This window comes from Aristolochia californica, unplaced genomic scaffold (assembly GCF_029961685.1).
Source record: "Aristolochia californica isolate CCGP_79_NKW_82.1479 unplaced genomic scaffold, dmAriCali1.0.hap1 SCAF_8, whole genome shotgun sequence".
In the NCBI taxonomy this organism is placed as follows: domain Eukaryota; kingdom Viridiplantae; phylum Streptophyta; class Magnoliopsida; order Piperales; family Aristolochiaceae; genus Aristolochia; species Aristolochia californica.
Genome location: NW_027182279.1, coordinates 32,357,556 through 32,429,644, shown reverse-complemented (window position 1 = coordinate 32,429,644; position 72,089 = coordinate 32,357,556). Strand labels below are relative to the sequence as shown.

Below are 72,089 nucleotides of genomic sequence, written 5' to 3'. Positions count from 1 at the left end.
ATCCACACAAAAGCGCCAAGATTTATCTGATTTCTTTACCAGCAATACCGGGGATGAAAAAGGAGAACGACTAGGCTGAATAATACCTTGTTGTAGCATTTGTTGACATTGACGTTCTATCTCATCTTTTTGCACATGGGGATAGCGGTAGGGACGCACTACCACTGGTTCTGTGCCCATCTTCAAACGAATTCTGTGATCACACACTCTGATAGGAGGAAGGTCGGCAGGTGCCTGAAATAAATCAGCATATTCGGCCAACAATGAAGCTAAGTTATCCCCTTTTGAAGTATCCACCGAAAGTGTGTGGAGGCTGCATGGCCTCTGGGCGCTATTGCCATGGAGGGTGATCGGATGGGTGTCCTGGTTAAAACTCATGGTCAGGGATTGGAAATCCCATAAGATCGGACCCAAGCGCTGTAGCCATTTAATGCCCAAGACAAGGTCAAACCCAGCCAACGGTATGACCAAAAAATCTGCTACAAAGGAGTGACCTTCAATAGTAAAGGGCACTGCTGAACCGAACCCCACGGTGGTGACCTTGTCACCATTAGCCACTGAGACTGATATGCCTGATTTCTGCTGTAGTGATAAACCCAACTGTTGTGCTGCCTGGCTGCTTATAAAATTATGTGTGCTGCCTGAGTCCACGAGTGCTAGCAGAATATGATGTTTCAAGGTGGCATGGACCTGCATGGTATTTGTGCTATGCAGGCCGGTCATGGCATGGAGGGAGATTTCTGGTGTTTCCTCCTCGGTTTGGTCCATATCCTCCTGAAAGTCATCCTCTGAGGGGTCTTCTATTTCTACCCAAAATAGTCTTTTGCATAGATGGCCCTTGACGAATTTCTCATCACAATTGAAACATAGGCCTTGAGCCCTCCTCTGATCAATTTCGGCTTTTGTCAGACGTTTGATAAAACCAGGTGGGGGTGTAAAGGTTGGTGGTGGTGGTGATGGTTGGGTGGGAGGAGGCCTGGGGTGAGTGGGATAAGGGCCATGGGGCTGTGGGCGAGGTTGCCAAGGAGGACGTTTGTTTAAGGACTCACGGAAGAGGCGCTGTTTGGTGTCCAATGCTCTTGCCAAATTCATTGCGTGGGCTAGGGAGGTGGGGGCTTCCAATTCCACTTCTAGGCGAAGGGGTTCTACCAGGCCAGCCGTGAACAAATTGACATAAAGTTCAGGTCGGACCAAATGACTTGCACGAGCAAGTTTTTCTTGGAACAATTTCTGATATTGTTCTATAGTTCCACTCTGTTTTAGATTGACCAAATCCCCAACTGGGTTGCTGCGAAGCGGAGGACCAAACCGTAGCATACAATTTTCTTTGAAAAATTCCCAATCATAGACCATGAATTCGTTTTTGAATTGATGAAACCACATAAGCGCTTCATCGAGCATGTGGAAGGCGGCCAATTGAACCTTGCCTTCGGGCAGAGTTCCTTGATTGGAAAAGAAATGATCACACCTGTGCAACCACATTAAAGGGTCGGAGGACCCATCATACGTTGGAAAATCAAGCTTTGTGTACCTTGGCACGGTAGGAGGGGCTGGATTGAGGCCCCCACGAGGTTGAGGTGTTTGGCGCAGGGGAGGAGGTGGAGGTGTTGGAAGAGGGTTGAGGGGATCTGCTGGACGTGAGGAGGATGCCATCTGGACTGAGAGCTGGGTGAAGCCTTCCTCCATGCGTGACAGCAACATCTGGAATTTTCCCTCCAAGCCATTGATTTGAGATTGTAGACCAGCATGGTTTTCTTCCACAAAATTTCGAATTTCTGCAGGTGAAGAGGAATCACCAAGGGTGGTCCTGTCTGATACCACGTTGTTAGGCTCTCTAGCCATGGATCGAGTCACCCGGCGATCTCCTCTAGCTTCCAGATTGAATGATGAGGAAGGGAAGGATTTGGGGTTCTTGGAACGCCCAATGGTGAAGGACGTGAGCCTTGAAAGGAGCTCTCACGTTAGGCCTCTTTTGAGAGAGAACCTGATCTCATTTAGACTAATACTCAATGCTTGTCTTCATTACTTCACCTGACGCCCTAAATAGGTCAAGGAAAACATCAAAGGTTCTATAATTACAATTAGACCCTTATGGAACTTCAAATTACAATTAAACCCCTAAGATATTGAAATACAAGTTTACTCCATCTATTCTCTTCTCCGGTTAGCCACTCTTGATGCTATGGAGTCCATAACAACGTGTTACCACCAAATCAGGGTTAAAACCCTTATTTCCGTGAGAAGAAAAGGTATTCTCCTTACTTTATTCTGGTCAACATTGATGGATTAATTTCATATAACTAGCAATCAATATATTGCATTCATCAAGAGTCTTGTCCACGTGAGAGAAAACCAGCAAGGAAGAGTTTTTTTTCCCCTCATACAGAGTTCAACAACTCAATACCCGTGCTGGATTCACAAATCCCATGCCGTGTTACTCGATCCATGACCCGGGACCGTAACAACCAACCCCTTATTACGGACCTCCACGTTCTGGAGCCGGTGCATCCCCACACCCAGACAGCTCTAACTCGGCTCCACCTGCTCCTTACTTCAAAAAACTGAACATACAAGAAATGGATTAGAGAAAGGCCAAGGGCCTTTTTTTTAACTGTGATGAACAATATGTAAATGGTCACCATTGCAAAAAATTATTCAGTATATGTTATGGACTCTATAGCATCACGAGTTACCAACAGGCGTAGGAATTAATTAATGTGTTTTTCAATTTCCATGTAATTGTCTTTGGTTTGGTTTTGTCTTTGGTTTGGGTTGGTTTAGCATTTATTGGTTTGAACCATTGACCCAAGACGTCTTTAGGGTTTTGGACGTCCTCCACCCTATTTAAGGGGACGGCTAGGGTAATGAAGATTATCAATTGAGTTCACTTTAGTTAACGTAATTTAGATAAACAGGTCAAGAGCTCCTTCAAGCTCTCTTCCGTTTTTCCCCCAATTCTCCTTTCCGAAAATCAATTCCCTTCAACCCCTCATTCCATCTCAACGTCAAGCAAGGTAATGGAAGGAAGAGAAGAGAGGAGGGTGACAAGATCCATGGTTCGTGAGGATCCTAACAACGTGGTATCAGACAGGTCCACCCTCGGTGATTCCTCTTCTCCAGAGGACATACGTCAAGTCCTTTCAGACCTTCAACAACGATCCACTCTTCAAGGTACTGAAATTTCTCACATCAATACTACCTTACAAACTCTGGAATCATCTCTACAATCCATCCTCCGACAACTTGCTGCACTTCAAACACCAACGCCACCACCAGCAACCAATTTTCAACCACAACTAGTTCCCCACCAACACTTCACGCCACCACCAAATCCACCCCTGCACCAACCAATGGGTTCAATGACCACTCACGCACAAGCACCATCAACGGTTCCCAAGTACTTTAAACTTAACTTTCCTACATATGATGGCTCTAAAGATCATTTACTGTGGTTCATGAAATGTGAAAAATTCTTTTATCATCAACAAACGGTGGAAATGGACAAGGTTACTTTGGCCGCCTACCACATGCTCGATGAAGCGCTCATGTGGTTCCATCACTACCGAAATGTCCATTCCATTTAGGATTGGCTGCACTTTAAACATGCTTGTCAGTTAAGGTTCGGACCTCCAGCTAGCAGCAACCCAGTGGGGGAATTGATCAACTACAAACAAACCAGTACCTTAGAGGTTTACCAAAAAATATTCCAAGAAAGGTTGGCCAGAGCTAGTGAATTTGTTCCTCCTCACCTACATGTTCAGATTTTTAATGCTGGATTGACAGAGGCAGTCAGATTGGAAGTGGAATTACTGGGTCCAACAAATTTGGACTCCGCAATGAATTATGCCAGGGCTGTGGAGCACAAACAGAGAGTTCTAAAAGAGTCTTTACAAAGAAAACCATTTTGGCAAATAGAATACAGGGTACTACATCTGGTCCACGTTTTGGGTCCTCTGCCCCTAACCGAGCACATCAGGCTACTAGTGTGCCTCCACACTCTATGCCATGTAAATTTTTTACTAAACAGGAAATGGATGCTCGAAAGGCAAAGGGCCTATGTTTTAATTGTGACGAACAATTCCTGCCCGGACATACCTATAAACGTTTATTCAGTATTGAATTATTGGAAGAAGATTCAGAAGAGCTTCTTGAAAATGAAATTGTTGAAGAGTTACAACAGGAAGCAGAGCTCTCCCTCCATGCCATGCATGGCCTGCATAGTTCTAATACCATGCAGGTAAAGGCCAGGTTACATCATCTCATGCTACTTGCTTTAGTTGATTCGGGCAGCACACATAATTTTATCAGTGAACCAGCCGCACAACAATTGGGATTGGAAATTCAACAACAAAGGGGTCTCTCAGTTTCAGTGGCCAATGGGGCCAAAATTGCTAGCGTGGGGTTATGTGCTAACACCCCTTTCACCATTGAGGGGCATTCCTTTCAGGCAGATTTACTAGTCATTCCATTGGCTGGATTTGATTTGGTGCTCGGGGTCAAATGGCTCCAGTTATTAGGACCGATATTATTGGACTTTCAGGCTCGGACTATGACATTTTCAGCACCACAGGGCCAGATTACATTACAAGGCATTGTGGCACAGGTCCCTAACGCACTTCACACTTTGCATATTCAACACACGGGTGATGATCAATTAGCTCCTTTACTTACAGCATTTGCGGATTTATTTAATGACCCTACAGGTCTACCACCAGTGCGTCATTGTGATCACCGCATTCGTTTAAAGTTGGGAACTGATCCAGTAGTGGTGCGGCCTTATCATTACCCACATATCCAGAAAGATGAAATAGAACGACAGTGCATGCATATGCTCGCTCAGGGTGTGATCCAGCCCAGTCGATCTCCTTTCTGCTCACCAGTGTTACTTGTACGTAAAAAAGACAAATCTTGGAGATTTTGTGTCGACTATAGGCAACTCAACTTGCACACAGTTAAGGACAAGTTCCCCATTCCAGTCGTGGACGAGTTGCTGGATGAGTTACATGGTGCTACATTTTTTACCAAATTAGATTTGAAATCGGGCTATCATCAAATACGAGTTCACTAGGCGGATGTGGAGAAGACTGCCTTCCGCACACATCACGGTCATTTCGAGTTCCTCGTCATGCCCTTCGGTCTCTCCAATGCACCATCCACCTTTCAAGCCCTCATGAATGAGGTCTTTTCATCACTTCTGCGCCACTATGTGTTAGTCTTTTTTTATGACATTCTGGTCTACAGCAAAAATTGGGAAGAACATCTCCACCACCTCCACCAGGTATTTACCATTCTACGCTCTCATCATTTCGTTTTGAATAAATCAAAATGTTCTATGGGTACATCTGAGGTGGCATATTTGGGCCACGTCATATCAGCTGTGGGCGTGAAAGTTGACCAGAGCAAGATACAGGCAGTTACAGATTGGCCGGTTCCCACCTCCACTACAGCATTAAAGGGCTTTTTGGGCTGAACAGGATATTATAGAAAATTTATCCAATCTTATGGCCAGATAGCAGCACCACTCAACAACCTGCTAAAAAAAATGCCTTCCACTGGTCTTCTTTCAGCAGAACAGGCCTTTAACCTGTTAAAGGAGGCCTTAGCCTTAGCGCCAGTCCTACAATTACCAGATTTTGAGGCAGAATTTGTGGTGGAATGTGATGCCTCCGGGGGAGGTATAGGGGCAGTGTTACAACAATTGGGACACCCCATTGCTTATTTCAGCCGTCAGTTGGGACAACACCACCATAAGTTAGCTGCATATGAGAGGGAATTGATTGGGTTAGCCAAGGCTGTCCAACATTGGCGACCGTATCTTTGGGGAAGACCGTTTCTCATTCATACAGATCATTGCAGCCTCAAGTATCTTCTTGAAAAGCGCCTCACGACATCCCCACAGCAGCATTGGTTAACTAAACTCATGGGCTTCGATTTTACAGTTCATTATAAGCCAGATAGTTCGAATTTGGGGGCTGATGCCTTATCACGTCGGGATATTTCCGCCACTCAAATTTATGCCATCAGTCACCCACGTGCACTGCTATTAGATTCTATTCGTGAGGAAGTAAATCAATATCCGGATCTCATGTCTTTATATCAGGATATTCAACAGCGGACAGCTGCTCCTCATTGGACGATTCAGGATCGTCTCATTCTCTACAAAAATAGGATCTTTTTTGCATAATACATCCCCACTTCTTCCCACCATCCTGTCCTCTATCCATGATAGCACACATGAGGGTCGACAGAAAACATATTTCCGAATCAGTCGGGACTTTTACAGGAAGGGCATGAAGAGCACAATTGCTGATTATGTAGCTGCTTTTCAGATTTGTCAAAGAAACAAGGCCGAATCCTTAAGTCCAGCCGGCCTACTGCAACCTCTGCAACTACCATTTCAAATCTGGTCTGATATTTCCATGGACTTCATTGCTGGACTTCCCATTTCATCAAGTAAATCGGTGATATTCGTCGTCGTTGATCGGTTTTCAAAATATGGGCACTTCCTTGCTTTGGCGCATCCATATACTGCTGCTCAGGTCGTTCAATTATTTATGGACAACATTGTCCGATTACATGGAATTCCCTCATCCATTATCAGTGACAGGGATGCCATTTTTACCAGTCTCTTTTGGAAGGAATTATTCAAATTAAAGGGCACCCAATTGGCATTTTCGTCAGCCTATCATCCACAAACGGACGGCCAAACAGAGGTTGTCAATCGCACTATTGAAATGTATCTTCGTTGTTTTGTGGGGGACGCACCTAGAAGATGGGTGAAATGGCTTTCATGGGCAGAATTTTGCTATAACACATCTTACCACACAGCATTGGGTACTACTCCTTTCAGGGTAGTTTATGGCAGAGATCCACCTCGTTTGTTACCATATGAACCGGGGGCATCCAAAGTCGTCACTTTGGACCAAGCATTAGCTGAACGAGACGCTATGCTCACTGAGGTACGTACACATCTGCAAGCGGCCCAACACTCTATGAAACGCTTTTATGATAAGAAGCACCGGGAGGCATCTTATTGCCCTGGAGACTATGTGTGGTTAAAGCTTCAATACTACCGCCAGCTGTCCCTGACTGCAGCCAAGCGCCATAAGCTGTCTCCAAAATATTATGGTCCATTTTCGATATTGGACCAAATTGGGCCCGTGGCATACCGCTTGCAGCTCCCACCGGAAGCAAAGATCCACAATGTATTTCACGTCTCCCAATTGAAGCCCTTCCAGGGTGACTCGCCCCTACTACACACTCCACTACCGCCACTACATGAGGGCAGAGTCCTTTCTATTCCGGCTCAGGTAATACAAGGGGATTGGGAAATTCTAGTCCAGTGGGCCGATGCCGATCCCAGTGACACCACATGGGAGCCGTTATCAGCATTTTGACTTTTATATCCTTCCTTCGAGCTTGAGGACAAGCTCTTTCTCCAGGAGGGGGTGATGTTATGGACTCTATAGCATCACGAGTTACCAACAGGCGTAGGAATTAATTAATGTGTTTTTCAATTTCCATGTAATTGTCTTTGGTTTGGTTTTGTCTTTGGTTTGGGTTGGTTTAGCATTTATTGGTTTGAACCATTGACCCAAGAGGTCTTTAGGGTTTTGGACATCCTCCACCCTATTTAAGGGGACGGCTAGGGTAATGAAGATTATCAATTGAGTTCACTTTAGTTAACGTAATTTAGATAAACTGGTCAAGAGCTCCTTCAAGCTCTCTTCCGTTTTTCCCCCAATTCTCCTTTCCGAAATTCAATTCCCTTCAACCCCTCATTCCATCTCAACGTCAAGCAAGGTAATGGAAGGAAGAGAAGAGAGGATGGTGACAAGATCCATGGCTCGTGAGGATCCTAACAGTATATGTCTATGGGAGGATGGTGACGACATACTACCAGAGGAGGAGATTGTGGAGACAGACCAAGAGGGTCCAAAGATTTCCCTTCATGACATGACTGGTCTACGCAGTTCTAGTGCCATGTACAGTTCTAGTGCCATGTAGGTTAAAACCCAGTTACATCATCTATAGTTACTGGCTTTAGTTGACTCGGGTAGTACACATAATTTCATCAGTCAGCCGGCGGCAGAACAACTTGGGTTAGTAATTCAGCAATAGACTGGCCTTTCTATATCAGTAGCCAATGGGGCTAAAATTACTAGTGTGGGCATATCTCCAGCCACACACTTTGATATTGAGGGACACAAATTTATTGCAGATTTCCTGGTGATTCCACTTTTAGGATTCGATTTGGTATTGGGAATTAAATGGCTACAACTATTGGGGCCAATACTATGGGATTTTCTAGCTCTGACCATGTCCTTTACAGAGGATCACTGTCAAATTATATTGCATGGCACCCAAGCACCAGTGCCCTACGCACTACAGGTTGTTCAGGTCCAGACCACGGCCAACTGTAAGTTATCTCAATTACTTACAGACTTTGAGGATATCTTTCAGGAACCTACTGCTTTACCACCAATTAGGCATTGTGATCTCCGTATCCATTTGAAAATGGGCACTGAGCATGTAGTGGTGCGTCCTTATTGTTACGCCCACTTACAGCAGGATGAGATTGAAAGGTAGTGTCAAAAGATGCTAGCCCGGAGTATTATTCAGCCCAGCAGGTCTCCTTTTTCCTCACCGGTATTACTGGTCTGCAAGCATGATAAGTCATGGAGATTTTGTGTGGATTACAGGCAACTCAATGCGCATACCATTAAAGACAAATTTCCCATCCCAATGATGGACGAGTTGCTAGATGAGCTACATGGTGCTACTATTTTTACCAAACTCGATTTGAAATCTGGCTACCATCAAATCTGAGTTCACCCCTCAGATGTGGAGAAGACAGCGTTTTGCACGCATCACGACCATTTCGAGTTCCTCATAATGCCATTTGGTCTCTCAAATGCGCTTTCCACCTTCCAAGCCCTCATGAATGAGGTATTTTCCTTTCTCTTGAGGAAATATGTTTTGGTATTTTTCGACGATATTTTGGTCTATAGCCACAGTTGGGAAGAGCATCTTTAGCACCTTCACTAGGTATTTTCTCCTATCCACTCACATCATTTGGTTTTAAATCAGTCCAAATGTTATATGGGAACATTAGAAGTGGCATACTTGGGCCACGTTATTTCAGCAGTTGGGGTGAAAGTAGATGAGAGTAAGATACAGGCCGTCACAGATTGGCCTCCTCCCACATCCATTATAGCCTTAAGGGGACTTTTGGGCCTAGCTGGGTATTACAGAAAATTTATTCGCAACTATGGCCAGATTGCAGCTCCGCTCAACAACCTACTCAAAAAAAATGCCTTTACCTGGTCGGAGACAGCGGCTCATTCCTTTCAGCAGTTGAAAGAGGCCTTATCCTCCGGCCCAGTTTTGCTGCTACCTGACTTTGATGAATCATTTCTTGTGGAATGTGATGCATCAGGGGGCGGTATTGGTGTAGTGTTACACCAACAGGGACACCCGATTGCTTATTTTAGCCGCCAACTTGTCCAGCACCACCACAAGTTAGCAGCTTATGAGGGAACTGATCGAATTAGCGATTGCTATACAGCATTGGCTGCCTTATCTCTGGGGGCACCCATTTTTTATTCGCACTGATCATTGGTGCCTCAAGTATCTGTTTGAGCAACGCCTCATTACCTCACCGCAGCAGCATTGGTTAAGTAAACTCATGGGCTTCGACTTTACTATAGAGTATAAACCTGGGAGTTTGAATGTAGGGGCTGATGCTTTATCTCGACGGGACATTCCAGAGCCGCAATTACATGCCATAAGTCAGCCCAGACTCTCTTGTTGGATTCTATACAGGACGAGGCACAAAAATACCCAGAAATTAAAGCTTTTTATCATGAGATCCAGCAGGGGACAATGGCAACCCATTAGACGGTTCAGGACAATCTGGTCCTCTACAAAAATAGAATCTTTCTACACCATACGTCCCCACTGATTCAGAACATTTTAGCCTCCTTCCATGACAATACACATGAGGGCTGACAAAAAACATATTTCCGGATCAGTAGGGAATTTTATTGGAGGGGCATGAAGCGCAGTATAGCCGATTATGTGGCGGCTTGTCAGATTTGTCAATGGAAAAAAGCTGAATCATTAAGTCCAGCTGAGTTGCTCCAACCACTTCAGCTACCATCATAGAACTGGTCTGATATTTCCATGGACTTCATAGATGGACTTCCATCTTCGTCAGTCAAATCTGTTATCTTTGTAGTGGTTGATCGTTTATCAAAGTATGGCCACTTCATTCCTCTGGCGCATCCTTACACTGCAGCTCACATCGCTCAGCTCTTTATGGATAATATTGTCCACTTACACGGGATGCCTAATTCCATTAAAAGTGATAGGGATGCCATCTTTACCAGTACATTCTGGAAAGAACTATTCAAGCCGCAGGGCACAACGTTAGCATTCTCTTCAGCCTACCATCCGCAAACAGATGGGGAGAAGAATCCAAAGTTTAGGACATGAGTTCTTCTATGTCAAGGTTATTTTTTTATTTCAGAAAGGAAGAAAAGAGATAGAATCAGATTCGTAACAAGATGAAGGAAGAAAAGGAACCTGGACCTTTGAGCTCGTTGAGGAAAAATCAAAACCCTTGAACTCATTGAGGAGACCTCAAAACCCTTGTTTACACTAAATCAAGACTTTCTCCTTTCTTTCTCTTGCTCCTCTAAGTAGGGTTCACAACAATAAGAGTTTTAGAGGAAGAATTACAATTATGCCCTTGCAGCACCTTAACTAATAAATTGAATTTAAATTGAAATAAAAAATTAACTGAATAACTCCCTGACTCAGCCATGACGCCTCTGAATGACTCGACTTGCTTTTGAGTCCTCAACATTTGCCCTATTATGAACTCAATAGCGAGCCGTGTCACTCAGAGGCATTGTGGCTGAGTCAATGAGTACTAGGGTCTTTAATTTTATATTACTGCATTTTTATATCAGTTTAGGAGTAAATATGCAACAGGGGCATTCTTGTAATTTTGAACCCAGACTCTTGTTGGCATCAAGCTTATGTAGGAGGGAAAGTGGAATATGAAGAGGCAAGTATCATTTTAGCCCATAAACAGGATCCCGAGTTCTCCTGGACGAGCTCAGGGTTGGAGTTCCCCATTGACGAGCTCTAGGCTTGGAGTTCCCCTCATTGAGCACTGGTTATCCCCATTTATCCCTTCTTCTTCCCTCTACTTTCCCGTTTTATTGAGTTCAAGCCTAGAACAGCAGCACTGAACTCGTTCACTTGTTTCAGGTGCTGCTGTTCAGTTTTAGCCAAGCACAGCAGTGTGTTGCTGTCCAGTTCCAGCCGAGCACAGCAGTGTGCTGCTGTTCAGTTTAACTGAGCACAGCAGTGGGTTGCTGTCCAGTTCCAGCCAATAACAGAAGTGTGCTGTTGTTCAATTCTAGCCGAGCACAGCAGTGGAAGAACTTACCCTCTCAGCTCTGGATCTACCCATCCCACGCTGTGTTACACGATCTATGACAAGGGACCCTAACATCTTGGTATCAAATTAGGATAACATGGGGGACTCGTCCAATAGTGAAGACCTGAGAAACATTGCCAAAGAATTGAAGGTAGACAATGCAGCTCGAATGACAGAGATGATGGAAAAAATCACAGGCAGAGCCTCTGAGATTGTGGCTGGATTAAACCGACCCCCAAACATCACGCAAATGATGGAAGAGCACTCTTACAATAGAGGAGGAGAACAACATTCTTGGTGCACTGGTCTACTGGCTCAAGATGGAGGGCCAGTACCCAGGTACACCAAACATGATTTTCCCACCTACACCGGGTCTATAAATCCCTTAATCTGGCTACACAAATGTGAAATTGTTTTGCCCACCAAGGTACATCTGAAATAGATAAAGTGAGTATAGCTGCTTTCCACTTGCTAGATGAAGCACAGCTCTAGTTCCATCAAGTGGAATTGGACCACCTGGTCATAGATTGGGAAGAGTTTAAAGAGTTGTGCACTATACGGTTTGGACTGCCAGCTTACAGCAACCTCTTGGGAGACTTCATCTTGTTAAGACAAACTGGTTCAGTGGAAGCTTACCAAACTCAATTTCACGAAAAACTAGCTCGATCAAGCCACCTAGTTCGAAGAGACCAGCATGTAAATCTGTTTACAACAGGGCTTAATGAATCGTTGAAGTTGGAGGTGGAGCTCCATGCACCTACTGATTTGGGCTGAGCTATGAATTTTGCTCGGGCAATGGAAGCAAGACAGCACATTAAGAATAGGAGGAATGGTTGGCAAGGGGGGAGAACCAGTGCGCCTGGGTGCGGGGGGAACCAAACTGAAGTGGCCTAAACCATGCAAGTGAGAGCAAAGGTTACTGACAAGGAACTTGTGGTTAGTGGACTCGGGCAGCACCCACAATTTCCTAAGCATTACAGCAGAGAAACGAACCAAACTGAAGTCGGCCTAAACCATGCAAGTGAGAGCAAAGGTTACTGACCAGGAACTTGTCGTTAGTGGACTCGGGCAGCACCCACAATTTCCTAAGCGTTACAGTGGCGAAACACCTCCAGCTTGGGATCCAACCTCAACCAAATGCCACAGTCTCAGTCGCCAATGGTGAGAAAGTTCCAAGCTACGGAGTCAGGAGTGCGGTACAATTTTCCATTGGTAATGTTGATTTTCAGGACTCCATCAATTTAGCTCATGGAGAAAAAGGGAGAAAACCCATTGGAAGAAAACTGGAAGAAAAAGAGGTTATGGACTTGATGTCACAACCCTCCCCCTGAAGCTCTATTTATAGATTAATGAAACTACTATATTACAATAATACCCCTAAAATTAGGGTTTTAACCCTAGAACTTTAACTTAATTACATCAATGCCATCTCTATGAGATGACTCTTTATTTACATCCTTCCATCATTGTATGTGGGCCTTCCCCTTGATCTGCTGGCCTTGAGCCCGTCTTCTATACCTCTTTGATGCATGGGTCTTCTTTGGTCTAATGGGCTTGGGACCATCTTCTAACACACTTGGATATGTGGGCCTTCCTTGGTCATGTGGGCTTGTGCCCTATCTTCCAACACTCTCCCTCAAGCTGGGGGTGAGAGAACAACATGAACTCCCAGCTTGCTGCAAATGATGTATAAAATATTTTTTGTAAAAAATTTCAAGTCTTCATATATGCCTTCATCTTCCAACACTCCCCCTCACGCTAGTACTCTCGTTCATTAGGCCCAACTGGCATAATATCAGTGAGAGTTAATCACTCCAAGCCGCTAAGACATTGCTCCATACTCCAGTCTTAACTAATGTTGGATATAGGGCACACTCTGTCTTCTATAGGTAGGGTGTCTATCGGCATTGCTCTGAAGTGTCCACCTCCACCACCATGTCCCTCCGCAGGACAACGACTCTCAAGTGGTAGAGTAATATATGACATTAACACGGGGGGGCGGGGGGGGATGTAACTTAAATGTAATAATAAGTTCCTCCGCATTGGGATTCGAACCATAAATATTTTTTATATTTTTGACGGGGTATTAAGTTCCTCCATCATGGAATCCCAACCGCAAATATTTTAGATATTTTTGGCGGGGAATTAAGTTCCTCTGTCATGGAATCCCAACCGAAAATATTTTTGATATTTTTTATGGGGTATAAGTTCCTCCGTAATGGAATCCCAACCACAAATATTTTTTATATTTTTGACGGGGTATTAAGATCCTCCGTCATGGAATCCCAACCGCAAATAGTTTTTATATTTTGGATGGGGAGAGATAAATAATGGTATGATGCACCTCTTATTCAATAATAATGTCTCATTAAAAGAGATACAATAGCAGCAGGTGAAATGGACTTGGGGCCATATAACATGAACGAAAATAATCCTTGTAAAATGACCCATGAAATAATCCAATGCAAGTATTTGTACTAAATAATATGCTGACAAAGGAGTAATTTGTCAATTCTTCAAAGTAATAATCCACCTAGAGAAAAAATTTATCGAGTCGCGTCGAGTCAAGACAGCACATTCAGAATAGGAGTGGTTGGCAAGGGGGGAGAACCAGTGCGCCTGGGTGGCAATGGGAGGAACTATTCGCCTCTGGTGACAGGGCCAATAGTGCCACCACCAAAAACTAATACTGGTCATACTGTGGCAGTAACCACTAGAACCAACACCTCACCACCCCTATATATCAGAAAATTAATCACGATGGAAATGGGTGACCGAAATATGAAGAAACTCTACTATAATTGTGACGAACCTTATCGGGAGGGCCACCAATGTAAAAGATTATTTTGGTTGGAGTTGGAAGCATGGACAGAAGAAGAAGAACCAACTGAGGGTACTCAAGTGGAGGCTGAACCAAAAATTTCCTTACATGCCATTACAGGACAGAAGTCGGACAAAACCGTGGAAGTGAGAGCAAAGGTTACTGACCAGGAACTTGTGGGGTTAGTGGACTCGGGCAGCACCCACAATTTCCTAAGCATTACAGTAGAGAAACACCTCCACCTTGGGATCCAACCTCAACCAATTGCCACAGTCTCAGTCACCAATGGTGAGAAAGTTCCGAGCAACGGAGTCAAGAGCACAGTACAATTTTCCATTGGTAATGTTGATTTTCAGGACTCCATCAATTTAGCTCATGGAGAAAAAGGGAGATAAACCCATTGGAAGAAAACTGAAGGAAAAATAGGTTATGGACTTGATGTCCTAACCCTCTATTATGCCCCATTTCCATGGATTGATCCACCCAACGATCTTCTCTTGGGTCCTGATTGGAATACGTTTGAGAAGATGGGTTGAAGCTCTTGTAATTCCGGATCGGATACAAGGGCTCGTAGGCAGGGTACCAACTAAAACCGTAGGGAGACATGGAGAGGAAAATGGAGATGGCGGGGGATGAGGAACTCGGGATGAAGAAGGTGAAGAGGCATTGGTGGATGAGAGCTCGTGAGGAAGAAGATGAAGAAGGTGAAGAGACGTGAGGATTACCAAGCTTTGAAGGAAGCTTGCACCTGGACCTCGTTGGGAGAGACAGAATCCGATCTCATGCTTCGTGAGAGAGAGAACCCAATCTCATTTACTATGCTCAATGCTTACTTTCCATTCAAATGATGCCCCTATAAATAATAGGAACGCCCCCTTATACAGCCAACGAAAACCCAAGTTCTGAATGAAATTATATAAATGCCACCTAAGAGAACATTCAAAAAATTACCTAAAGTATCCTCTACGTCTACCTGCTACTCTAACCATAACATTACTCCCCTCTTGGAGAACGATCTTGCCCTCAAGCTCGAAGGTCGGTGTGCTTGTCCGTGCCGATGTCTGGATCCAGGCACAAGTGTCAACCACAGTAGTTGTGTCAGCCCATTGGACTACAAAAGTAGAGCATCGCGGTATCCGACTAGCCGGCAACACAAAAGCTAGAGATGGTAGCATACGACGGATTGTGTAGAGAATCCCTGCGAGTGTTGCAGATGAAAATGAGATGATGACCAGCTTACTGAATTCCGAAGGGTTGGAAATAATTATACTAGGATGTAAGTCATCAAATTCAGCAGGGAGTGAAGGGAGTTTTGGACTATGCCCACAACACATCGATCGGATTCAAGGACTAAATCCCCCAAAAAGCACCACTGAGGCCATATAGACCCTAGTCCCATTCTCAGGGTTGAGCTAGGAGAATGCAGGGCTGGGTGTAGAAATGTTGCACTTATCCCTACAACAGCACTTACACCTCAAGCTATTCCAATAACATAGGTAGGTAGCTTTTTCCATTCTAAAGTAGTTGTCATCAGTGTCCCATAATGGAGAACTGTAAAATATAGTAGAGCCAAAGCCACTTCTTGCTTTAGGTAGACAATCCATGCATCCATACAAAAATATTTTGTGATCAAACAAGTTACTTTTCTGACATACCCATTTGTCGATGATGATGAAATTGTCGCAGAATAAAGCAAGTCCTTTTCCTGAGGAATTAAAGAACTCTCCCATGCGGCATGAGATGCAAGTTCCCAAGTCCTTTGGCTGGTTTCACTCAAGGCCAAATATCGGTTATATACAGAAAGTAGAAGCCATTATTGTAGCCAAACAGATATAGTGTTCCAAAGAACCAGGATTTCAGAAGCCAATACTGAAGCCTTGAGGGAGATAAAACTAACTATCAATCCAGTAAATACAGGAGCCCTTAACTTGCAGATGAGATCAATCCATCTAATAGTGGAGTTCATTTTTTGTTAGGACATCGTGAGGTGTTCCACTTGAGAACACAACCACCCATTCCCTTTCAGTCATAATGGTGCCAGCCATACTTGAAAGAACAATAGTTGCTCCAGTCAGATTGGTTAAGATGAAAAAAAAAATGCTGAGAAAGTTGTTGACTTCAAGCTGTGATAGAACAGAAGCAAAAAGACAGATAATCCAGCCACCACAAAGGATATATTTTGCATCAACAGCCATGCTCGATGAACCCGAATGTATGTAAATCGGTCTATGCATCTGCCAACAGTTGGACCCAATATTGCAACAGATGTCGCTTCAACGACACCATAAACAACAGCAAAGAGCAAAGAGTTCGGCCAGCCATTAATCCTGTATAAACCTACTACAAATTCCCACCTTCTGATTTGGGGCCTAGCAACCCCAAATTGAAGGTCGTGTACAGCACCACGAACAAGGGCTTCATCTTCTTGAAGCCATTTCAATCCAAAATCTGTTGTGCGAGACCTCTCTTCTGCTGCCAGGGTCACGATTTCAACTTCAAAATTGAAAGCTCTGGGTTTTGGGGGTGGTGTGCTATCATCTGTCTGTGTCCGATGGCGAACTTCGGCAAACAGGTGCTTAAGTGTCGAAAGTGGCTGGTGCTCGTCGGTCCATTCTGGTCGAATTTGTGGCCCATAAGCTGCCAAATCATCCAGTGTCATGGGTTACGTTGCCAATGGAAGTGGATTGGCGTTCCGTGAAACAGGGGTTGTAGAATACCCCTCCGAGGTCCACCAAATGGGGTGGCCGCCGACTGATTTCGAAAATTTAGGGAGCTTTTCTGAGACATAGAATGTCGGGATTTCAGGTGACTTCGGTTCGGGAAGAAGCATGGCGTCCAGTGAGAAAGTGTTTGACGGAAAATCCCCCTCCGATTTTGGAATTTCAAAGTCCCCGATTCCAAATGTCGTCGTTCTTGGAGAGATAGAGTGCTCATTGATTTTTGGCTTTGCCGATTTCTCTGATTTCATTTCCGTGGCACGAACAGAAATCCAAGCAATTTGTGTGTCTATTCGAAGATTGAATTGAACCATAACCTCCCTTATCTCCTTAATATCGGTGCAGATTGCGGTGAAGCTGTTCTGTGTTTTTATCTGAAATGCCACTAGCAGAGTGCGGCAATCATTTCAAGAAGATGAATCGTCGATGGTGGTCTGCTCTGATACCAGGTTGTTATGCCCCAATTTCAAGGATCGATTCACCCGACGACCTTCTCTCGGGTCCTGAGTGGAATACGTTTGAGAAGATGGGTTGAAGTTCTTGTAATTTTGGATCGAATACAAGGGCTCGTAGACAGGGTACCAACTAAACCCGTAGGGAGACATGGATATGAAAATGGAGATGGTGAGGGATGAGGAACTCGGGATAAAGAAGGTGAAGAGGCGTTGGTGGATGAGACCTCGTGAGGAAGAAGATGAAGAAGGTGAAGAGACTTGAGGATATCCAAGCTTTGAAGGAAGCTTGCACCTGGACCTCCTTGGGAGAGAGAGAATCCGATCTCAGGCCTCGTGAGAGAGAGAACCCAATCTCATTTACTATGCTCAATACTTACTTTCCATTCAAATGATGCCCCTATAAATAATAGGAATGCCCCTTTACACAGGCAACGCAAACCCAAGTTCTGAATGAAATTACATAAATGCCACCTGAGAGAACATTCAAAAAATTACCTAAATTACCCTCTACGTCTACCTGCTACTCTAGCCATAACATTACTCTAGCAATAACACCCTCCCCTAAAGCTCTATTTATAGATTAATGAAACTACTATACTACAATAATTCCCCATAAATTAGGGTTTAGGGGTTAGGTTTTTAACCCTGGAACTTTAACTTAATTACATCAATGCCATCTCCTTGAGATGACTCTTTAGTTACCATCCTGCCATCATTGTATGTGGACCTATGGGCCTTCTCTTTGATATGTGGGCCTTGAGCCCGCCTTCTATATCTCTTGGATGCATGGGTCTTCCTTGGTCTTATAGACTTGGGCCCAACTTCTAACACACTTGGATATGTGGGCCTTCCTTGGTCGTGTGGGCTTGGGCCCTATCTTCCAACACCCCCCCTCAAGTTGGGGGTGAGAGAACAACATGAACTCCCAACTTGCTGCAAATGATGTATAAAATCTTTTTTTTTTATAAAATGGCACATCGTCCAATATGCTTTCATCTTCCAACACTACCCCTCACACTGGTGCTCTCGTTCATGAGGCCTAGCTGGCATAATATCAATGAGAGTAAATCACTCCTAGCTGTTAAGACATTGCTCCATATTCTAGTCTTAACTCATGTCTAATATAGGGCACACTCCATCTTCTGTAGGTAGTGTGTCTATTAGCATTGCTCTGAAGTGTCCACCTCCACCACTATGTCCCTCCACATGACAATGACTCTCAAGTCGTAGAGTAATGTATGACTTTAATGGGGGGATTTAGCGTCAATGCTAAGGTTCTCCATGCATCGGGTTCTTTGAAGAGTACTACTTGGTGTTATTATTAGAATTTTTTTGGGAGACTTATTTTTTTTGAAAGGCCTATCATGGCCAAAGAGAATATGAATATCAAAGGTGATATAATGATAATTACCACTATACCATTAAGAGGGGTATCAAATTTTATGAGTTGGTCCACATCGGTTCGGAGGTTTCTTATTACAAAGGACCAATTTGGCCACCTCACCAACCGTGGACTACCTATTGATGAAAAAGACATTTTTTATAACAAATGGTTGAAAAATGATACCTTGGTGATTAGTTGGCTAATCAACAGCATTGAAGAACATGTCTCCAACAATGTCATCCATCTTGACACTACTAAACAAATTTGGGAGACATGTGCTAAGTTGTACTCTTGCCCGGAAACTCTACATAGACCATAAGATATTCTCCAAAGGATGTTGAACCTGAAGAAAAAATCCATGAGTACTCGGCCCACTTTAGAGGCTTTCTTCAAGAATGGAAGTTAGTTCAGCCTTCAACCACAGACATTTCTGTCCAAGACAAGCAAAAGGAAACCCTAGTTACAACTATTTGCCTTGAAAATATTAAACCACACCTTGAGTTTTCCGGCGAGATAAGGCATCAGCCCCTACATTCAAACTTCCTGGTTTATACTCGACAGAAAAGTCAAACCCCATCAGCTTACTTAAGCAATGTTGTTGTGGTGAAGTAGTGAGATGCTGCTCAAAAAGATACTTGAGGCTGCAATGATCAGTGTGAATCAAAAAAGAACGTCCCCATGGATAAGGGCGCCAATGCTGTATAGCTTTCGCCAATCCGATCAATTCCCTCTCATAAGCTACCAACTTGTGGTGGTGTTGGCCCAGTTGACGACTAAAATAAGCAATCGGGTGGCCCTGTTGGTGCAACATTGCGCCAATACCGCCCCCTAAAGCATCACGTTCCACTACAAAGGACTCCACAAAGTTGGGGAGCTGCAAAATTGGGGCCGATGATAAAGCGTCTTTCAATTGGTGAAAGGAATGAGCTGCTGTCTTTGACCAGGTAAAAGCATTTTTCTTGAGGAGATTGTTGAGCGGAGTTGCAAGTTGGCCATAGCTACGAATAAATTTTCTATAATATCTAGCTAGGCCTAAAAATCCACTTAAGGCTGTAATAGATGTAGGAATAGGCCAATCTGTGACCGCTTGTATCTTACTCTGGTCTACCATCACCACCGATGCTGAAATAACGTGGCCCAAATATGCCACTTCTAATGTGCCCATAGAACATTTTGACCGATTTAAAACCAAATGATGTGAACGTATAAGAGAAAATACCAGGTGAAGGTGCTGAAGATGTTCTTCCCAGCTGTTGCTATAGACCAAAATATCGTCAAAAAATACCAATACATATTTTCTCAAGAGAGAGGAAAATACCTCATTCATGAGGGCCTAGAAGGTGGAAGGCGCATTTGATAGACCAAATGGCATTATGAGGAATTCAAAATGGCCGTGATGCGTGCGGAATGCTGTTTTCTCCACATCTGATGGATGAACTCGGATTTTATGATAGCCAGATTTCAAATCGAGTTTAGTAAAAATAGTAGCTCCATGTAGCTCGTCTAACAGCTCATCCACCAATGGAGTAGGAAATTTATCTTTAATCGTATGGGCATTGAGTTGTCGGTAATCCACACAGAACCTCCATGACTTATCATGCTTGCGGACTAGTAATACCGGTGAAGAAAAAGGAGACCTGCTAGGCTGAATAATACCTGTGCTAACATCTGCTGGCACTACCTTTCAATCTCATCCTTCTGTAAGTGAGGGTAACGATATGGACGCACCACTACCGGCTCGCTACCCGTTTTCAAACTGATACGGTGATCACAGTGCCTAAGTGGAGGTAAGGTAGTAGGGTCCTGAAAGATATCTTCAAATTTTGTAAGTAAGTGAGATAACTTACATGTGTTTGTGGACTGAACCTGGGCAACCTGTAGTACGTAGGTGAGTGGTGCTTGTGTGCCGTGCAATATAATCTAATGTTGGTCCTCTATAAAAGACATGGTCAGAGCTTGGAAATCCCATAGTATTGGTCCCAACAATTGTAGCCATTTAATTCCTAGCACCAAATCAAATCCTGATAGTGGAATCACCAGAAAATATACAACAAATGCATATCCCTCAATATCAAAGTGTGTGGCTGGTGATAGGCCTACACTAGTAATTTTAGCCCCATTGGCTACTGATACAGAAAGACCAGTCTGTTGCTATACTACTAACCCAAGTTGTTCTGCCGCCTGCTGACTGATGAAATTATGTGTACTACCCGAGTCAACTAAAGCCAATAAGTGTAAATGATGTAATTGGGCTTTAACCTGCATTGTGCTTGCACTGCGTAGACCAGTCATAGCATGAAGGGAAATCTCTAGACCTTCTTGGTCAGTTTCCACAATTTCCTCCTCTGGTGGTATTTCTTCTCCATCCTCCCACAGACATATACTGAATAATAGTTTGCAGTGGTGTCCAATGACATACTGTTCATCACAGTTAAAACAGAGGCCCTTGACCTTTCTCTGGTCCATTTCCTGTCTAGTAAGTTTTTTGAAGTAACGAGCAGGTGGAGCCGAATTAGAGATTTCTGGGTGTGGGGCTGCACTATCTCTAAATCTTGGAGGGCCAGAGGAAGGGTTTGGCGCTGAGGCATTGTGCCTCCCTGGCCAAGCTGGTTTTCTGACCAGTGACTCCTTTAGAACACGCTGCTTGTGCTCAATTGCCCTGTCTAAGTTCATAGCGTGGTCTAAATCTTTAGGAGCATGTAATTCAACTTCTAAACGCAGAGCTTCTGTCAAACCAGCAGTAAAAATATGAACATACTGTGTGTGGCTAACAAACTGGTTTGCTCGGGCTAACCTTTCCTGGAAGGTCTTTTGGTACACCTCTAGTGTTCCAGTTTGTTTGTAATTGATTAATTCTCCCAATGGATTGGTACTAGCTGGAGGACCAAATCTCATCATGCAAGATTGTCTAAAAGTTGCCCAATCCTAAACCACTTGGTCATTTCGGAATTGGTGGTACCATAGAAGCGCTTCATCGAGCATGTGGTAGGCGGCCAAATACACTTTCTCATCCGCAGGTGTTTTTTGATGATAAAAGAACGGATCACACTTGGCTAATCAAATCAAAGGGTCCTTAGACCCATCATACGTAGGAAAGTCAAGTTTTAAATACCTGGGCATAGTGTTTGGTCCTTGAATGGCAGGCCCCAGATGGGGATGGTGTTGACGCATTGGTGGTTGTGGGGGAGGTGGTGGGTGGAATGGATGGTGGTCGGCCGGTGGAGAGTAGGCAGCTGGTGGTTGGGCTCGTGTATCATGGTCCTCTTGTTGCCGGAGGACAGCTTGGATGGCAACATCCATTGATTTTATTGCCTCACGTAAATCAGAGGTTGTTTGACGCACCTCTTCCAGGGCATGAGCCTGGTTATCTATCCTCTGCCTAGTATCTTCCACTAACTATCTCAAATCGTCAGGGGAAGATGAATCCCCAAGGGTGGACCTGTCTGATACCTAGATGTTAGGTTCTTCCCTTGCCATGGATCGAGTCACCCTTCTTTCCTCTCTTCCCTCCATGGATGATCTTGACGTTGGAAGAGAATTCTTGTACGAGTAATGGTGAAACTCAATTAGAATGAAGGAGCTTTGGAGGAGGCTCAACCTTGGACCTCAAAGGGAGAAATCCAACCTAGACCTCTGAGGGAGAATCTGACCTGTAAAATATAATTTTCTCAATACTTGCCTCTCTTTTCCTTCATGTCGCCGTAAATAGGGTTGAGGATGAAAATACAAAGATGACCCATAGGTCAAGTGGTTCACGCCACATTACACTGAACCAAACCAAAGTAAACCAAACCAAATAAAGTAAACCAAACCGAATTGAAATTACATGAAAAGTAAATTGATATAATTTAATTCCTATGCCTGTGGATAACTTGTGATGCTATGGAGTCCATAACAAGAATGCACATCTCTGAGCTCATTGAGGAGAACTCAAAACTCTATTTAACCTAAATCAATGTTTGTCTTTCTCATTACTCTTGCCCCTTAAATAGGGTTCACCCTTACAAGGTTTAAGATAAAATATTACAAAAATACCTCTATAAATAAAATATTCCAAAAATTCCCATGTGGCCTATTAATTCTTTAACTAAAATAAAATAAAGTAAATTAAATAAAAATAATTAAAATAATAATGTTATTGCGTGCATAATATTACACCCCCTGGGAGAAAGAGTTTGTCCTCAAGCTCGAAGGTAGGGTCTGATTGCCCGTGCTGACGTCTCCACCTGATCTCAAGTAACAACCGCGGTATCTGTGTCAACCCTCTGGACTACAAAACTGGAGAATCGAACCAGAGAAGCAATTTTTTTTTTTACACTGCCAGCATCACTTGTTGTAGCATACCCAAATACGGATAAGCAACCGAACAACAAGTTGAACTATCACCTGCGCCAAACTGGTAACTTCTGCTTTGACATTAATACCCTTTCTAAGATCTGCCCCAACGGTTGCCTCATTGGCAAAATACAGCATGTCTCCGGTAACCTCAATCTTTGGACCCAGTCCAAGTTCAGAAAATTGCCCAGCATTCTCGAAGAAAGTACCATGGCCGTAGGCACTGAGCGTACGTAGGTAAGTGACCTCATCTAGTCCAACGTCATGAGGTTCCATTGTACCAAATAGTTCGAGGGATACTGTGCATAACCCATGTGCTGCAGAACCAGCAGCTTCATCTATAGATCCCTTACGATCCATTACAATGGATTCATTCACATGCATGAGGCTTACCTTAAAAAAATCGTGCCCAAAGCTCCCATACCTGATGAAGTGCACACAAATAGCAACATACTTCTGTTGTTGAAGTCTTTGCTGCAGCCACAGACCAATATGGTGTAGGCTTGTGTTGGTAGCAGTTTGTGGGGTGACCACGGAAGACTCCCTAATATCACAATCTGCCCGATGTGTGCTGTTTTCAGCAACCTTGTATTGAAGCTCACCGGAAATAGTGTCCCCACCCCTTGACTCCTTTTTGTTTTCACCTAGAATAGTATCCAAAACTGAAGCACCTATATGCTGTCCAAGCGCCCATAATTTAATTTTTTTCTCTTCAACAGTCATAAAAATCATTCTCCATAGTAGATTCTCCACCATGTCCAAAAAAACCAAACTGCTAAACATAAAAATCACCGATTTCAGCAGTGGTTGTTGTCTGTCTAGCAACAAACTTTTCTGCACTGCCACAGCAGCACTGTGTACAAGTTGATATAGTGTGTTTACCATAGTTCTGCCCTTTCTGACAGTGTAATTTTTCATTGCACTCAAAACCGAATCACTCCCTGACAGCCCAGGCACATGCAGAAATAAATAGACATACGAATGTAGTAAAACACTAGTAATCTCTTTCAAGTGCACAGGAATAAAAGGAGGATTAGTCATTCCAATGCGGCGCATGGTCTTTTGATCTTGAGGAAGCTCCGTAACAAGTGCATTTATCAAAATGGGAAGATGAACTCTAATGTCACTGCCATAGGCACCAGTGTCCTCCCTGCTTTTCCATATGTCCTCAACACCTTCCTGTATGACGGTTTTCCCACGTTCCACAAGACCATCCATTGTGTAGCTCCCTAGATGGGCACGAGCATGTTGTGTCTTGCAATAAGTGCAAGCACATAAACAACCAACATTAATTGGAATAATCTCAATAAATTTTTTCTTGTTCACCTTTGGAAAATCAAGTGCTGGCAATGTCTTTCTAGTCGAGAGTCTTGCTGCTTGACCCTTGAGTGCCTCCTCAATCACTTCAACAACATTTTCTATTTGTTGCACTCCAATTATACTAATCCCTTCAAGCACCTTCAAGTCTCTACTATCTTGAGACACACACCCAGCCACAACAAGGGACTTGCCATCCTTTCTGCAATTAGACTTTAAAGTTTCCATGGCTGATTGAGTAGGAGATTTCACAGTACACGTATTCATGAACCAAGAATCACAGTAAAATTTTTGGGCTGAAAAACTGTGTTGGTTGCTGCGTTCCCATGCTGTCCAGATACTCAGATAATTATGTGCACCAATAAAGTCTCCCGTTTCACCCTCTTCACGAATTGATTGTATGTTGAGCAAAGCAGTAGCAACAAAGGGAACCTCCACATCTGAAGGTTTAGATTGAACAATGGTCTTAGCAGTACCCACCAGCATATCCTTGTGAAAACCACAAGCAACCTCAGCAGCAAGGTACTCTTCATCCTCTGTATCTAATCTTGCCTCTGATGTGTTAGGAACAAAACCTTCCAACTTTATCCTCTGAAGCATTTCTTCAAGTGTTTCTCCTTTTGCTTCTGAAGAAAATTCATGTGCATTTTCTATCGTCAAAACTTCTCCACCCAAATTTTTCATGGGCGACTCAAAGGACAATCTGGTCCTAGTTGAAGGCTCATAAGAGAGAGTGGCCATGAGATTACCCCTCAAAATTTTGACAATTAGAAGAATTTTTCTCTAGCTTTTCCATTTCCCACGCCACTTCAAATATTGCATTGAGAACATCTCTATCAAATTGTTGAGCCTCAATTACATCATCTAGTTGAAAATTTTCTCCCATAGAATAAGTTGTAATTCTAGAACCTGGGGAAAAGCATTGAATTTTTTGACCAAGTGACATTCTTTCAGTTCGTTCTTCCAACTAGTCCATACATGGCAAGCCTCGTTGGTATGATGGAAATGGACTTCTATATAGAAAGTTATGAATCAGAAAATGTTTGGATAGAAATCTTGCCTAACCACCATAATGACAACCTTTCTTGCAAAATAAACTAATAGCATCATTATACAACCAACCAAGCATCTTCACTACACCCAAAAAAAAGTTATCTCCATTTCTTACAACGTTGGCTCCCTTCTCATATGCTGAACTCGCACTGAATTGAAACATTTCCACGAATAGTGCCCGAGCAGTAAATATGGAACCCAAAAAATTAAGCCCCACATTTTCAATTTGACAATGAACATATGAATAGGTAATGTGCGCATCAACAGAAAAACAAACCCCCCCCCAAAAAAAAAAAAAAATTTAGCAGTCCCAAAATTCCCAAAAAAATCTTATCTCGTATTGAAGACACTTCATCAAACAGATGCACGAATTTTCCTATCTTTCTGAAAGATTGAATGCAAATTTGAGGTTGTCGATACTTTCCCCAACAAAATTTGAAATTGGGTGCCCTCTCTTCTGCCAAGAGGTAGATTGGGAGTGAGAGTTGGTGTCTGGAAGTCAAATCCCCCCGGAATTTTGTTTGAAGGAGCCGATGGAGCCTCCTCTGTTATGGTTCTGGGGTTAAGTACCTATGCCTTCCGCTTTTAATAGGCTGGTCTTTTGGGTAGTATTGGCTAGGTGCTTAACATTTGGTATCAGAGCGGGCTCCTACATCGCGAGTTCGAATCCCCGAGGGGAGTTATCCAGCGCGGGTGTCGCGAGCCCCGGACGTGGTGGGCATAAGGGATTATGGGATCTTGACCCATCCACTGTCATTGAGTGTTAAGCCACCGTGGACCTCGGCTTGCGAAGGTGGGGTATACTGTTATGGTCCTGGGGTTAAGTACCTATGCCTTCCGCTCTTAACAGGCCAATCTTTTGGGTAGTATTGGCTAGGTGCTTAACATCCTCTTTCTCTAGTGGCAAACAGGAGGACGTCTTGGCTTCTTTGCTTGGGGATTTTATATCTCATGGATAGAGAGGCCTTCTGGTTCCCATTTCTCTCGTCGCCTTTTCTCGCTTTTTCTCCTCGCCATGCCGGCTGCTAGAACGACGGACCCTAGCGGAAATGTGTTGCGGTTAGTTGGCCGTTGGGCTTTTTCCTATGGCGAACAGCACCCCTTTGGGGCTTCTCCACTTGTCGATTTTTTGAGAGGGAGGTGTCTCGGATTTTGGTTCATCACCTATGGAAGACATATAGCTTCCCATGAGAAGGGGGTTGGAAAATACCTCTCCGATTTCCAAAAATCGGGTCCCCGCCGTCTGATTTTGAAAGTTCGAAGTCCGATTTCGGATTTGTGTCCCCAATTTCGGATGTCCCTGCCGCTAGAGAGATAGAGGGCTCTCAGATTTCTTGCTTCTCTTGCCCGCCCGAGACAGTGTCTCGAGTGACTGCGACAGTGAGTTTCTCTATTGCAGAAATGAGTTGAGGTCGTATGACCTTTTCTACAGCAACGGATTTCTCTATTGCAGATAATTTAATCAAAGATGCACGCCATCTTTCGTCAAATGCTCTACACCATGCACGTATTTCTTCCAATTGATCGCACATGGCAATCCACTTTTCTTGGGATGTAAAATTGCTCATTGTGTTCCTGCTCTGATATCAGTTGTTATGGTTCTAGATCTAACACATGGATTCGTAGGGAGGAAGAAGAGAAAGACAAAAATCAAGCCAAAGGGAAGCATGAAAACCCTAGGTTCTTTGAGGAGAACGCACACCCTTGAGCTCGTTGAGGAGAACTCAAAACCCTGTTTAAGCTAAATCCATGTTTGCCTTTCTCATTACTTTTACCCTTTAAAAAGGGTTCACCCTTACAAGGTTTAAGATAAAATATTAAAAAAATACCCATGTACATAAAATATTCCAAAATGCCCTTTTGGCCTATTAATTCTTTAACTTAAATAAAATAAAGTAAATTAAAGAAAAATAATTAAAATAATAATATTATTACGTGCATAACACAATGGTAAGTATTCCCGCCTGTCACGCGGGTGACCCGGGTTCGATCCCCGGCAACGGCGCCATTTTTTTTTTTTAAATAAACCTTAATTATCAAATCAGATTCAATTAACATTCAAAACCTAAGTTCAAACTATATAAAAACTAAATTCGATAATGATGAATTACTCCTCTTCTTCCTCCTCTCGCTCGGGCAGCAACTCGTTCTCACGGGTGCTGCAATTTCCTGAAATCAATGGCTTCGGGTTTGCAAGAGTGAGTGGCCGGAGGTAGAGACGACGCCGGCGACGACGGTTAGAAGCCGACGGATGGAGGGAACGTCCGGCGAAGAACGAAACAGAGCTGACGTTCTCTAACCGGCTCTCTCGAGTCTTGGTTGGAGTCGGAATAGCTCCGGGAATGGTCGGAAATATGTAACCGACGCCGGAGGATGGTCGGAAAGCGGAAGTTGCACCGGAGAAGCCCTCTCGGATCACTTCTCGGTCTGGCGAGCGACGACTGTCGAACTCACCTCGACGGAGACTCTCTCGAGCTCTCCTCGGGTTTGTTCTAGGTTGCTGGACGGCAGTGGACGGCGGTGGCACGGCGGAAGATATTGGCCCGGCGAACGACGGTGGGGAACTCCTCTCGGGTCCTCCCCTGTTTCCGGTCAAAAAACCTCTGTTTTGGTCTTCCGTTTCTGTTTCTCTTCAAGCTGCCTTCTTTCGGGTCTCCCTCTCGGGTTTTCCCTCCCGGGCCCCCCTCTCGGGTCCCTTTCGACCTCTCCTTTCGACGCCCCTCTCTTGCTTTAAATACCATCTTATTTATTTTAAAACGATTTGACCTAAAAATCATCTCCATTTCACTAATGGCATTTTGGTAAATATCTCCTTCTCCACCATAATTCTCCTGAAATTCCATAATTAAATCTATAAAAAGCATTTCAGGAAGAAATAAACCTTAAAAGCAATGAAATATAATTCAGGAGAGAAAAATATGCAATATCGACAGTGATTAATGCCAAATTCAATAAATGCTCATTTCATTTGAAAACCAATAAATAACCACCTATAACACAATTATAAAGGTTATTCTATTATAATTAACTTAGTTCTCATGTCAGAATATAGCATCTATCAAACCACGACAACACATTTAGAATAGGAGGAGTGGTTGGCAAGGGGGGAGGAACTATTTGCCTCCGGTGATAGGGTCACCAGTGCCACCACCCAAAACTACGACTGGCCATATTTTTGCAGCAACCACTAGAACCAGCAACTCACCACCTCCACATATCAGAAAATTAAATGGGATGGAAATGGCTAACCGAAGAGCGAAGAACATCTGCTATAATTCTGACAAACCTTACAGGGCTGGCCAACAATGTACAAGATTATTTTGGTTGGAGTTGGAAGCATGGGCAGAAGAAGAAGAACCAACTAAGGATACTCCAGCAGAGGCTGAACCAGAAATTTCCTAACATGCCATTACCGGACAGAAGTTGGCCAAAACCATGCAAGTACGAGCAAAGGTTACTGACCAGGAACTTGTGGAGTTAGTTGACTCGGGCAGCACTCACAATTTCCGTAGTGTGACAGCGGTGAAACACCTCCGACTTGGGATCCAACCTCACCCAATTGCCATGGTTTCAGTCGCCAATGGTGAGAAGGTTCCGAGCTACGGGGTCAGCAAGGCGGTACAATTTTCCATTGGTAACACCCACTTTACCACTGAATTTTTTGTCATTCCTTTAGCCAGATTTGATATGGTGCTCGGGGTTAAGTGGTTGCAAACATTAGGCCCAATTTTGTGGGACTTCTCAGCTTTAACAATGAGCTTTGTGTCAGAAGGCAAACCAGTGCTGTTAAGAGGCAGTCATGCCGCAGCCGCCCCCCATGTCCACCTATTACCCGAGGAGCAACCACCAGGCAGCAACATCGACAAGTTACTAGAGGAGTTGACCGACTTGTTTCGGGAGCCGTTTGCCCCCCCCCCCCCCCCCCCCCATCGAGGCATTGTGTCCACCAAATTTGTTTAAAAGCCGGATCAGATGCAGTGGTGGTTAGACCCTACATGTATCCACACCTCCAGAAAGATGAAATCGAATGGCAGTGCAAGACCATGCTGGAATAGGGCCTTATCTGTAGCAGTCGTTCCCCATTTCTTCGTCGGTTATACTAGTTAAGAAGCATGATGGCACATGGCAGTTCTGTGTGGACTACAGGGAGCTCAATGCAAAAACCATCAAAGACAAGTTTCCCATACCAGCGGTGGATGAGCTATTGGATGAATTGCATGGGTCAACAATTTTTACCAAGTTGGATTCGAGATCGGGTTATAACCAAATCAGAATGCATCCTCCAGATATCAAGAAAACTGCCTTCCATACTCACCATGGACATTTCGAATTCATGGTAATGCCTTTCGGGTTATCCAATGCACTGTCCACCTTTTAGGCTTTGATTAATGAGGTATTCCGTGATTATCTCCGCAAATTTGTGTTGGTTTGCTTTGATGATATTCTGATTTACATCAAATCAAGAGCACAACATTTTGAAGACTTAGGACTTGTTTTCCAACTCCTCCAAGCACATCATCTCATCATGAAACACTCCAAATATTAATTTGGGAAGGCCCAAGTCACCTATCTTGGCCACATCATCTCATCAGAGGGCATCACAGTGGACCCAGAAAAAATTACAGGAATCACCAACTGGCCTCAACCGCACAACATTTCAGCCTTAAGAGGATTTTTGGGGCTAGCGGGCTATTATCGGAAATTTATACAAAATTACAGATCTCTGGCCAGTCCATTGACTAGTCTTCTCAAGCGTGACACCTTTGTTTGGGATGATGCAGTAACATAATCTTTCATGGCACTCAAGCAGGCTTTAGCTTCTACTCTAGTTCTGCAATTGCCGAACTTTGAGGCCCTATTTTTGGTGCAGTGTGATGCTTTAGGGGGTGGTATTGGGGCGGTACTACAGCAAGCACATCACCCCTTTGCATATTTTAATCGGCAACTAGCAGCACATAACCAGAAATTACCCGCTTATGAGCGCGAGCTGATTGGGTTGGCCAAGGCGATTCAACACTGGCGGCCCTACTTGTGGGGATGCACTTTCCTCATCCTCACTGAGCATTATAAAGTCAAATTTGTTCTAGCACAATGCATCTCGACTTCTCCACAACAACACTGGATCAGCAAATTAATGGAGTTTGACTTCACAATGGAACACAAGCTGGGCAAATTGAACAAGGTGGTTGATGCTTTATCTCGACATATGGACGAACCGCTCCAAGTCTATGCGATTAGCCAACAAAGTCTCTCTTGCTCGATTCCATTAAAGAGGACCAGCGGACTAACCCAGCACTCCGGGAGCTATCTCAGAAGATCATTGTAGGCACCATGGACTCCAGGTGGGCTATTCGTGACAACACCATTATGTATGGCAATCACATCTATTTACTGCACTCCTCTCCCTTGGTTGCCATAATTTTATCCACCTACCATGATAGCACTCATGAGGGCATTCAAAAGACATTGCATTGGATCAGGGCCGATTTTTACTGGCAAGGCATGAAGTCCGCAATTGCTGAGTACGTAGCCTCGTGTCATACTTCTCAACGCAACAAGGCAGAACATTTATCCCCAGCGGGTGTCCTTCAACCAATCGCCCTTCCCACATAGGTTTGGGCTGATTTTTCCATGGACTTCATTGATGGCCTTCCTAAAGCTTTTGAAAAATTTGTCCTATTTGTGGTGGTTGACAAATTTTCAAAGTATGCTCACTTTATCCCTTTGGCTCATCCGTATATGGCTTCACAAATCGTTCAAGTGTTTTTTGACAATATTGTTCATTTGCATGGCTTTCCGGAGTCTATACTGAGCGATCGTGATGCGGTCTTCCCTAGCCACTTTTGTAGAGAGCTCTTCCGATTATGTGGTACCAAGCTGAACTTTTCCTCTTTTTATCACCCGCAATCCGATGGGCAAACTGAGGTTGTTAACAGCACAGTGGAAATGTACTTATGGTGCTTAGTGGGCGACCGCCTGCAACGGTGGCTTGAATGGCTCCCTTGGGCTAAATATTGTTACAATACGTCCTTCCATACCGCCTTGCAAGCCATGTCATTCAAGGTCCTCTACGGCAAGGATCCGTGCAGATTGCTGTCCTATATTGTCGGTTCCACCAGAGTTGACACCCTTGTCCAGGCACTGCTGGACCGTGATCAGGTAATTGAAGCAACCACCCAATATCTCCAAAACTCTCAGGCCAAGATGAAAGCATTCTATGACAAGGCCCACCGAGATGTGACATATAACCCAGGTGATTATTTGTGGCTTCCCCTCCAACCCTACCGTCAACAGTCTCTGGCTGGCCCCTGCCACAAGCTATCTCCCAAATTTTTTGGGCCCTTTTCGATTCTCCAACGCATTGGCCAAGTGGCATACCAGCTGCAGCTTCCACCAGGTGCTCAATTGCACAATGTCTTTCATGTCTCCCTCCTCAAACCCTTCAGGGGTCTAGCACCACCTCCTCCTCCGCTCTTACCGCCAGTAAAGGAGAAGCGTGTTATTTTCTCTCCTGCCACAGCATTGCAAGCCCACCAACTTCATAAAAATTGGGAAGTTCTCATCCAGTGGGCTGACACAGATGCAGCGGCGGCAACATGGGAGGACATTTCACCAGGCCTACCCTACTTTTGAGCTTGAGGACAAGCTCTTTCTCCAGAGGCAAGTGATGTTATGAACTCGATAGCGAGCCGTGTAACTCCGCAGCGCCATGGTTGAGTCACTAAGTACTAAGTTCCTTAGTTTTATATTACTGCATTTTACATCAGTTGAGGAGTAAATATGCCACAAGGGTATTTTTGTAATTTTCACCCTAAACTCTGGTTTGAGTCAAGCTTATGTAGGAGGGAAGATGGAATATGAAGAGGCAAGTATTATTTTGTGCCCAAAAACAGGATCCCGAGTTCTCCTTGACAAGCTCAGGGTTGGAGTTCCCCATTGAACTCTAGTTCCATTGATCTCTTCTTCTTCCCCCCTTCCCCTTTCCGTTTTATAGAGTTCAGCCCAGAATAGCAGCACTAAACAAGTACACTGGGTTCAGGTGCTGTTCTTCAACTTTAGTCGACCAGAGCAGGGGCGTACAGTCCCATTCCAGTGAGCACAACAGTATGTTGTTGTTTGGTTTAACCGAGCATACATGTGGGTTGTTGCCCAGTTCCAGCCGAGAACAGTAGGGTACTGCTGTTCAGATCTAGCCGAGCCCAGCAGTCTACTGCTGTTCTGTTAACTTAGGCACACCAATGGGTGGCTACCTAGTTCCAGCCGAGAATAGCAGTGTGCTACTTTTTAGATCTAGTCGTGCCCATGTTAGGATCCTCATGAGCCATGGATCTTGTCACCCTCCTCTCTTCTCTTCCTTCCATTACCTTGCTTGACGTTGAGATGGAATGAGGGATTGATGGGAATTGAATTTCGGAAAGGAGAATTGGGGGAAAAATGGAAGAGAGCTTGAAGGAGCTCTTGACCTATTTATCTAAATTACTCTAGCTAAAGTAGACTCAATTCATAATTCTCATTACCCAAGCCGTCCCTTTAAATAGGGTGGAGGACGTCCAAAACCCTAAAGACCTCTTGGGTCAATGGTTCAAACCAATAAATGCTAAACCAACCCAAACCAAAGACAAAACCAAACCAAGAAACAATTACATGGAAATTAAAAAATACATTCATTAATTCCTACGCCTGTTGGTAACTCGTGATGCTATAGAGTCCATAACATCACCCCCCCCCCCCCCCCCCCCCTCCTAGAGAAAGAGCTTGTCCTCAAGCTCGAAGGAAGGATATAAAAGTCGAAATGCTGATAACGGCTCCCATGTGGTGTCACGGGATCGGCATCTGCCCACTGGACTAGAATTTCCCAATCCCCTTGAATGTGGCGTGCTTGTATTACCTGAGCCGGAATAGAAAGGACTCTGCCCTCATGTAGTGGCGGCAGTGGAGTATGCAGTAGGGGCGAGTCACCCTGGAAGGGCTTCAATTGGGAGACGTGAAATACATTATGGATCTTTGCTTCCGGTGGTAGCTGCAAGCGGTATGCCACGGGCCCAATTTGGTCCAATATCGGAAATGGACCATAATATTTTGGAGACAGCTTATGGCGCTTGGCTGTAGCCAGGGACAGCTGGCGGTAGTGTTGAAGCTTTAACCACACATAGTCTCTAGGGCAATAAGATGCCTCCCGGTGCTTCTTATCATAAAAGTGTTTCATAGAGTGTTGGGCCTCCTGCAGATGTGTACGTACCTCAGTGAGCATAGTGTCTCGTTCAGCTAATGCTTGGTCCAAAGTGACGACTTTGGATGCCCCAGGTTCATATGGTAACAAACTAGGTGGATCTCTTCCATAAACTACCCTGAAAGGAGTAGTACCCAGTGCTGTGTGGTAAGATGTGTTATAGCAAAATTCTGCCCATGAAAGCCATTTCACCCATCTTCTAGGTGCGTCCCCCACAAAACAACGAAGATACATTTCAATTGTGCGATTGACAACCTCTGTTTGGCCGTCCGTTTGTGGATGATAGGCAGACGAAAATGCCAATTGGGTGCCCTGTAATTTAAATAATTCCTTCCAAAAGAGACTAGTAAAAATGGCATCCCTGTCACTGATAATGGATGAGGGAATTCCATGTAATTGGACAATGTTGTCCATAAATAATTGAGCGACCTGAGCAGCAGTATATGGATGCGCCAAAGCAAGGAAGTGCCCATATTTTGAAAACCGATCAACGACGACGAATGTCACCGATTTATTTGATGAAATGGGAAGTCCAGCAATGAAGTCCATGGAAATATCTGACCAGATTTGAGATGGTATTTTCAGAGGTTGCAGTAGGCCGGCCGGACTTAAAGATTCGGCCTTGTTTCTTTGACAAATTTGACAAGCAGCTACATAATCAGCAATTGTGCTCTTCATGCCCTTCCAGTAAAAGTCCCGATTGATTCGGAAATATATTTTCTGTCGACCCTCATGTGTGCTATCATGGATAGAGGACAGGATGGTGTGAAGAAGTGGGGATGTATTATGCAAAAAGATCTATTTTTGTAGAGAATGAGACGATCCTGAATCGTCCAATAAGGAGCAGCTGTCCCCTATTGAATATCCTGATATAATGACATGAGATCCGGATATTGATGTACTTCCTCATGAATAGAATCTAATAGCAGTGCACGTGGGTGACTGATAGCATAAATTTGTGTGGCGGAAATATCCCGACGTGATAAGGCATCAACCGCCAAATTCGAACTACCTGGCTTATAATGAACCGTAAAATCGAAGCCCATGAGTTTAGTTAACCAATGCTGCTGTGGGGATGTGGTGAGGCGCTGTTCAAGAAGATACTTGAGGCTGCAATGATCTGTACGAATGAGAAATGGTCGTCCCCAAAGATAAGGTCGCCAATGTTGGATAGCCTTGGCTAACCCAATCAATTCCCTCTCATATGCAGCTAACTTATGGTGGTGTTGTCCCAACTGACGGCTGAAATAAGCAATGGGGTGTCTCAATTGTTGTAACACTGCCCCTATACCTCCCCCGGAGGCATCACATTCCACCACAAATTCTGCCTCAAAATCTGGTAATTGTAGGACTGGCGCTGAGGCTAAGGCCTCCTTTAACAGGTTAAAGGCCTGTTCTGCTGAAGAAGGCCAGTGGAAGGCATTTTTTTTAGCAAGTTGTTTAGTGGAGCTGCTATCTCGCCATAAGATTGGATAAATTTTCTATAATATCCGGCTAAGCCCAAAAATCCCTTTAACGCTGTGGTGGAGGTGGGAATCGGCCAATCTGTAACTGCCCGTATCTTGCTCTGGTCAACTTTCACGCCCACAGCTGATATGACGTGGCCCAAATATGCCACCTCAGATGTACCCATAGAACATTTTGATTTATTCAAAACCAAATGATGAGAGCGTAGAATGGTAAATACCTGATGAAGGTGGTGGAGATGTTTTTCCCAATTTTTGTTGTAGACCAGAATGTCATCAAAAAAGACTAACACATAGTGGCGCAGAAGTGATGAAAAGACCTCATTCATGAGGGCCTGAAAGGTGGATGGTGCATTGGAGAGACCGAAGGGCATGACGAGGAACTCGAAATGACTGTGATGTGTGCGGAAGGCAGTCTTCTCCACATCTGCCTGGTGAACTCGTATTTGATGATAGCCCGATTTCAAATCTAATTTGGTAAAAATTGTAGCACCATGTAACTCATCCAACAACTCGTCCACGACTGGAATGGGGAACTTGTCCTTAACTGTGTGCAAGTTGAGTTGCCTATAGTCGACATAAAATTTCCAAGATTTATCTTTTTACGTACAAGTAACACTGGTGAGGAGAAAGGAGATCGACTGGGCTGGATCACACCCTGAGCGAGCATATGCATGCATTGTCGTTCTATTTCATTTTTCTGGATATGCGGGTAACGATAAGGCCTCTTCAACAATTTCATTTTCAAGAAGTGCTTCTAAATCTTCTTCCAACAGTTCAATACTAAATAAACGTTTACAGGTATGTCCGGGTAGGAATTGTTCGTCACAATTAAAACATAGGCCCTTTGCCTTTCGAGCGTCCATTTCCTATTTAGTCAAAAATTTACGTGGCATAGAGTGTGGAGGCACACTGGTAGCCTAATCTGCTCGGTTAGGGGCAGAGGACCCAAAACGTGGACCAGATGCAGTACCCTGTATTCTGTTTTGCCAAAATGGTTTTCTTTGTAAAGACTCTTTTAGAACTCTCTGTTTGTGTTCCACAGCTCTGGCATAATTCATTGCTGAGTCCAAATTTGTCGGACCAAGTAATTCCACTTCCAATCTGACTACCTCTGTCAATCCAGCATTAAAAATCTGAACATGTAGGTGAGGAGGAACAAAATCACTAGCTCTGGCCAACCTTTCTTGGAACGTTTTTTGGTAAACTTCTAAGGTGCTGGTCTGTTTGTAGTTGATCAATTCCCCCACTGGGTTGCTGCTAGCTGGAGGTCCGAACCTCAACTGGCAAGCATGTTTAAAGTGCAGCCAATCCTGAATGGAATGGACATTTCGGTAGTGATGGAACCACATGAGTGCTTCATCGAGCATGTGGTAGGCAGCCAAAGTAACCTTGTCCTTTTCCACCGTTTGTTGATGATAGAAGAATTGTTCACATTTTGTGAACCACAGTAAAGGATCTTTAGAGCCATCATATGTAGGAAAGTTGAGTTTAAAGTACCTGGGAACCGTTGATGGTCCTTGTGCGTGAGTTGCCATTGAACCCATTGGTTGGCGCTGGGTTGGATTTGGTGGTGGCGTGAATTGTTGGTGGGGAACTGGTTGTGGTTGAAAATTGGTTGCTGGTGGTGGCGTTGGTGCTTGAAGTGCAGCAAGTTGTCGGAGGATGGTTTGTAGAGATGATTCCAGTGTTTGTAAGGTAGTATTGATGTGAGAAATTTCAGTACCTTGAAGAGTGGATCGTTGTTGTAGTTCTGAAAGTACTCGACGTATGTCCTCTGGAGAAGAGGAATCACCGAGGGTGGACCTGTCTGATACCACGTTGTTAGGATCCTCACGAGCCATGGATCTTGTCACCCTCCTCTCTTCTCTTCCTTCCATTACCTTGCTTGACGTTGAGATGGAATGAGGGATTGATGGGAATTGAATTTCGAAAAGGAGAATTGGGGGGAAAACGGAAGAGAGCTTGAAGGAGCTCTTGACCTGTTTATCTAAATTACTCTAGCTAAAGTAGACTCAATTCATAATTCTCATTACCCTAGCCGTCCCCTTAAATAGGGTGGAGGACGTCCAAAACCCTAAAGACCTCTTGGGTCAATGGTTCAAACCAATAAATGCTAAACCAACCCAAACCAAAGACAAAACCAAACCAAGAAACAATTACATGGAAATTGAAAAACACATTCATTAATTCCTACGCCTGTTGGTAACTCGTGATGCTATAGAGTCCATAACAGCCCAGCAGTCTACTGCTGTCCTATTAACCTAGAATAGCAGAGTGCTGCTATTCAGATCTAGTTAAGCACCATAGGGAGTTTTTGTTCATCTATAGTCGAGAACATAAGTGGAAGAACTTACTCTCTCAATTCTTGATCAATCCATCCCACACCATGTAACATGATCGAAGACAAGGGACTAACATCTTGGTATCAGAGCAAGGTAACATCTTATGATCATTATTTCGTTCATGAAATTTTTGAGAAAAAAAAATCGTTAGTTTTTCCTTGTTACAATTTTGGCAGAATTCTGACTTCTAAGCCAAATTCCAATATTTTCTAGGGTTTTTATAATTTTTATTTTTTTTTGTTATTTTAGATTTTTCCTGATTTGTTTTTCATGTTTTATTAGAGTTCCATTGATTGTTTATGACTGTAAATCAATCTTCTAATCAAGGTGATTTGCAGTGTGATCCAGAAATAGGGAGAACTTTGCATAGGTTAAAGAGAGAAGCTCAGAGGAATTCTGAAGAGAACGATCTAGCTCTTGATTCCCCATTTGATAGCAAGCCTGATTTAGAGGAGGAGGAAGTCATGGCTGGAAATAGAACTTTGAAAGAGCTTGCAGCCACTGATTTGAATAAACAATCCTTATGCATAACGTTCCCCACTTTAGATGCTACTACTACAATTGAATTAAAATCTGGACTAATACATCTCTTGCCCACTTTTCATGGTCTTGCAAGTGACGATCCTCACAAGCATCTAAAGGAGTTTCATGTGGTATGCACAAGTATGAAAAAACCCATGGGAGTGACTAAAGAGCAAATTAAATTACGAGCCTTTCCATTTTCTTTGAAGGATTAGGCTAAGGATTGGCTCTATTATCTACCCTCTGGGAGTATTACCACATGGGATGAGATGAAGAGATTTTTTTTGGAGAAATATTTCCCAGCTTCAAGGGTAGTCAACAATCGAAAGGAAATTTGTGGTGTAAGGCAGCATAACGGAGAGTCCCTACACGAATACTGGGAACATTTCAAGAAATTATGTGCAAGCTACCCCCATCATTAGATTAGCGAGCAGCTTCTTATCCAGTATTTCTATGAAGACTTTCTATCCTCTAATAGGAGCATGATTGATGCTGGAAGAGGAGGAGCTTTGGTGGATAAAACTCATGAAGCTGCGAGAAACTTGATTGCAAATATGGCGGCCAATTCTCAATAATTTGGCTCAAGGCTTGGGCTTCCACCTAAGAATGTTAATGAGATAAATATTTCCTCCCTTGAACAACAAATTGCTAGTCTAACTTCTCTTGTTCATCAAATGGTTGTAGGTAATACGCAAACAGTGAAGGCTTGTGGGATTTGTTCAATAGTAAGGCATCCAACCGATATGTGCCCAACTCTTCAAGAGGAGCCCACTGAGCAAGTGAATGCAGTGGGTGGTTTACCTACACAACCGCTAAGAAAGTATGATCCCTATTCGAACAAGTATAACATGGGATGGAGGGATTAAATTATGTCAATTTCCTTTTAATGTAATTCCATTTGGTTTGGTTTGGTTTAGATGTAATATGGCATGAACCAGTTGACCCATGGATCTAACTTGTATTTCCTTCCTCAACCCTATTTATGGGGACGTCAAGGTGAATGAAAGAAAGCATTGAGAAAATTAGAATAAAACAGGTCAGATTCTCCCTCAGAGGTCTAGGTCGGATTCTCCCTCTGAGGTCCAGGCCCAGCTTCCTTCAAAGCTCAATCATTCCATTCTGAATTCCACCATTCCACGTTCCAGAAACAAGAATCCTCTTCCAGCATCAAGATTCAATATGGAGGGAAGAGAGGAAAGAAGGGTGACTCGATCCATGGCTTGGGAAGATCCTAACATCTTGGTATCAGACAGGTCCACCCTTGGGGATTTCTCCTTCCCTGAGGATTTACGGAAATTAGTTGAGGACAATCGTTAGAGGACAGACGTTCAGGCTCAATCCCTTGAATTGCGTCAGACCACATCTGACCTACGTGAGGCTATCAAATCCATGGATGCAGCAATCCAAGCCATCCTCCGGCGACAGGACGACAATGGCCTTCGAGCACTGCCGCCGGCAGCCTACTCTCCACCAGCCGACCACCATCACTACCAGCGACCACCACCACTGCACCACAACAATCCCCATATGAGGCCTTCCACACAGGGACCAACTACGGTGGATGAGAAGGTTCATTTGGCCGCATACCACATGCTCGATGAAGCGCTCCTATGGTACCACCAATTCCAAAATGACCATTTGGTTCAGGATTGAACGACCTTTAGACAATCATGCATGATGAGGTTTGGTCCTCCAGCTAGTAACAATCCATTGGGAGAATTGATCAATTATAAACATAATGGGTCACTAGAGCTGTACCAAAAGACCTTCCAGGAATGTTTGGCCCGCACTAGTAAGTTTGTCAGTCACTCCCAGTATGTTCACATCTTTACTGCTGATTTGATAGAAGCTCTGCATCTGGAAGTTGAATTACATGGTCCTACAGAATTGGACCATGCTATGAATTTAGCCAGGTCAATTGAGCATAAGCGACGACTTCTGAAGGATTCAGTGGTCAAAAAACTAGTTTAGCCAAGCAGGCACAATGCCACTACGCCAACACCCTATTCTGGGCCTCCACGTTTTGGAGCCAGTGCCGCACCACGTCCAGAAAGTTCTAACTCTATGCCACCAGCCCGTTACTTCAAAAAATTGAATAGACAGGAGATGGAACAGAGAAAGGCCAAGGGCCTTTGTTTTAACTGTGATGAAAAGTATGTCCAGGGTGAGGACATCTTACCAAAGGAAGAGATTGTGGAGACAGACCAAGAGGGTCCAGAGATTTCACTTCATGCCATGACTGGCCTGCTCAGTTCTAACACCATGCAGGTTAGGGCCCAGTTACATCATCTACAGTTACTAGCTTTAGTTGACTCTGGCAGCACCCATAACTTCATCAATCAGCCAGTGGTTGAACAACTTGGGTTAGTTATCCAGCAGCAGACATGCCTCTCCGTCCCAGTGGCCAATGGGGCCAAAATTGCCAGTGTGGGAATATCTCCAGCCACCCACTTTGATATTGAGGGACAATCCTTTATTGCAGATTTCTTGGTGATTCCATTGTTATGGACTCCATAGCATCACGAGTTATCCATAGGCATAGGAATTAAATTATGTCAATTTACTTTTCATGTAATTTCAATTCGGTTTGGTTTACTTTGGGTTGGTTTAGTGTAATGTGGCGTGAACCACTTGACATATGGGTCATCTTCGTATTTTCGTCCTCAACCCTATTTAGGGGACGTGAAGGAAAAGAGAGGCAAGTATTGAGAAAATTATATTTTACAGGTTAGATTCTCCCTCAGAGGTCTAGGTCGGATTTCTCCCTTTGAGGTCCAAGGTTGAGCTTCCTCCAAAGCTCCTTCTATCTAATTGAGTTCCACCATTACTCGTTCAAGAAATAAGAATTCTCTTCCAACATCAAGATCAACCATGTAGAGAAGAGAGGAAAGAAGGGTGATTCGATCCATGGCAAGGAAAGAACCTAACATCTTGGTATCAGACAGGTCCACCCCTGGGGATTCCTCTTCCCCTGACGATTTGAGACAGTTAGTGGAAGATATTAGGCAGAGGACAGAAAACCAGGCTCATGCCCTGGAAGAGGTGCGTCAAACAACCTCTGATTTGTGTGAGGCAATAAAATCAATGGATGCTGCCATCCAAGCTCTCCTCCGGCGACAAGACGACCATGATACACGAACCCAACCCCCAGCTGCCTACTCTCCACCGGCCGACAACCATCCATTCCACCCACCACCTCCCCCACAACCACCAATGCGTCAACACCATACTCATCTGAGGCCTGCCGTTCAAGGACCAAACACTATGCCCAGGTATTTAAATCTTGACTTTCCTACGTATGATGGATCTAAGGACCCTTTGATTTGGTTAGCCAAGTGTGATCAGTTCTTTTATCATAAAAAAACACCTGCGGATGAGAAAGTGTATTTGGCCGCCTACCACATGCTCGATGAAGCGCTTCTATGGTACCACCAATTCCGAAATGACCAAGTGGTTCAGGATTGGGCAACTTTTAGACAGACTTGCATGATGAGATTTGGTCCTCAAGCTAGTAGCAATCCATTGGGAGAATTAATCAATTACAAACAAACTGGAACACTAGAGGTGTACCAAAAGACCTTCCAGGAAAGGTTAGCCCGAGCAAACCAATTTGTTAGCCACACACAGTATGTTCATATTTTTACTGCTGGTTTGACAGAAGCTCTGCGTTTAGAAGCTGAATTACATGCTCCTACAGATTTAGACCACGTCATGAATTTAGCCAGGGCAATTGAGCACAAGCAGTGTGTTCTAAAGGAGTCACTGGTCAGAAAACCAGCTTGGCTAGGGAGGCACAATGCCTCAGTGCCAAACCCTTCCTCTGGACCTCCAAGATTTAAAGACAGTGCAGCCCCACGCCTAGACATCTCTAATTCAGCTCCACCTGCTCCTTACTTCAAAAAACTTACTAGATAGGAAATGGACCAGAGAAAGGCCAAGGGCCTCTGTTTTAACTGTGATGAACAGTATGTCATTGGACACCACTGTAAACGATTATTCAGTACATGTCTGTGGGAGGATGGAGAAGAAATACCACCAAAGGAGGAAATTGTGGAAACTGACCAAGAAGGTCCAGAGATTTCCCTTCATGCTATGACTGGTCTACGCAGTGCAAGCACAATCCAGGTTAAAGCCCAATTACATCATTTACAGTTACTGGCTTTAGTTGACTAGGGTAGTACACATAATTTCATCAATCAGCAGGCGGCAAAACAACTTGGGTTAGTAGTACAGCAACAAACTGGTCTTTCTGTATCAGTAGCCAATGGGGCTAAAATTACTAGTGTAGGCATATCACCAGCCACACACTTTGATATTGAGGGATATGCATTTGTTGCAGATTTTCTGGTGATTCCACTATCAGGATTCGATTTGGTGCTAGGAATTAAATGGCTACAATTGTTGGGACCAATACTATGGGATTTCCAAGCTCTGACCATGTCTTTTATAGAGGTCCAACATCAGATTATATTGCATGGCACACAAGCACCACTCACCTACGCACTACAGGTTGCCCAGGTCCAGTCCACAAACACATGTAAATTATCTCACTTACTTACAGAATTTGAAGATATCTTTCAGGACCCTACTGCCTTACCACCACTTAGGCACTGTGATCACCGTATTCTTTTGAAAACGGGTACCGAGCTAGTAGTGGTGCGTCTGTATCATTATGTTAAGCACCTAGCCAATACTACCCAAAAGACCGGCCTGTTAGGAGCGGAAGACATAGGTACTTAACCCAGGACCATAACATCACACCCCGCCCGCCCGAGCCGACGACCACAGCGGCATTAACACAGCAACGCGACCGGGTCAAGGGTCACGCCAGGGGCTTGTGGTCCACCTGCGCACGCGGCCGCTGGGACTCGAAGTCAGGACGTAGCGCCTGCTCTGATACCAAATGTTAAGCACCTAGCCAATACTACCCAAAAGACTGGCCTGTTAGGAGCGGAAGACATAGGTACTTAACCCAGCACCATAACACATTACCCTCACTTATAGAAGGATGAGATTGAAACGCAGTGCCAGCAGATGTTAGCACAGGGTATTGTTCAACCCAGTAGGTCTCCTTTTTTTTCACCGGTATTACTAGTCCGCAAGCATGATAAGTCATGGAGGTTTTGTGTGGATTACCGACAACTCAATGCCCATATGATTAAAGATAAATTTCCTATTCCAGTGGTAGACGAGCTGTTAGACGAGCTACATGGAGCTACTATTTTTACTAAACTCGATTTGAAATCTAGCTATCATCAAATCCAAGTTCATCCATCAGATGTGGAGAAAACAGCGTTCTGCACGCATCACGGCCATTTTGAATTCCTCGTAATACCATTTGGTCTGTCAAATGCGCCTTCCACCTTCCAGGCCCTCATGAATGAAGTATTTTCCTCTCTCTTGAGAAAATATGTATTGGTATTTTTAGACGATATTTTGGTCTATAGCAACAGATGGGAAGAACATCTTCAGCACCTTCACCAGGTATTTTCTCTTATACGTTCACATCATTTAGTTTTAAATCGGTCAAAATGTTCTATAGGCACATCAGAAGTGGCATATTTGGGCCACGTTATTTCAGCATCGGGGGTGAAGGTAGACCAGAGTAAGATACAAGCGGTCACAGGTTGGCCTATTCCTACATCTATTACAGCCTTAAGAGGATTTTTGGGCCTAGCTGGATATTATAGAAACTTTATTCGTAGCTATGGCCAGCTTGCAGCTCCGCTCAACGATCTCCTCAAGAAAAATGCTTTTACCTAGTCAGAGACAGCAGCTCATTCCTTTCAGCAATTGAAAGACGCCTTATCATCAGCACAAGTTTTGCAGCTCCCCGACTTTGAGGAGTCCTTCGTAGAGGAATGTGATGCTTCGGGGGGCGGTATTGGCACAGTGTTGCACCAACAGGACCACCCGATTGCTTATTTTAGCCGTCAACTGGGCCAACACCACCACAAGTTGGCAGCTTATGAGAGGGAATTGATCGGATTGGTGAAAGTTATACAACATTGGCACCCTTATCTATGGGGACGTTCTTTTGTGATTCTCACTAATCATTGCAGCCTCAAGTATCTTCTTGAGCAGCGTCTCGCTCTCTACTTCACCACAACAGCATTGGTTAAGTCAGCTTATGGGGTTTGACTTTTTTGTCGAGTATAAACCGGGAAGTTTGAATGTAGGGGCTGATGCCCTATCTCGTCGGGATGTTCCAGAGCCGCAATTAAACACCATCAGTAGCCCAGTGCTCTCTTGTTGGATTCTATACGGGAAGAGGCACAACAGTACCCGGATATTATCTCCTTATGCCAGGCCATCTAGCAGGGGACAGCGGCACCACATTGGAGGATTCAGGACAATCTCGTCCTCTACAAAAACAGAATTTTTCTACACCACACATCCCCTCTGATTAACAGCATTTTAGCCTCCTTCCATGACAGTACACATGAGGGCCAACAGAAAACATATTTCTAGATCAGTAGGGAATTTTATTGGAGGGGCATGAAGCGTAGTTTAGCTGATTATGTGGCAGCTTGTCAGACTTGTCAACGGAATAAAGCTGAAACATTAAGTCCAGTGGGTTGCTCCAACCACTTCAACTTCCGTCACAGGTCTGGTCTGATATTTCTATGGACTTCATAGATGGACTTCCCTCTTCGTCGGGTAAATCTGTTATCTTTGTAGTGGTGGATCGTTTCTCTAAATATGGGCATTTCATTCCTCTGGCGCATCCTTACACTGCAACTCAGGTTGCTCAACTTTTTATGGATAACATTGTCCGCTTACATGGGATGCCTAATTCAATTACCAGTGAACGTTAGCCTTTTCTTCAGCCTACCATCCGCAGACTGATGGTCAGACAGAGGTCGTCAACAGAACCATTGAAATGTATCTCCGCTATTTCATGGGGGACTCACCTAAGAGGTGGGTTAAGTGACTCACCTGGGTTGAGTTCTGTTACAACACCTCCTACCACAGCGCACTCGGCACAACCCCATTCAAGGTGGTATATGGTAGAGAACCTCCCCATCTTTTAGCCTATGAACCAGGGACCTCTAAAGTCGCCACTTTGGACCAAGCATTAGCTGAAAGAGACACATTCATCACTGAGGTGCGCACTCATCTACAGGAGGCACAACATTCTATGAAAAAATATTATGACAAGAAGCACCGGGAAGTCTTCTTTTCTCCTGGAGATTATGTTTGGTTGCGTCTCCAACACTACATGCAGCTGTCGTTGACAGCCTCCAAACGGCACAAGCTCTCTCCAAAATATTATGATCCTTTTCCGGTGATGGACCACATTGGGACAGTGGCCTACAGATTGCAGCTTCTGCCAGAGGCCAGAATTTACAACGTCTTTCATGTCTCACAACTAAAGGCCTTCCAAGATGATTCACCTTTGCTGCACACCCCGCTGCCCCCACTCCATGAGGGATGTGTACTTTCTACCCCAACACAGGTATTACAAACTCGCCATATTCAGGGTGATTGGGAGATCTTAGTGCAATGGGCAGATGCTGACCCCAGTGACACTACTTGGGAACCATTAGCGGCGTTTCGCACCCTCTACCCATACTTTGAGCTTGAGGACAAGCTCTTTCTCCAGGGAGGGGGGGGGGGGGGGGGGGGGGGGGGGGGGGGGGGGGGGGGTATGAACTCCTTAGCATCACGAGTTATCCATATGCATAGGAATTAAATTATGTCAATTTACTTTTCATGTAATTTCAATTCGGTTTGGTTTACTTTGGGTTGGTTCAGTGTAATGTGGCGTGAACCACTTGACCTATGGTTCATCTTTGTATTTTCGTCCTCAACCCTATTTAGGGGGATGTGAAGGAAAAGAGAGGCAAGTATTGAGAAAATTATATTTTACAGGTCAGATTCTCCCTCAGAGGTCTAGGTCGGATTTCTCCCTTTGAGGTCCAAGGTTGAGCTTCCTCCAAAGCTCCTTCGTTCTAATTGAGTTCCACCATTACTCTTTCAAGAAACAAGAATTCTCTTCCAACGTCAAGATCATCCATGGAGGGAAGAGAGGAAAGAAGGGTGACTCGATCCATGGCAAGGGAAGAACCTAGCATCCACTGGCAGGATTTGATTTGGTACAACAGGGGTGGTTCTTACCTACAACATGGGTTCAGGGTTGGTGGTTGCTTGAAGGTTGGATGGGTCTTGGTCTGCACCATCTGCCATTCTATCCCTTGGCTTAGGATGGGGAGCTGCGTATGGGGGTGCCCTCACCAATTTCATCATTATGCTCCATGATTCTGACGCTGTGAAAACATTCTGTAGGCGTATGTTTTTTTCTCTCGGGGTTGACTTGGTTGCTACAGCTTGTGACTTCTTTTACAATTCTAGAATGACACCAGGGCAGAATGACATCTTTCACATTGGAAGTGGTCTACCTGATGTTTCTGCCATCTCTGAGTCTATGCATGAGCCTGCACAGGCACTCAAGTTGATTGAAACGGCTTTAAACATATACAACAATGCCCCAGACCAACAAAGCACACTTGCTGAGATTGTAGAACATAATGGGATGACTTTGTTATGGGAGATCCTGGTTATGGGCCTAGGTTAAGTACATGTCTTCTGCTCCTAACACGCCGGTCTTTTGGGTAGTATTGGCTAGGTGCTTAACATTTGGTATCAGAACCGACCCTTGGTCGCGAGTTCGATTCCCGACAATGGTGCAGAGGGTGGATTTAAATACTGGTAGGCCGTAGGATAAAAACCTGGGTCGGGCCAGTGTCGCTGCGTCATGCACAAAGGCTGGATTAAAATATAGGTAGGCCATAGGATAAAAACCCGGGTCGGGCCTGTGTCGTTGCGCCGCCGTGGTCATCGGCTAGCGAAGGGGGGGTGTGATGTTATGGGACATCCTAGTTATGGGCCTAGGTTAAGTACCTATGTCTTCCGCTCCTAATAGGCCGGTCTTTTGGATAGTATTGGCTTTCAAATGTTAATCACCTAGCCAATACTACCCAAAAGACCAGCCTGTAAGGAGCAGAAGACATAAGTACTTAACCCCAGGACCATAACAGTACCCCGTCCTTCCCCGAGTCGACAACCGCGGAGGCTACCACAACAGAGCAACCGGAGCCGGATCGAACCCGGGTCAGTCCAGGCGCGTGACCACCCGCATCCACCTTGGGGGCACTGGGATTTGAAGTCGGGATGCAGCACTAGCTCTGATACCAAATGTTAAGCACCTAGCCAATACTACCCAAAAGACCGGCCTGTTAGGAGCGGAAGACATAGGTACTTAACCCCAGGACCATAACAGTACCAGGATGTCCTAAAACATCACACCCCCCCTTCGCAAACTGACGACCACGGTGGCGCAATGACACATGCTCGACCCATGTTTTATCCTACGACCTACTTGTATTTTAATCCAGCCTTTGTGTGCGACGCAGCGACACTGGCCAGACCCAGGTTTTTATCCTATGGCCTACCAGTATTTAAATCCAACCTCTGCACCGTTGCCGAGAATCGAACTCGCGACTGAGGGTCAGCTCTGATACCAAATGTTAAGCACCTAGCCAATACTACCCAAAAGACCGGCTTGTTAGGAGCGGAAGACGGTACTTAACCTAGGCCCATAACCAGGATGTCCCATAAAAGACTTCTATTGAGGTGAATGAATACAGCAGCAGTGTGGCTGTTTCGGATTGGAAGAAACTATTTGGTGGGTGTGGAAACATTACATGCGCTGCACTAATGGGAGAAGGGGATGGGAAATCCAAATGTTTTTGATTTGTGACCTTCGAGAATGCAGAAGTATGCAGGAGTGTTGTATATGTTGATAGGAATGCATGATTGTTCATTGATTATGCTATTCGAGCTCAACCTACTGTTGGGCCTGCAGAGCACGAGGAATCAGGGCTACATGTTGCTGCTAGTAGTAGTGCCTCAATTGAGTCTGCAAAAATAAAGTCTAGTTCTGTTGAAGATGTCAAACCTGCAACATAACCTGCAATTGCATTTGGCAATCTTTTTGTTGAGTTAGAATGCAACGATGATGTTGCATATGGTGAAGGTTTGCCGGTTTGTTCTATTCTTGAGGTGATATCGTGGGTTGAAATTGTGAAACAGATCTAACTCGGCAATTTTCTACAACACCAAAAGGAGAGCCGTTTGAAGCTACCATACACAAGGTCAAAGGATATGCTGATATAATTGTCATGATGCACTTTGCCTGTGGTGCTGTCAGAAGAGCTGCCTCAACAACAAGTTTTCCTGTTCTTCTTGCGGGGGATGGTCAAGGCCATCACCCTCAATAGATTATGTTGGGTAGAGACATAGTTCATATGCATGTTGTTGAGAAAGATGTTCTACACGAGATGGTGAGGATTGTGAAACAGAAGCCTGATTTTCATGTCAAGGAGAAAATAGTGATCCTAGTAGATACATGGCAAGAGGCTTTTGGTGGTGCCAGGGCAAGATATCCACAATATTATGCTGCATATCAGAAGCTATTGCTTCCTGGAGCAGTATTTCCTCAGAGACCCGATAGGGCAGCACCCATTGTGACTATATACAATGGGCAGGTTGGTGAGCTCTTATCAAAAGGAGTAAATGTGAGTATATACAATGGGCAAGTTGATGTCACATGTGCAACTAAGCAAACTGACGCATGGATGTTTCTGCCATCTTTCATGGCTACTAGTGCTTCTAAGGGGCTTGCTTACATGGACTTAAGTGGTGATGGTGGTTTCTCTCAGGCCTTGGAACTCAACGGTTCAGATATACGTGGATACAAAATAACAGTGGAAGAGGCTAGGCCAAGGGGTGACACACATGATGGTTTCAGACCTCTAAGTGTTTTCGGGTGCAGCAACTGGAGGGGGTCAGTGCTGGTGAGTCTTCTCCATCCCAGGGGGTTGGTCCTGATGTTGTTGCTGCCAGGCTAGCAAAGGGTAGGCCATGCAACCTGGCCAATGGGGGGCCACCATGAGGGGCTGTTTCACACCAGTCTAGGATTGCGGAAGGGTAGAGCTGTTGCTTGGGGAGATGTAGCGACATTTGGCATGCATCCCTATAGTTGACCGTAAAAAAAAACTCCTTGGGTGGAATGCTCTCATGTTGGGGCGCCTAGAGAGCAAACATAGCTATCGCGGATGCTACTTGGGCACAGGTGGAGATGCCAGCATACAGACCCTACTTCCGAGTTTGAGGACAAGCTTGTTCTTCAAGGGGGTGTAATGTTATGCACGCAATAACATTATTATTTTAGTTGTTTTCTTTAATTTGCTTTATTTTATTTCAATTTTAGGTCACAAGGGTATTTTTGGAATTATGTATTCATAGGGATATTTTTGTAATATTTTATTAAATCCTAACAGGGTGAACCCTATTTAAGCGGTAAGAGTAATGAGAAGGACAAGCATTGAGAATTAGGTTAAATCTAGCATAAACAGGCTTGAGATCACCTTTTTTATCTCAAGGTTAGGGTTTTCCTCAAAAACCCACGTATTCTCTCATCCTCCATTGATCTTCGTCTTCCCCATGTCTTCCTATTATCCCTACAGTAACCCGTGGTAGATCCAAGATCCTCCCAACGAATCCTTGTGTCCAATCCGGGACCGTAACAACATGCCCCTAATTCGGTGCCCAGTTATACACGACCTGCCAAACCCCTCCCTCCCCATCCACCCTCAGCTCCACCAACGCAGACCACCGGCGACGATTCATCTCCTCACGAGGAGCTTCTTCGTCAATCTGCTCTTTGACTTGATGCACAAATGGCTCAGATTTGTGCTAAGGTCTCTAGTGCCGCAGCAAAGAAATCAGAGAAATCCACAATGCACGACCTCAAAGAGACCTCTGTCTCTCTCGCGACAGCGAAATCCTAAATTGGGGACTCACCATGCCCAAAATCAGAAGGATACCCCGCAAACCCTTCGTCGACACAAACGGAAGAGGGTTTGCAAGCCACCCCTCCCTCTCTGGATGCTCTAAGTCTTCCCCCTCCAACGCCGCCAGATATCCGAGAGCTCCCTGTCTCGGCAAACCTCCCCGAACTTCAGAAATTCAATGGCGAGGCGACCTCCAAACCGAAGCCCTCCTCTATCGTCGGAGCGCAACGACACATGTTTGTCGAGACACAGAAATGCTATCGATTTAGGCCACTCCTCCATGTTGTTCGCCGTCCACAACGTCTCCAGCTTGACAGGCTAGAAGTTGGCTCGGGGTATAAAAATTCCAAACAACCACCGTTGACGCACTGTGATTGATATCCTTCTAAAAACTGACAACAACCCAAACCCTGCGATTTTGATTTTGAAGTTGAAATCGTGGCCCTGGCGGCAGCAGTGAGGTTTCGCCCAGCGGATTTCAAATTGAAATTGCTTCCATAGGCAAATGTTAACGACACTGTTGTGTATTTCATCTCGAATGTTTTTCTCAAGGTCCAAAGAGTCTATTACAGGCTCTTCCCATTGGGTTTCGAACGTTCGGTCTTCGAGGACCCTTATTTGGTTCACCTGGATTTCCAATTTGGGGATAATTCTGGTGCCTTCCACATATTTGCTGAAATGGCCGGTCGAAATGAGAATGTTGGGCAGGCCATGCTTCTCGCATTCAGCCACAACCGGAACGCCGGGGAAACTTGGGTTGTGCGAGAAATGGCGACCATCAAGACTGTTAAGGATGGACAGGTCTTCGACAGCCGTGGAAATCCTATAGTTGAGGTAGATATCATTTGCAGCAATGGGCCTTGTGCTAGGGCTGCAGTACTAAATGGTGCTTCTACAGGTATTTGAACCTCTAGAACTGAAGGATGGGGAATCTGACTATCTTGGCAAAGGTGTTCTTAATGTTGTTGAGAATGTCAATGCAATAATTGGGCCTGCCTTAATTGGAAAGGATCCAACTGAGCAGACAAAGATTGACAACTTCATGGTCCAAGTACATGATGGAACAGTTAATGAATGGGATTGGTGCAACCCAAAGCTTGGTGCTACTGCCATTCTCGCAGTTTCTCTTGCCATCTGCAAAGCAGAAGCTAGTGTGAAGAATCTCCCTCTATACCAGCACATTGCCAACCTGGTTGGGCACAAGACCTTAGTGTTGCCGGTACCTGATTTCAATGTGCTCAATGGAGGATCTCCTACTGGCAACAAACTTGCACTGCAGGAGTTTATGATCCTTCCTGTTGGGGCCTCCTCATTCAAGGAAGCCATGCAAATGGGAGTCGAAGTGTATCACCATTTGAAGGCTGTAATTAAGAAGAACTATGGCCATGCCGTCACATCAGTTCATGGTTCTGAAACTAATGTGGGAAATGCAATAATCAATATGTACTCTAAATGTCGAGCAATATATGAATCTGATAGAGCTTTTGACACCATGTATAGGAGAGATGAAGTTTCGTGGAGTACTATAATTGGAGCTTATGAGCAGAATGGGATTGGATTTGAACTTTAAGAAGATGTAGGGAAATGGCAGTGGCTGGATTTGGTCCAACTCAATTCCGTTTTGCCTCTTGTATTCCTGCTTGTTTTGGCTTAGCAGCTTTAGATGTTGGAAGGCAGTTTCATTCTTTGATGATTAAAGCTGGTTTTGTTGGAGATGTCTATTTTGGAAGCTCGGTTGTTGACATGTATGCTAAAGGACTGGCACAGCATGGAAGACCAGACAACGCAATTCAAATATTCAACGAGTTGACAAAAACGGAGACAGATCCTAACAAAACAACCTTCATCTATTTGCTCACAACCTGTAGTCATTTGGGCCTTCTAGAGGAGAGCATGTTCTTCTTTGATATGTTGTGTGACAACTATAAGATGCAGCCAGAATCAGAACCTTACTGCTGTTTGGTTGATGTTCTTGGGTGAGCTGGAAAACTCTATGATGCATATAAATTCATTGCTGGCTGCCTTTACAATGTGGGTGTTTCAGAATGGAGAACGTTACTAAGTTCTTGTTTGAAGTATAAGAATGTAAGTATAGGAGAGGAATTAGCAAAAAGAGTGATGCAGTTAGAGCCCGATGCTCATGCTTCTTACATTCTTCTGTCAAATCTCTACTCAGAAGCTGGTTTATGGAAAGAATCTTTAGAAGTCAAGAAGAAAATGGCAAAGATTGGAGTAACAAAGGATCCTGGAAGTAGCTGGGTGATTATAAATGATCAATTACATAAATTTTCAATAGGAGAATTTTCACATCCTGAGTTTGAAATGATTTTAGGGGAGCTACATATGTTGAACCAGCACACTACAGCTGTTGGTGTATGGCTTGCTATAGTTGATAGTTTGCTCAAGCAGTATGTATTTGAGAGGATCAAAGATGAAGGAATTCAAAGGCTTGGAAGTGGGTTAAGGCTCATCATTAAGAGAGATTTCTTTAAATTTTGTCGAGAGACTCAGAGCATCAACTCATGCCAATTTCACATTTTTATTTTATATGATCGATTTCCTCTGGTCCCCAACAACATTGCCAGCCATTCTAAGTCATGGCAGAGGCTGAGGCTATCATGCAGTTCCTGATTTTCATTGTGTCCTGTACTTCTTGTAACCACGATGACTATAATATCGTGCCAACATTTTTGGACGAGAAGAGGTTATCCTAGAGGGCTGACCTTGCTACCACGGTTGACACTTGTGCATGGACCCAGACGTCGGCACGGGCAAGCCAACCTACTTTCGCACTTGAGGGCAAGCTCGTTCTCCAGGAAGGGAGTGATGTTATGGACTCCATAGCATCTAGAGTGGATAGCCGGAGAAGAGGATAGATTGGGGTTTATTTGCAATTTCAATTCATTAGGGGTTTATTTGTAATTTGTTGAACTTATGGCCTTTGGCATGTTTTCCCTAATTCCTATATAGGGTTGTGAGATGAATGAAAGAAACTAAGCATTGAATCATTTAGTTTTAGCCAGGTCAGATTCTCCCTTAGAGGTCTAGGTCGGATTCTCCCTCAGATGTCCAGATTGAGCCTCCACAAGGCTCAATCCATTTCCACCATTACACGTTCCAAGAACAGCAGTTCTCTTCCAGCGTTAACAACCAATCTGGAGGGAAGAGAGGGAAGAAGGGTGACGAGATCCATGGCCCGGGAAGATCCCAACACCCCTGCATAGTCGGAGCAAGAAAAGGATAAAAACGTCATTGTAGACAGGAACATTCCCAATGATGATGACGTACCTAAGCGTAAGTTTCCACCTCTTTTTGATTATAAGCCAGTTCCTTCTTTTCCTCAGGCTTTGGAAGATTCTAGAAAATATGAGCAAATTAAAGATATATATGAGACTTTCCGTAGATCTGAGGTAAATATTCCACTTGTATGCTATTAAACAAGTGCATCGTTATGCTAAATTCTTGAAAGAATTTTTCACATTTAAGAGGAAACAAAAACTTAAAGGATATGAGAAGGTGAGAGTAGGGGAGAATGTTTTGGCAGTTATTCACCCGAGTCACCCGAGGCACGTATTAAGTGTATTTCTTTGTTCTCCATGGTCTTAGGTTAGATTTATTTTTATTTATTTATTTATTTATTTATTTTATTTTATTTTTTTTTACTTTCATAATTTTAGTTTGGTGATTTTTTATGGAATTATTTTTATTTCTTCTAGTTAGTTCATATTTTTAGTAGTGAGTTTGTTAGCTTAATTTGATAGTTCATTTTGTTTCTTTTTGTGTTTTTATGCACGGGCGCCGCTCCCTAAGTGGACCATTAGCTCCCTTTGTTGAAGAGGTAGAACATATTTGTAGGAAAACACCCGAAGTCAAGTTAGGAGCTACCATGGCCAATCAGGGTGAGCCATTATAGTTACCTGCAGTAGGTGACCGTAGAGCCCTGAGGGATTATTCTATCCCATCCCACTTCACATCACCTTCTTGCATTATATTGCCACCCACTACTGCCGCCAGTTATGAGTTGAAATCGGGTGTGATCCAACTCCTCCCTACATTCTATGGGTTGGAGAAGGAGGACCCATATTACCACATCAAGGAATTCTTAGATATTTGTGCAACTTTCAAATTCCAGAATTTCTCAGATGACTCTATCCGGTTAAGACTTTTTTCCATTTTCACTTAAGGATAAGGCCAAGTCTTGGCTTAATTCCTTAGAGGTGGGCAGCATTACTTCATGGGACACATTAGTCACAAAATTTTTGTCCAAGTACTTTCCCATTCAGAGAACTACAGCCCTCAGGAGAGAAATCTCCAACTTTATGCAGCAGGAGGGTGAACACTTTTATGAGGCTTGGGAGAAATGGAAGGATTTGATCCGTAGGTGTCCGCATCATGGGTTTGAGAAATGGCATTTAGTGCAATAATTTTATCAAGGTCTTACACCCCAGGTTAGATCCATGGTAGATGCAACGAGTGGTGGGAGTTTGATGGGTAAGAGTGCTAGTGAGGCGTGGGACTTCTTTGAAATGTTGAGTGATCAATCTCAGCAATGGGGCTCATCATTTAATGTTGATAGGAGATCCCACGAAGCCAAAAGAGGGGGTCTCTACGAGGTTAGTGAAACACCTATGCTCATGGCCAAGATTGAGGGGCTGACTAGAAAAATTGATGCCCTTATGGTGTCCAAGAGCTCACCTACTCCTAACCCATCTACTGTCTGTGCCATATGTTCTGGTTCCTCTCATCCCACACAAATGTGTCCATCTAGTTCATCCTACCCAGAGCTCATTGAGGACTTGAATGCAGTCCAGAATTTTCATAGACCAAACCGGAACGATCCTTTTTCAGAAACATATAATCTGGGTTGGGCTAGGCACCCAAATTTCTCATGGTCCAAAGGCCCACAGGTTGGGGGTCCTCCAGGGTTTACTCAACCCCAAGCTCCGCGCCCACACTTCACTCAACAACCATTGATTCCACAAAAACCTTCACTTGAGGATACACTTCAATTATTCATGCAGAATACACAGTCCTCCATTGCTAAACTTGAAATGCAAGTGAGTCAGTTGGCCAGCCACATGAGTGAACAAGCACAAAATAGACTCCCGAGTTAAACCATTCCTAACCCCAAAAGCACACATGAGAGTGGGTTGAGTTCCAAACCCCACCATGAGCAAGCCAAAGCCATAACCACCCTTAGGAGTGGTCGTGAGTTGAACAATGGGGTAGGGATCACTAAGTCTAAGGAGTCAAAAGATGACAATGGGGACACATCATTGAGTGAAGAACCTCCAAGTTCTCCACCAACAGCCAAGCAGATCCCTAACCACGTCCCACTAGCTCCTTATCCACAGAGGTTATCGGGCCCACCTAGGAAAGGAGATAGCATGCATGAAACGTTGGAACTGTTTAGTAAGGTTCACATTTACATTCCACTTCTTGATACTATTAGGCAAGTCCCTGCCTATGCCCGATTTTTGAAAGACCTTTGTACACAGAAGAGAAAACAACATGTTAACAAAAAGGTCTTTCTTACTAAGAATGTAAGCTCAATTCTGAAGCACAACACTCCTCCTAAAGTTAAAGATCCTGGATGTCCCACATTTTCATGTGTCATTGGTGAACATACCATCCAGAGAGCTCTTCTTGACTTAGGAACAAGTGTGAATTTGCTTCTTTTCTTTGTGTACCAGCAATTAGGTTTGGGGGAATTGAAGCCTACCCCCATCACACTTCAACTAGCTGACCGTTCTGTCAAGATACCACGAGGAATAGTTGAAGATGTTTTGATAAAAGTGGACAAATTTCTGTTCCTGGTTGATTTTATTGTTCTTGATACAGAACCAGTTGTCAATGTGACCAACCAAATTCCTGTCATCCTAGGACGTCCCTTCTTAGCCACATCTAATGCTATCATTCATTGTAAAAGTGGTGAGTTGGAGTTGTCTTTTGGAAATTTTAAGGTCTCATTGAATGTATTTAATGTCGGGCACCACCCACTTGAGTCTGATGATCTGAGTCCTACATTTAAGATAGAAACTGTTATGCTTGATGACGAATCCACTCTTGAATCTTTTGAGTCTTGCATAACATCTTTAGACTTGGACTATTTTGATGAGGAAACATATTTCCGAGAGGTTAATTCTTTACTCAATTTTGTACCTCTGTTGGAGGAAGCTTACGAGGTTATCACAACTGAACATCCACAGGATCCTCCTCTTGACTTGGACAAACCTCTTGAAACTTCCAAGCTAGATCTTAAGCCACTTCCTCCCACATTGAAGTATGCGTTCTTGGGACCCATGAACTCATTACCAGTCATTGTTTCCTCTGATTTGAGTACTGAGCAGGAGGAACAATTGACTGAAGTTTTACAAGCACACAGAGAGGCATTGGGGTGGACTCTTGATGCCTTAAAAGGGATTAGCCCCTCCATATGCATGCATCGTATTCATTTGGAGGGGACTAAAGCCTCACGTGAGATGCAATGTAGGTTAAATCCCCATATGTTGGAGGTTGTGAGAGAAGAAGTCATCAGGTTGTTTGTGACAGTTGCTTGTGACAAGAATCATTTACCCTATTTCCGATAGCACCTGGGTGAGTCCAATTCAAGTTGTCCCTAAGAAAGGGGGGATAACTATAATGAAAAATGAGAGTGGTGAATTGATTCCCACAAGAACTACCACCAAGTGGCGTGTCTGCATTGACTATAGAAAACTTAATTCCGCCACTAGGAAGGATCACTTCCCACTACCTTTCATTGATCAGGTACTAGAGCGATTGGCCGGCCAAAATTTTTATTGCTTCTTAGATGGATACTCCGGCTACAATCAAATTCCCATTGCTCCAGAAGACCAGGAAAAGACCACATTAACGTGTCTGTTTGGCACCTATGCTTACAGACGCATGCCTTTTGGTTTATGCAATGCGCCTGCCACTTTCCAACGGTGCATGATGAGTATCTTTTCTGACATGATTGGTGAATTTTTAGAGGTCTTTATGGATGATTTTTCTGTGTTTGGCTCTAGTTTTGATACATGTCTGCACAATCTTTCACTCGTATTGTCCCATTGCATTAAGTCCAATTTAGTCTTGAATTGGGAGAAATGCCACTTCATGGTGAAAGAAGGAATTGTTTTAGGACATGTAGTGTTTGAGCGGGGTGTAGAAGTGGACAAAACCAAGGTTGACCTAATAGCCAATTTGCCACCACCCACTTCTGTGAAGGGGGTGCGTTCTTTCCTTGGCCATGCTGGGTTCTATAGGCGTTTCATTAAAGACTTTAGCAAAATTTCTCGTCCTTTGACGAATTTACTTGCTCAAGATGTTGCTTTTGCCTTTGATGATGCCTGTATTCATGCTTTTGAGACACTGAAGAAATGTTTGTCCACTGCACCCATTGTCCAACCCCCTATTTGGTCTTTGCCTTTTGAGTTGATGTGTGATGCCTCTGACTATGCATTGGGGGCTGTTTTGGGGCAAAAGACGGATAAAATGCCCTGTGTCATTCAATATGCTAGCCGCACTCTTCATGATGCTCAATTGAATTACACTACCACTGAGAAGGAGTTGCTAGCTATTGTGTTTGCCTTGAACAAATTCAGATCATATTTTTTAGGGTCAAAGGTTATAGTGTTCACTGATCATTCTGCTTTGAAGTACTTATTATCCATCAAGGACACTAAACCTCACTTGATTAGATGGATCTTGCAATTGCAAGAATTTGACCTTGAGATTCGAGATAAGAAGGGTTGTGAGAATGTTGTTGCTGATCATCTATCTAGGATCTGTGTAGTACCTCAGGAAGGATTCCTTCCTTTAAATGATTCCTTCCCTGATGAACAACTTCTCCAAGTATCCCAGTTGCCTTGGTTTGCTGACATAGTCAACTATCTTGTAACTCATAAGATTCCTGATTATTGGAGTAAACAAGATAGGTTGAAATTCTTTTCCCAAGTCAAACATTTTTTTTGGGATGACCCTTATTTGTTCAAGGTGTGTTCTGACCAAGTCATTAGGCGTTGTGTACATGAGCAAGACTTTGCCAACATTCTTGAATTTTATCATTCCCACGCATGTGGTGGACATTTTGGTGCTAGAAAGACAGCGGCTAAAGTCTTGCAATGTGGTTTCTATTGGCCTTCATTATTTAGAGATGCCCATGAGTTTTGTCAGGTGTGTGATAAATGCCAACGAACTGGTTGTTTGTCTAGGAAGAACATGATGCCTCTTAACCCCATTCTTATTGTTGAATTGTTTGATGTGTGGGGTATTGACTTCATGGGTCCTTTTCCTGTCTCGTTCGGCTATCAATACATTCTTGTTGTTGTTGAATATGTCTCTAAATGGATTGAAGCTATATCATGTAAGACAAACGATCACAAAGTGGTGGTAAAGTTTTTAAAAGAAAATATCTTTAATCAGTTTGGTACCCCGAGAGCGATCATCAGTGATGGGGGATCTCATTTTTGTAATAGAGCATTTGAGACCTTATTGAAGAAATATTCCATCACTCATCGGGTGTCCACTCTGTACCACCCGCAAACTTGTGGTCAAGTGGAAATCTCTAATAGGGAGATCAAACGGATTTTGGAGAAGTCAGTTCACTTTGATAGGAAAGATTGGTCCACTCGATTGGACGATGCCTTATGGGACTATCGAACCGCTTATAAGACTCCGATTGGGATGTCTCCATTTCGCCTAGTGTTCGGCTAAGCATGTCATCTACCTGTTGAGCTTGAGCATAGAGCTTATTGGGCCATTAAGGCTTTAAATTTTGATTTAACTCAAGCGGGTGAGGAGAGAAAGTTGCAATTGAATGAGTTGGAGGAGATACGTCATGATGCTTATGAGAATGCCAAACTGTATAAGGAGCGAACAAAGCTTTTACATGATAAATCTATTTTTCGCAAGTCTTTTACTATTGGGCAGAATGTTTTACTTTATAACTCAAGATTGCATTTGTTTCCAGGGAAGCTAAGATCCAGGTGGTCCGGTCCATTTGAAGTTACACAGGTGTTTCCTCATGGTGCTATTGAGATCCGCAATCACGGAGACAGGTCGATCTTCAAAGTTAACGGTCAGAGGCTCAAACCGCATCTTGAGAATGTCCCCACACCGGAGGAGGTGATGGTGATTTTCTTGGAGGAACCTGTCATTTCATCTTGAATGCGTCAGAGTCTTGCTCACGACTATAAACTTAGCACATTGTGGCCAATCCCCACGTTTCTATCCCTTTGTACATTACAGTTTTATTTTTATTTTATTTTTTGGTTTATTCATACTCTCTTGCCGGCTGAGAGCATAAATGGTTCCGGCAATCGATGACCAGACTTTTGGTCCCTAGTTTGAGAGGTCTGTACTCAAACAACCGTTCTAGGATTGACCAGTTCGATCTTGAAGTATTGAATGAAAACCTTATGGTGAGTAACTTAAGGACTTGTGTTCAGCGCGTGATTCCTGCTGCCTTCAGTGGCCAGTCACAAGGAGATTTCTTCAAAGTGTGATGTGGGATAGCAGTTTCATCTACGGATGATTACCTACGGGTACTACTGATACGAGTAAACCTTCTTCGAGGGAGACTATGTATCATTCCTGGGGTTATTCTTTTTTTTTGTGTAGTCGTTATAGTGTTTTAACTTTTCCCCATTGAGGACAATGTCAGGTTTAGGTTTAAGGGAGGGGGAGGGGAAACGACTCTTTTATGCCTTAGCAATAATTTTCTTTTGATTTATGTTCGTGGTTTTCAAACTACTCCTCTTAGTATGTGGTTAACATTAGTAGAGTTAAAATAAGTTGCTCAAATGTGTTTCAAAATTAGTATGTGATATTCCACACTTACAACAGTTAGGTAACATTCTTTATATTGCGTTACTAGTTTCTAACGAGAGGCCTTTATCCTCTGTTTTTCAGGCTCCCACTTCAGATTTGAAGCCTCTCCACAGTCACCTCAAGTACGTGTTCCTTGGAGATGGAGGAACGTTACTAGTAATCATCTTCAGTAAACTTAGTGCACCACAAGAAGAAAAGCTTGTGCAGGATGAACTTCATTTGCAAGAAATGTTCCTTGATGAGCAATTGCTCGTCGCGAGTGTGACATTACTTTGGTATACGAATATTATAAATTATTTGGTTACTAATATGTTACCTCCTGGTTTGTCTAGGGCTCAAAAAGATAAGGTCAAGAGTGGTGCCAAATACTATGTATGAGATGACCCATAATTATGGAAGCATTGAGTCGAGCCAATGACAATAAACAAAGGCATTGCTTGGGAGTTTGTTCCTATTTTATTTTTATTTTTACATTTATATTTTGGTTATTTGTGCCTTCTCTTACATTTCACTTTACATTGGGGACAAAGTAAGTTCTATGTGTGTGTGTGTGTGTGTGTGTGGGGGGGGGGGGGGGGGGGGGGGGGTGGATTTAGGTTGTACTTCAATTCTGTTTTAAAAACAAAATTCTTTGCTTTTGTGGTTTTTAATGATTTTTGGTTGTGTATGTCATGAGCTAGATAAAATTAGGCTCTTGAAAGATTCATAACATGATTGAATAAGTAATCTTCCAACTGAGAATGAATTAGTCTAATTATTTTCTTTGAGGATGGTAGTAACTAAATTCAGTATACAAAAGCCAAAGAGATTTTGAGCCTTTAGACTGACACATCCATATCAGTCTCACTATTTTCTTTCATGAGAGATATTCTCCCATGGATTTGTTTATCTAGAACTTGCCTTGATTCTCTTTGAGATCACATTGACACATGCATGCATGAACATGATTAAGGCCCTCTTTGTTATAAGCTACATAAGTCAAATAGCCTACCTTGTAATTAAATTTATTTTTCCTTTTGTTGAACCCCTTTGAGATTTATTGTTTTTTTCTTTTGTGAACCCACGTTACAACCTTTAAACCTGAAAAAAAAACCTTTACCCTAGCCGTAGAGCTAGTGGAGCATTGTTCATCATTATGGTTCGAATGGGTGTGCAAGAAATAAGTGTGGGGGTGTCTGGATTTGTGGCATTGCTATGACTGGTGAAATGGAAAATGTTTTCAACCTCAATTCATGAGTTCCATTGTTAGTGTAAGAAAAAAGAGTGAAGAGAAAAAGAAAAGAAGAAAGGAAGTGATGGAGGGAATGACTTTTAAAGTTACAAATTTTCCGTGTTCATAATTCCTCCTAAAATTCTAATAAAGGGGTCTATTTATACGAGATAGATACAAATTGAAGAAGTTGTTGAGTGGAGTGATTGATTTTACATGTCTTATATATTCGAGCTTTAATTGATTCATTTTGCTCCACTAGTTTCGATGGCTTTTGAGCTACATTCCCAAATATTTCCCACCTTGATCCTAAACCCCATTACAACCCTTAAAAAGTCCTTATGATTTGTGTTATGCATGTGATCTGAGTGGTGGAGAATGAGAAGATATGAAAGCCTATGGTAGATCATTTTCATTGGAATGAATTTGAGAGAAACACATACCCTTCAAACACATGAGAGTCAAATGTTTATTTCTGTGAGGGTCTAATTATTTAGTTTACTCCATCTTTGAATGAAAATACTTACTAAGTAATTTTAAGTTGTTTAAGAATGTTTGTTCATGATATGTTATGAGTTTTGAAGAGCTTGGTTGTTCTTTGTTGATGGCGTTACAACCTTGGTGTTTTTGGGAAAGTGAATTTGAATTTTGACGAGGATGAGCAAAAGCTAAGTGTGGGGGAATTTGATGAGAATGCAAAAATGTCATATTTTTATCCCTTAATGTTTAGGCTTTTATAATTATTTGGTACCTAAATATACTCATTATTCTTATATTTTGATTTAGGATGCAAATGGAGGCGTTAAGTGCAAAAGAAAGTTAATTGGGCGATTTTGGACAGTTTCAACATTGCTTCGTAATCTACCAATACTCTCTCATACGAGATCTGATGGAGATGATTCAAGATGATAAAGAACTCTAGGAAAACGTTATACAACTTTTATGTTTTAAATTTTGAGAGATACTAGAGGCATCCAGGTCGAAGCTGGGCTTGAAGTCACGGCACGTGCCTTATGACCCAGACCGGATGCATGAAAAAGAAAAACCCTAAACCGGGAGAAAGATGGGAATAACAAGGAGGCACAAGGAGAGTTTGGGAGGATGCCCCCTCTTGGTCTCTTCTCAAGCTTTTCATCCTCTTTTCTCTAGTTTTTCCCTCAGCTTTCTTCATGGCCCTGCGTGACTAAACTTTCAAACTTGGTCAAAGGAAATTGAAGCCATTAGAATCAATATAACTGTGAGATTTGATTTGTTTTCATCGTTCAATTTATGTTTTGAGTGTGTAATGTTCTTCTGTAATTTTCTTTCATGATTGTCTCGTTTAATCACTAAGAGGCCTACTAGTTTATTACTCGTTGCAATCTACTGCTAGGTTAGATATCAAATCCGTAATTGTTTGATCCCTCTAACCTGTGAAGCAATCGAGATTTGATAATTTCCTGCATCAGGAATTATTAGATCTTGAGAAGAACACTAGACTAAATTAAATGCAGCCGCTTGTGTTTGTGTTCTTTAGCTTCATCGATCTCTCTAGTTCTTAAGGTTGTTAAACCTTTGGCGCTTTTCTTGGATTGTTTAGTAGTTAGTGCTAATTGGATCGCTTGTTTTCTAATTAAATACAAAAGGAGAGAAAGGAAGATAGCTCCAACAGTGAATACTCAAGTGTGAATTGATATATGTTTGCATCGATGATCAGTTATGAAATTTTGATGGTGGATGTTGACTTAGACCAAGGTTTGTTCCTTTGATTGATTTCGATTCTTTTAATTTGAATTTGTTTCTATGTTGTTTTTCTTAAAAGTGTTTTTCGTTGTACTCAACCCCCCCCATCCTTGTTCACGGAACATAAAAGTAGACTTATCACTCTTCGTGGGATCGATCCTTACTCGCACTACTAAATATATTTTTAGGAGTATAGGTTTTATTTTTTGTTGCATGCGACAGCATACAAAGACTCTTTGGACCATAGGTTTAAATTGCCTAGAATTCAAACCTTCCCAAAATTCAACATCCACTAGCGCGAGGCAATCTTGGTAAGACAAGGATTTCTAGAAAAGGAAGGAGACCATTGATAGGTCCTCATCCGTGCAGTTTGATCACTTGCCTCACCTGAACAGATGACTCATCGTCCACAACTTGACTCTGCCACCGGAATCTGGTCCAGCACCACAACTGGTGAACTGAACAAGGAAAAACGAGAAGGCCACAGTGGTCGTAGGTGCAAATTACCAAGAGAGGACATGTTTGTTGATCTCTGCTTATTGATCTCCTCGCTGGTCCTCACTGATTGATCTGCTTAACTTTTGTTGTATCTAACACCCAAGTGATTGTGCACGATTGATGATTATTCTTCTTCTATTACTTGTCTAGTATCCCGTGAAATCTAGAAAACTGGGAAAAGTTTCTTATTTTGTTGTTTCTCCATTCATAGAGGAAATTTTCCTTCATTGCTTTTGCTTATTTCTGCAATTCCTCTCATCCAACCTATCAGCTGGTTGGCATCTTCATTCAAAAACTTTTCCGAGTTGGCCCATTAATCTCACATATTCGTCGAACTGGAAAATTGCCATCACAGTATTGCCTCTACTGGTTCATTACTGGTGATTACATGAGCTGCTGATTTGCCAATTTATTTCTATAAATATGATCTTGCTTTGATCTTGCTACGGTTATTCAGAAAGTCTGCCTTTTGGTTGTATCGTCACTGGTTGTTGCTTCGGGAGGACGAAGACTATTCCATTTCAATAAATCCGCTAAGTTGTCTGTGTCGCTAAGTCCATTATAGCTTTGGTGAGGGCAGGAAGGCGACACATTGTTGTCGATTTAAATTTTTCCTAAGGAAACATGATTTAATCTAGTGCCTCCTCTGCTAACTCGACTCTGACCTGGGTGTTTTGAGTTACGCCCGAGTGAACCAAGCTGACCCATCTCACTACTGTTGAGTCACACTAGCATGACCAAGTCAACTTGGACCAACTCAGACCAAGTCAACTCGATCCAGGTCGAATTCACTCGACTCACTTGTTTTTCTGCCTCGGTTATATGTGTCATGGTCCCGAGTTTTATACCTATTTCTTCCATGACTCAGCTTGACTCGGTCCCTTGTCTTCAGCTGGATTATTATCTTGAAGTATTGGCAGCTTATTCCTTGGTCAGCATATTATTTGGTGCACAACCTTCTCATGGACTCACAACGGATTATTTTATGGGTCCTTCGATTTTCATTACTTGGTACGTGTTGTTTGGGACTCAGGCCCATTTCTGATGTTGTTATTGTGTGTCTCAGATTGATACATTATTATTGAAGAAGGACTTCTCAGTTGGTGACTGTTATGAGAATTAGTTACACATATACAGAAGAAAGTACATGGTAGCCCCAGAATATTATCTTCCAGTAATTACCCCTTTACCCCCTTATTTGACAATTTTACTCCTACCATTTGAGAATCGGTACCCAATGGAGGGACATTGTGATGGAGGAGTTTATTACTATACTTCAGAGCAATGCCTATAGACCCTCTACTTACAGAGGATAGGAGTGTGCCCAACATCCAACGTGAATCAAGTCTATTATTCACCCAAGAGGTGTTTTTTGAGCTACCCTGAAAAAAGGGGTAGACACTATGCCCCACAGAAGGGGTACTTTTTCGCTGGTGAAATTGAGGGGCAAGTATTTTTTTACTATGACCATTTGATTGGAGTATGGAGCGATGTCTTACTGCTATGAGTGATTTTACTCTCACTTGTATTATGGATCGGTCTCATGTATGCCATGGTGTGTGTTACGGTCCCGGGTCATGGATCGAGTAACACGACGTGGGAGTTGTGAATCCAGCACTGGTACTGAGTTGCTGGATTCGGTAAGGAGGGTTAAAGGTCCCTTCTTTGGCTACTCTTCCACCAATGATCAGTCTCCCTTTTTATGATCTCATTCTAGTGCTAAAGATATAGCTAGAATGGAAGTAATTCAGGTGGAGAAAGAATGGAGAAATACCTGTTTTTCTCACGTTAATCAGGGTTTCAACCCAATTTGATGCAGCTCGTTCTAGGACTTGAAGACCTAGCTTGATGGGACAGCCATCAACGTGAGCCAAGGCTGCCCCATCAAGGACAGCCATCAACGTGAGCCGAGGCTGCCCCATCAAGCTAGGTCTTCAAGTCCTAGAACGAGCTGCATCAAATCAGGGTTGAAACCCTGATTAACGTGAGTAAAACAGGTATTTCTCCATTCTTTCTCCATCTGAATTACTTCCATTCTAGCTATAACTTTAGCACTAGAATGAGATCATAAAAAGGGACACTGATCACTGGTGGAAGAGTACCCAAAGAAGGGACCTTTAACCCTCCTTACTGAATCTAGCAACTCAGTACCAGTGCTGGATTCACAACTCCCACGCCGTGTTACTCGATCCATGACCCGGGACCATAACAACTTGGTATCAGAGCAGGGTAACATGGGGGATAATATCAGCAATGAAGAAATCCAAATCAGGATACAAAAGATAGAAGATAGCCTTGAAACAGCACAACCAGTGTTGGGAAAGGTTTGTGGTTTGGAAGAAGAGATGAGCTGAATCATTAGCATGCTACAGGAGTTGAGGACAGAGAGACATCAGAGTCCAGAGGTGAGAGAGGTTGCTCAACCATATCACAGAAGAGGGGAGCAGTGGCCTGGGCGCACTGCTGTCCAAGCACCTCAGCATGGAGGCACAATCCCAAGGTACACCAAGTTAGAGTTTCCCTCTTTCAATGGTTCTGTGGATCCCGTAATTTGGTTGCATAGATGCAAAATTTTTTTTTGAACTAAGGGACTACTACATGGGATAAGGTGCAACTAGTCTCTTTCCATATGATAGATGAAACCAATGTATGGGTGACTCAAGTAGAGAAAGAGAGACCGGGAATGACTTGGGGAGAATTTAAAAATCTATGCACAGTTAGATTTGGGCCTCCCGCCAACAGCAACCCCTTGGGAGAGTTAGTCCTATTGAGACAAACGGATTTGGTGGAACAATATCAAAAACTATTCCTGGAAAAGTTGGCTCGTGCTGGGGAGAGGGTATTGGTTGACCAGCAGGTCTCCTTATTCACAGCAGGTCTCAATGAGTATTTATGGCTAGAGGTAGAACTCCTTATGCCTACGGATCTAGCTTATGCCATGAATATGGCTCGAGCAATGGAACAACGACAACAACTGCAGCAACATAAGCCGGGTTGGTCGAGTGAGAGGAACACTTCCTCCACGTGGCAAGGGCACCGCTATAATTCATCTCAAGAAGCATCTATAGCAGCACCATCCAGACACACTCCGACTACGACTCGGGTAGCCGATCCCCACCCTTGTAATTCCCTACCGAGCTTTATTAAAAAATTGACGAGTGTGGAGATGGTAGAAAGGAGGTCAAAAAATCTCTGTTATAACTGTGATGAGCAGTATCGGGTCGGACACCAATGTAAACGATTGTTTTGGCTCGAGATGGAGGATTCAGAGGATCTAGAGGAACCAGAGGATATTATCGAGGAGGAACCATCAGAGATATCCTTGCATGCTATTACTGGGCAGAAATCCCCTACTACAATGCAAGTCCGAGCTCATGTCATCGACCGCGAACTGGTGGGACTAGTCGACTCGGGGAGTACACACAATTTTCTGAGTTTGACAGCCGTACAGCATCTCCAGCTCTAGATACACACTCATCCAACAACCACCGTCTCAGTGGCCAATGGTGAGAAGGTCCCTAGCTATGGGATTAGTAAGGCGGTAACTTTTTCCATTGGGTTTACTTCATTTAATGCGGAATTTTTTGTTATTCCCCTAGCGGGATTTGATATGGTTTTAGGCATTAAATGGTTACAAACGTTGGGGCCCATTCTATGGGACTTTTCGGCTTTAACCATGAGCTTTGATTTGGCCGGAAGTCGGGTGCTCTTATAGGGCTGTCAGGTGGACTAGGCCCACCGCATACACACTTTACAGACACAGGATCAGCCTGACAGTACTAGTGATGGTCTGGTTAAGGAGTTCTCTGACCTCTTCCAGGAGCCTTCGGGGTTGCCTCCCATGAGGCACTGTGACCACTGGATCTGTCTGAAACCAGGTTCTGAGGTAGTGGTCGTGTGACCATACCATTACCCACACCTTCAGAAGGATGAGATAGAGCGTCAGTGCCATGAGATGTTGAAATAGGGTCTTATTCGTCCCATCCGCTGCCCATTCTTTTCACCCGTCTTACTTGTGAAGAAACATGATGGGACATGGAGGTTCTGCGTGGATTATCGGGAGTTGAACGTGCATATAGTAAAAGACAAGTTCCCGATTTCGGTAGTGGATGAGCTGCTACATGAGTTACATGGGTCGTGGTTATTCACTAAACTCGACCTCCGTTCGGGATACCATCAGGTCCGGATGCACCCTCTGATATCGAGAAGATGGCATTCCGCACGCACCATGGCCACTTTGAGTTCGTCGTCATGTCGTTTGGGTTATCCAATGCACCCTCCACTTTTCAAGCTTTGATGTATTTAGCCCCTATCTTCGAAAATTTGTTCTTGTATTTTTTTATGATATTTTGATATATAGCAAGTCGGTTGAGGAGCACTTGGCACACTTGAGGATTGTTTTCAACTTGTTAAGAGCACATCAGCTCTATTTGAAACATTCCAAGTGTTCTTTTGCGGCTTCACATGTGGGCTATCTGGGACACATTATCTCACATGAGGGGGTTACGGTGGATCCCGAGAAGATCCAAACTATTCATGAGTGGCCGCAACCACAGTTGTGTTCTGCATTACGGGGTTTTCTGGGTCTTGCGGGCTACTACCGTAAATTTATTTAGAACTATGGGCCAGTGGCAGCACCATTGATGAGTTTACTCAAGAAAAATTCCTTTATTTGGAATGAGGGGGCCACCACGTCGTTTGTGGCACTCAAAGCTGCCCTCGCATCCGCGCCAGTATTACAACTTCCCAACTTCGACGAATTGTTCATGGTAGAGTGTGACGCTTCGGGCGTGGGCATGGGGGCCGTTTTACAGAAGTTGGGCCATCCTATTGCGTATTTTAGCAGACAGTTGGCAGTCCACCATCACAAGCTGGCAGCCTATGAGTGTGAATTGATTGGGTTGGCCAAAGCGGTCCAACATTGGAGGCCTTATCTCTGGGGCCGGGCTTTTCTCATACGCACAGATCACTACAGCCTTAAATTCCTACTAGAACAGCGTTTGACGACGTCGCCACAGCAACACTGGATCAGTAAGTTGTTGGGGTTTGACTCGTGCGGGGAGATTAAATAAGGTGGCAGATGCCTTGTCACGGTGTTTTGAAGATCAGCAGTCGGTCTATTCTATCAGCCAGCCGAGATTTCTCATTATGGACTTGGTGCGAGAAGCACATGCCACTAACCCTGCACTGCAGGAACTGCATCAGCAGATCTCAGAAGGGACAATGAATGTGAAGTGGTCCATCCAGGATTCACTTATTTATTACAAGCAGCGGATTTTCCTTCCACCTGAGTCCGAGTTGATTCTAGCTATTCTCTCGGCCTACCATGACAGTACACACGAGGGGATCCAGAAGACCTTGCACAGAATTCGAGCTGATTTTTACTGGCAAGCCATGAAACCCTCTATTGCGACTTATGTGGGCGACTATCAGGTATGCCAGCGCAACAAAGTGAGCACTTGAGTCCAACCGGTCTTCTCTAGCCTCTGGCCCTTCCTACGCAGGTTTGGGCCGACATTTCAATGGATTTTGTGGAAGGCCTACCCTTGTCAGCCGACAAATCCGTACTTTTCGTAGTGGTTGATAGATTCTCCAAGTATGAGCATTTTATACCGATGGCTCATCCGTATACAGCAACACGGGTTGCTCAGGCTTTCTTGGAGCAGATAGTTCGCTTACATGGCATTCCAGAATCCATTGTGAGTGATAGAGATGCAGTTTTCACGAGCACCTTTTGGCGGGAACTGTTTCGCGATTTTAGAATAACCTAGTCTAAACAGGTTGAGATCACCTCTTGATCTCGAGTTTAGGGTTTACTCCAAAAATCCAACCTATCCTTCACCCTCCATCGCCATCCATCTTCACCTAAATTCATCCCTCATCATCCATACTAAGAAAAGGACCTTCCTGTCCCTTTTCCAAGCCCAAAGAGAGGATTTGTCTTTTTCGCTGGTGAAATTGAGCGGCAAGTATTTTTTTACTATGACCATTAGATTGGAGTATGGAGCGATGTCTTATTGCTATGAGTGATTTTACTCTCACTTGTATTATGGATTAGTCTCATGTATGCCATGGTGTGCACTAGACCAGACATAACTCATGCACTGGGAGTTGTGAGCAGATATATGAGTAATTTAGGTAAACAACATTGGGAAGCAGTGAAGTGTATTCTCAGGTATTTGAGAGGCACTGCAGACTCAACCTTATGTTTCAAAAAGTCAGACTTGGGATTATAGGGTTATGTAGATGTCGATATGGTTGGAGACATTAATGGCAGGAAGAGTACCGCTAGATATGTATACTCATTGGGTGGTACAGCTGTTAGTTGGGTCTCTAAGTTGCAGAAGATAGTTGCTCTTTCCACTACTGAGGATAAATATGTCATCGTGATTGAAGCCAGCAAAGTGATGGTATGGTTGCAATCTTTCTGGGAAGAATTAGGTCTCAAGCATGGGAAGAATGTGTTGTATTGTGACAGTCAGAGAATTATTCATTTATCAAAGAATCATGGTTATCGTGCCAGAACAAAGTTATCACTTCATCAGATTGACTCTGGAGTATGGACTTGTGAAGATTCAATGAAGTCAGAATCTGACTTATGTTGACAAAGACTGTTACGATTGAGAAACTGAAGTTGTGTTCAACTTCAGTTGGACTTCTCTATGAGGATTAAGAAGTTGTTGCCATTGTAGAGGAGAGATATTGATGATGAATTAGTCTCCAACTGGGAACTTTGTTAAGTTGTGGAGCCTAATTAACGCCATACATTGAGTTGCCCTAGCTTTCTCTTTAAATTGGGGGCGGCCTCTATTAGGGTTTTATGATCTTAATCCGAGGAGCATCTCGAGTTGCAGCCCTAGAGGTTAGAGAGAAACACCTGTAAGGGTGCAATGTCTCTTGTAAACTATTTCATCTTCATAGTGGATTACTGTAGCGGGGGAAGACAGGACGTAGTCTTACCTTGTGGTGAACCTGTATAAATCTTGTTGTGATTTTCTGTGTTTGATTTTCCCTTCTTTCTTTATTTATTATTATTGCTCTCATTAGTTTGGAATTAGGACATCTAATTCCTAACAACTACCGATCAGTGTTGGAAAATCAATGGCACGCTAGAATGGGCCAAGGATAATCAAGCCTTAACAAGTGGTACAAAGGAGGACAAGTCTCCAAACCAACAGAAAAGAAGATCCCTTACCGATGATGAGTATGACATATTCCAAAAAATGAAAACTCTAATGGTCTCTCCTCAAAGTTCCTCCTCCAATGCTGCAGCCACCACCACTTTAGGTATGTTCTCTTCCACTTCCTCCTCTTCATCCTAGATAATTGACTCAAGGTCTTCGATCATCTCACAGGTAACAAAAGTCTACTCCACTCTCTCTCATTGTCTCTCAAATAAATTTGTTACCATAGCTGATCGATCCCAAATTACAGTTCTCGAGAAAGGATCCACTTCTGTTACACCATCACTTCCGCTCACAAATATCTTTTTTTTTTCCTACCTTTCCTTTGAACCTTTTATCAGTTACTTAACTTACTCAACATTTTAACTGTTCCATCACCTTCTCACCCACTTCCTGTGTGTTTCAGGATCTTATAATGAAGCAGTTGATTGGTGGAGGCCATGAACAAGGGGGACTCTACTACCTAGGCGTGCTTAAAATCAATGCCGTCTCAACCAAGCACACCGAGATGAGTCTATGACATAATCGGTTGGGACATCCATTTACCCTATTTCTTCATCTTTTGTTTCCTACTTATATAAATATGTCAAGTTTAAATTGTAAAATGTGAGAATTGAGCAAACACTAGAGGACCACATACTATCATCGGTCTAAACTTAAAGGTGTTGCTCCCTTTTCGTTGATTCGCATAGATGAATGGGAACCCTTGTGCGTCTCAATTCCCTAGTTAAGTACTTTATTGCCTTCATTGATGATTTTACTCATACCACATAGCTATTTCTTTTTAAAGAGCGATATGAAATATCATCAATCTTTAAATCCTTTCATGCTATGGTAATCACTCAATTTGGTCAAAAAATAAAAGTACTTCAGTCTGGTAGTGCCAAAGAATATATCTCTAGTGACCTTGACCCTTTTGTCAAGAAAATGGCATTATCCATCAAACATCTTATGTCTACACCCCTCGAATGACATTTTATGAACTGCCTTGGTTGGAACCCTATTGAGTACATAGACTAAAGTTTTGAGTGCTTCTCTCCACAAAGACAATGGGAGATCGGAGTTACTAATCATATTCCTCACCATGTCCATGTTAGGTTTTTCCCTTGCCATGGATCGAGTCACCCTTCTTTCCTCTCTTCCCTCCATGGATGATCTTGACGTTGGAAGAGAATTCTTGTTTCTTGAACGAGTAATGGTGGAACTCAATTAGAACGAAGGAGCTTTGGAGGAAGCTCAACCTTGGACCTCAAAGGGAGAAATCCGACTTAGACCTCTGAGGGAGAATCTGACCTATAAAATATAATTTTCTCAATACTTGCCTCTCTTTTCCTTCACGTCCCCCTAAATAGGGTTGAGGACGAAAATACAAAGATGACCCATAGGTCAAGTGTGGTTCACACCACATTACACTAAACCAACCCAAAGTAAACCAAACCAAACAAAGTAAACCAAACTGAATTGAAATTACATGAAAAGTAAATTGACATAATTTAATTCCTATGCCTATGGATAACTAGTGATGCTATGGAGTCCATAACATCACCCCCCCCCCCCCCCCCCCCCCCCCCCCTGGAGAAAGAGCTTGTCCTCAAGCTCAAAGTATGGGTAGAGGGTGCAAAACGCCGCTAATGGGCTCCCATGTCGTGTCACTGGGGTCAGCATCTGCCCATTGCACTAAGATCTCCC

At 43.6% G+C, this 72,089-nt stretch overlaps 1 non-coding gene and 2 pseudogenes across 1 annotated transcript; 1 reads left to right on the top strand and 2 right to left on the bottom strand.

Moving 5' to 3' along the window:
• Window positions 1–15,106: 15,106 nt before the first annotated feature.
• On the bottom strand, window positions 15,107–16,932 carry LOC137938419 (solute carrier family 40 member 1-like; annotated as a pseudogene).
• Window positions 16,933–49,916: 32,984 nt separating this feature from the next.
• Window positions 49,917–52,409, top strand: LOC137939519 (enolase 2-like; annotated as a pseudogene).
• Window positions 52,410–54,247: 1,838 nt separating this feature from the next.
• On the bottom strand, window positions 54,248–54,354 carry LOC137939593 (small nucleolar RNA R71). Its single transcript, XR_011109974.1, has one exon. It is a non-coding gene; the product is annotated as a small nucleolar RNA R71 (small nucleolar RNA).
• Between the last annotated feature and the right edge of the window lie 17,735 nt (window positions 54,355–72,089).